The sequence below is a fragment of the Chironomus tepperi genome, unplaced genomic scaffold (assembly GCF_022539635.2).
Source record: "Chironomus tepperi strain 1889 unplaced genomic scaffold, CSIRO-AGI_Ctep_v1 contig_99, whole genome shotgun sequence".
In the NCBI taxonomy this organism is placed as follows: domain Eukaryota; kingdom Metazoa; phylum Arthropoda; class Insecta; order Diptera; family Chironomidae; genus Chironomus; species Chironomus tepperi.
Window position 1 is genome coordinate 152,486 of NW_027226221.1, and position 61,358 is coordinate 213,843.

General features: G+C 33.1%; 1 protein-coding gene across 2 annotated transcripts; it reads right to left on the reverse strand.

The window, feature by feature from the left end:
* Positions 1-10,657: 10,657 nt before the first annotated feature.
* On the reverse strand, positions 10,658-57,886 carry LOC139087094 (dentin sialophosphoprotein-like). Of its 2 annotated transcripts, none has more exons than XM_070635789.1 (15): positions 57,661-57,886; positions 57,307-57,476; positions 54,687-54,733; positions 44,461-44,570; positions 38,158-38,229; positions 38,005-38,061; positions 29,358-29,403; positions 23,942-24,087; positions 21,456-21,607; positions 21,296-21,383; positions 20,090-20,410; positions 12,378-12,576; positions 12,164-12,306; positions 11,857-12,086; positions 10,658-11,685 (listed from the first exon to the last, which is right to left on the reverse strand). In XM_070635789.1, exons 1-15 carry the CDS (start codon positions 57,835-57,837, stop codon positions 11,133-11,135), a joined length of 2,511 nt encoding a protein of 836 aa, XP_070491890.1. In that variant the 5' UTR covers positions 57,838-57,886; the 3' UTR covers positions 10,658-11,132. The 2 variants fall into 2 exon arrangements, with proteins under 2 accessions (XP_070491890.1, XP_070491889.1); XM_070635788.1 differs by having other exon boundaries at positions 38,158-38,232.
* Positions 57,887-61,358: the final 3,472 nt, after the last annotated feature.

A 61,358-nucleotide genomic window follows, 5' to 3' on the forward strand; every position in this document is an offset into this window, starting at 1 on the left:
ATTATTTGTTGTGTATGGCAGTGCATGAATGCAGAAGTTTTGAAGAAACTTAAAAGTTGGGAAGAAGCTGGATGTGATTACAATTTGAAGCTTTGATGATTATTTCGAATAACACAAGTCGGTAAATTGATTCAAAACTCAGCAACAGGCTGGTTCCGCTCTGGATTTTGGATTTAAATCGAATCCGGCATCAGGCAGAAGCCACAACGTCCTGGGATTGGATTTTTAATCGACGAAGCGAATAACGCTACATATTGTGGAACCTTAGAGGCAGATGGCATGGAACAGTCCAAAAATAGTGCTCTTATGACTCCTGACATGACTATGGCTTCGAGTCGGATTTGGCAAAAGTTGGTTCCTCGCCCAAGCCCTGCCTGCGATCGGATTTCTGATCGATCAGCTGCGTATCACTAAAAGGCAGATGGACGTGAAAAAGTCAGAAAATAGTGTCCCAGGTCACGTGACTTTAGTGTGGGACTAGATTTGGCTGAATCAGACTCCAAACTAGAATCACTTGGACTATGCCCGTGTAGCACTTCTATAAATCCTGTAAAAGAAGAAATTGTAAAGCAGCCATAATCTTTTTGTTGCAAAGGTGCTGACTCGCTTTAATTTATTACTTGTGGGATGTAAAGTTATGTCTTCAAGTTCATTTAATCTTTATCAAGAAACAAACTGCTTAAAGCCTTTTTAATCCTATAATTTCAATTACATCCTCACCAAGTTCAAGTCACAAAACTCGACAACAACCCCTGTGAATGATGTTCATATAAATACCATAAAAACTTCACATGTGAAGGGATACACAGACTTAAATTTTATTTTATTTATGGAAAGGATGTTCAACAAACTGTAAAGTTTACTTTCTTGTTAGCTTCTACATCATCTTAATAAAATCTTGAATGAAATTTATTTTCCTTTAATTAAATCTCATCAGTCAGTCTCATCCCTCCTCCTGTAACATGAAAATGGGTAAATATGCAGCAGTGTGAAAGGAATAAATTATGGGATACATAAAAGGAACAAAAGGAATTGATAATGATGAAAACACATACAAATATTTCAATTTGTTTCAGTCAATTCATTTTATTTTTTTTTTCTAGATTCTGTGAAGGATCTTCTTCCATTGCTGTTAATGATGACCAATTAAATTTAATTCTCTTAAATTGGACAAAAATTTGATTTTTTTTTACAGTTTTTGTGTATGTTGTATTTCCGACCTTTTCAGTTTGGCATGTAATACTTTGTTCAGCTTAAACTTTTTTTTGTGAGCTTTTTTCTCTGCCATTTTTTTAGCTCATAAACTTTTTTTTACTATTCAGCCTTTTTATAAATTACAATTTTTTTTCTGTTGGACATATAAAATTTTTTTTTTGATAATTTTTTATATTTTTGCTGTTTTTAATTAGTTTTTGTTATCTAAACGACGATTTGATTTACGAAATAATTTTTTTTTGATGTTTTTATCTACTTACTCGTTAGTGAAATATTTCAACCTTTTTTTTGAGTTTCTAAATACTTAATTTAAATGAATACATGAAAATTTGAATTTGCTACAGAAATGGATTCAAAGAGAATTTATGGGAGTTTTTTGATTTTTTTTCCGTTCATTTTCGTTGTTTATAATTGCAATTTCAAGAACTATTCATTATTGACGTCTGTTGAAATAAGATTTTTTGATCTTTCATTTATAAATATCCCAGAAATAGGGTTCGGAAAAAGACTAACTGATAATCTACAGTTATTAACATGTAGATTATCTACAGAAAATCTACAGTTATCTACAGTTTGCAAACTGTAGATAAATTTTTAAATGAAAAAAAATCCGTTAATCAAAATCGAAAATTTTGTAAACAAATAATTTTTTTATTCTTTTTTCGTATCAAATTCACTAATTTGCTGCTGATTTTAGTCACTAACAGTGTAATAAGGCTAGAATATGGTTTCATAACCATTTTCTTCTTGATATTAATCAATTTAATTAATTTAAATTTCAAAAATGTTTTTTGTGAATAATTTGTGTGAAAAAGAGAGAAAAGTAGCATCAGAAGCTGTTTTAAAGATTCTTTAGCCAGTGTAGAATGATCTCGTGAAAGAATTGCAAGTCACAGGCAACCCAAAAGACTCAAAATAAAAAAATCATAAAATTCATATCGATTTACGAAAATTCTTCGATTTTTGATGTTGTTGATACCAAAAATTAGATTTGTGATGTGCTAATCTCTATTGATGTTGAAATCAATTCATAAATTGATAAAATTGATATAAATTTATCAAAATAAATGAATTTTGTACAAAAATTATAACGATTTTTTTTGTTTCGAACAAAAAATCTACAGTTAGTTATCTACAGTTTGTAACTGTAGATAAGTGTAGATAACTGTAGATAACTGTTAATAACTGTAGATGTCCGAACCCTACCCAGAAATCACAGGGCGTTGGAATAGCCAAAAATCTGGCCAAATCCAGTGTGACTAGATTCGATGTTCATGATTCGACGAATTCCACCCTTCATCTAAGTCAATCTGGGTCTGGATTTTCGACCATTTCTACTCCATCTGCTTTCTGGGTATCAAGCTTTTGATCAGAGTTGACAGATAGGTGCCTGTGGATAGGTATCTAGTTGGTATCATGATAGTTTTTGTCTAGGCATAACCTTTGAAAAGACAAACAAATTTGCCCTCTTGTAGGCTTGCCTAGCCAAAAGCCTAGGGAATCTAGGTGTCAACTCTGCTTTTGATAATGCTAATAATTTTTCCACTACGATATGCACATTCTATGAAAATAATTTCTAACAACAATTAAACTTACATTCTGAAAGCAATTCTATTTTTCAACTCAACTATTAAAATTGGATTTCAATCCAATTTGAATGAACTAAATATTAATATCGACAATATTCTTCTTAACATAATTCGTATGGTAACGTTGAAGGCAAATTAGTCAATTGAACACTTGAAAGAAAATGGAATTAAAGATTAGGGGTAGTTCACTCGTTACATTAAGGTGGTGGAGGATGGTTGAATTCCTTCTAATTGAATGGTTTTTTAGTGCCATTTCAGTTTGAATACTATTAAATCAATTTCGAATTTTTTGAAAATAAATCCATTTAAATGTTGCTTTATGATGATTAAGTTCATATGGAACTCTTTTAACTCATACGGAACTCACTTAAATTAGAGAATTAAATTTGTACAAGTTTTGTAATGTTACCAGCAATAACTTGAGATGTAAAACCGTTTTAAGGATTCTGAGCACTGGGAGTTAATCTAACAATTCAGTTGCTGGCCTACACTTTATGCATTTTATTTGCGGAATCCTGAAATTTTGAAAATTATGGCTATTTCCGAAATGGCTTTAGTCTTGAGGATATTCAGGAAAGAGATTTATACTATTTTTCATTATTTTAAATTGTAGGCATATATTAAGAATGAACTAAAAAGTCTTAAAATCTATTTCCAAAAATGTATGTCGAAATGCATATAAATAGACACCAAATAATTAAACCTTTAAAAAATGCTCTAACATAGAATTTTTAATAATTGAAAATTTGTACCACTTTAATGCTCCTCTTAATTATACTTCTAAGGCTCATGCATTGAACATAATTTTATACACGACTGTTCAAACCTTAATTTCATTTACCATCAACAAAATACAGACCAAAAAACCTTCAATTTTAAATCCAATTGAAATTTGTTTTTCTAATCGTGTAAATGAGCTGCAAACAGCTATAAACCAATTATCCAATTTAGAATGTGAGAAACTTTTAAATTAAAGGTTTTTTTGTGTCGTAAAAAATTCAAAAAAAAAGTTTCAATTTACATCCAACATGAAGTTTTGCTTCGTCGTTCCACTTGTGCATGAACGGAAAAAAACATTCTAACCCTAAAAGCAATAAAGTTCAAATTCCAATCAGAAAGTTTGAGTTTTGCTTGTTTTTGTTTGACTGCTGTAAAATTTATCCTCAATTCAATTTTTATCGATTCCCATAAAATCTCCTTGATCCTGAGCTTTAAAAAATATTTTTCTTTTTTTTTGAACGAGTTCAAGTTTTGGATTCTAAATGCTTAAAACAATGTCTCGGACATGACACATTTTATTTTATTTGATATTTTCCAGACTGTCATAAAAAAATGAAAAATAGAAAAATTTGGTTCTGACAGTTGATTGTTAGAACTGCTGTTGCTGATGATGATGATGATGATGTGATGTATTTTATGAATGTCTATGTTTGCTGTGTAAATGTTACTGAAAGGCCAAAGGATGGAATTTTTCTATAAATAAATTTTGATCATTTGTAGTCTACATGAAGTAATTTCAAATAGGACATGACATTTTTATAGTTTCGCTGATGAGTGAATTCAGGATCGAAGCTATATTTGTGGAACTGGTTTTAATTAAAATTACATTTTGATTGAATATTTAGGACAACTTAGAAGTGTCAGAATTATTTTTGGAGGAAGGATCAATAGATAGTTAATAAAATTGCCAGTGAAATGGCAGTAGTGGTCTAAATGGTAGAGCGTTGGCCCTATTTGGTGCAGGATTAAATCTTTGGTTTTGTTCAATTTACGAAGTAAAAAATGCAAAAAAAAGGTTCCAATTTACGAAGTTCGTTTTAAATTTAAATGTTTTAGTTACGAAGTTTGGGACGTGTATTTAGTGCATATTGAGGTCTTTGATGCATAATGAGTATCCATTGCTGCATTCACAAGTATATGCGATTATCTTGATGATTTTCTGCATAAAATCTTGTCCATATAAAATGTATTTGAGTACATTGTAGGGTACATTAGGTCTCATGACGGACAGTGACCTTGCAATGTGCAGAGCTAGCAAATGGTTTAGATTTCATTATAGTTTATAAACTGTAAGTCTAAAGGATGTGACAGAATAGATTATTGGATCACATACTCAAGAACAGCTTATGGTTCAGATGCTTATTGAATAGGAGTTTTGGGGGTCAAAATGCCAGATTTTCTTCTATTAAATCCTTAACTCCATCATAAATTTTTGGAATCCAAACAAAAAGATTTCAAACCTTTTTCTAGCTATACTCCTGACCTCAGACATCAATTGCAACAAATATACTCTAGCTTGTTCCCAACTCATGATAAATAAAAATGTCATGTTCCTGAAATTCACTAATTTTATGTCCAAAATTTTTAGTTTCTGTATTTTTATCTTTATCTTCATTTTTAACTTTTTTCATCATTTTTTGATTGTGTAACAAAATAATATTCAACATATTGGATATTAATTTATTAATTTTTTAAATTTCATCATTTTTCTTAAATGATTAGTATCGCATTTCCTACTAGAATAATTAATTTCCTATTCCTATTTACAAGTTGCAAAAAACTTCATTTATTGATTTTGTCAATAAATCGGATTTTCAATATTTTTGTAGTCTCTTCTGTTTAGAATTGAAAAATTGAAGCATACATTTTTAAGCTTTTATTCCAATTCTATCTGCAATGAAAATATTTCATAATAAAAAAAATTTAATAAAGCATATCTTGATCTTATAAACTCAATTTCGCATCTCATAAATTTCTCTTGACTCTGATTTATCGAATTTTTATTCAAATTTAACTCTTTTTAGGTTCCGAGTGACACAAGTGAAGATAGGTCCGCCATGGAGTTTCTTAGAGTTTACCAAGGAGCTTTAAGGGATCCACCAAACCTCTTTTATTGACACCGAATGGAAGACGCCTCTGTGTGGCTTCCATATGGCTGTCAAAAGAGGAGTCCATATGGTTACCAAAGTGAGGCAGCTTCCATAAGGCTGTTAAAAAGCTTTCATTTGGCCGCATCCTTTTGGTGACCATATGGAAGCCATACGAAGCGACTACCTACCATTTGGTCTTAATAAAAAGCTTCAAAGGACTCTTGAAAACTTCATGACCGACCCATCTCCAACTGTGTCACTCGGAAAAACAATTTAAAAGCGAGAATTTGTCAGCATATTAATTTGAATTTCATTCAAAATGAATAATGCTTATGATTGCATCCAATATTTTGATAAATTGTACAGCTAAACTGAACAGCATCCAACATTAATCATTGCTCAATTTAGTGATGGATGCTTTGTTTTTCTGAATTTAAAATTGAGATGCAAAAATCATTTCAATGCAGATATATGCAGACCACATAATCATTCAGTCAATCTGATTTTTTTGTATGTAATCAGATCCTTCTATTGCTCACTATTTCGTTTATTTTTTTGTTCCTACATACCTACACTTTTTACAAAAAGCACATTTTAATGTTCATTCATTGAATTTTCTGATTTAAAGCAGAGAAAAATTGATTTTTTTTAAAGTTTTTCAATTTTTTTTTATTGTGTGAATTAGATTTTTTTTTATATTTTTTTGTTAACTTACATTCTGTTTTTTTCAGATAAACTAATTACAATTGATTGAATTTGTTAGCTATTGCTTACTACTATGTTCATAACAAAAGCCAATTTTATCAAAAATAGCAAAAAAATTTAACAAATTTAACAAATTAATTTCAGTGTTCAATTTATTTTTATAAATTAATAAAATTCGATAATGTGATTCATAAGTTTTGACCCGAGTGACATAAATGATGAAGGCACTGGCATAGAGCTCGTAAGGCCTTCACCATGGAGCCCTTAAGTTCTGCATCATGGAGATCTTAAGGGTTCTATCATGAAGCACTTAAAGGCATCCATCATGATGCTATTAAAGGCTCTATTATGGAGCTCTTAAGGCTTTCATCACGGTGTTCTTAAAGGCTCTACTATGGAGCTCTTAAGGCTTCGATCATGGAGCTCTTAAGGCTTCCATCATGGAGCTCTTAAGGCTTCCATCATGGAGCTCTTAAGGCTTCCATCAAGGAGCTTTTAAGGCCTCCATCATGGAGTTTTTAAGGCCTCTATCATGATGCTCATGGAGCTCTCAAAGTCTTAATTACGGAGCCTTTAATGCCTAAATCACGGAGCTTCTAATGCTTTCAGCACGGAGCTCTTGAGGATCTTAAGACCCCGCTGAACCTCTTTAGCCACCCTCGTTTGTCTAAAAATTGGAGGTTTCCATTTGGTGTTAAAAGGGGCTTAGTTTAGCCTTAAGAGCTTCGTGTCATAACCTTCTGCATTTGTGTCACTCGGGTTCATATTTTGACTTGAATTTGAGCTCAATTTTAGATCCACAAAAATTCAATGGAAATCCATTTCAGACACTTTAGGTCATTAACAATGATGAAAAGTGAATTCCATTGAAATTTTTGTGTCTGCACAAAATTGACACCTTTTCAAATAAAAGAAAGTTTTTTCCTCATCAGCCATAAAAAAAACTGTGAAAATCAAAAACTTTTCCATCCAAAAATGACTGAAAAACTAAATTAAAGTTTCATTTTTGTCCTCAATTTTCATATCAACATTAAACATATTTTTCATCCATTCCTTCAATATTCATTTCTTTTTTTTTGTGTGAATTTAAACCTTACATTTGACATCTGCTCTCTATCTATCTACATACAGGATTTATTTGACTTTTTTTCATGTTTTGTTAGACACGAAAAAACTTAAATATGAGAAAAAATTTCATATATAAAAAAAAGGAATCGAATCAAGTTTGGAGAGGAGCTGGAAAAAAAAAGTTCTCGTTTTTTTTTTGGCATGAAATATATAAATTTTATAGCTGTCGGCAAATAAACTAGAAAAAAAAATTATTTCTTGCAAGCTTTTTTTCAAGCATTAAGCGAGCGAGCGCGAGGGATGTGGTTGAAATTTATGTGATATATATCGAACTATTGATTTACTGTATTGTTGAATTTTATAAGGCAAAACGAATTGTTGTATGTATATCTTCTGTATATATCATTTTACTTGTTCTGTTTGTTGCAACTGACTATCATTTGGAAAATGTATAAAATATTTTTTAGAGAGTATAAATGGATATAAATTTTCTGCTTTTTTTACTAGTTTTTTAAATATAAAAAAAAAGACTCGAAACAAAGACAGAAATGAAAATTATTTTTCATTTTATTGCTTTTTATTCTACATTATTGGCATTCATCGTCTAGCTTGTAATCTTGGAGTTTATCACGACAATGAGTTTGAGGTGATTTCAGAAAGAGAAGTAATCATGGAAGTGGATTTAATAGCTTTTTTTGTGAACAAAAGTAATTTAAGTTCAACAATTTATTTATAAAGCTCATGAAGACTAAAGCAGACTATTTAAAAGCTCCAACAAGTCGAATAATGTCCCTAGCAGGTAAAGAGCGTGTTCTGAAAACTTGCTTCCTGATAGAGCCTGATAGAGTTTGGGAGATTTTGTGCATCAATTATCAGAAACATCACTGACAATCTCTGGTTAGACGTGTTTGAGTGTTTAGGTATTGAAGTCTAAATTTGAACTAGAAATCATAAGCGCACCTTCAATATAAACTGATTTAGAGTTATGGTGATCGAGAGGATTTCGTGGTCGTATTTCCTTTGAGCATGCTCACCCTCATGAACGTGTTCCTTTAGATGAATATACTCCCCGAAAGCAACAAGTCGAGTAACAAGCAAAGAGCATTGTCTTTAGTGCTAGTTCATCTTAAATTTACCAGATGAGAATGTTTATGAGCGTTGCTCACACCTTACTATGCTCTTGACTCACACTCTTCACTTTCACGGCTTATTGCCGTCTACCAAGTCGGCGTGAATCTGGCATGATTCTGAATTTAAACTGAATTCGGTACTAAGTTAGAATCATGTCGATCTAAGTCCTGATTATTAATTGATTTGTGTTGTTCGGGCTCATCGTGGTATTGTCTGTTGGGGTCTGGCTCCTCTTTGACCTAGGATCTAACCCATTACCAGGATTTGCTTATACCAAACTGACAGCTCATAGCCTAAATATTCACATTAAATTGTCTTTTAAAAATTCCATCAAATTTGCATGAAACAATTTTTTTCCAAACTTTTCATATCCCCATCCTCATGTTCGTGAATTGGAATTCCATTTTAATGGATCATTTTCTCATTTTCATTTCCCAAGTCATAAAAAAGATTTGCGTGAAGGACTTTTTCTTTCATTCACTTTTCGATTTTGGTTTTGTTCTCCTTTGAGGACTATTATAAGTTAAAGCAACAACAACAAAAAGAAAGAGAAAAGAAGTAAATAAAAACCAACATACAAACAGTTAAGGATGAAAAGGAAACTAAAAACGTTCCTTTTCATCGCCTATATGCTATGTTTATTTCCCACAAAGAGGAAAATTGTTGTGCAATAAAAATGAAAAAAATCTTTAACAGCAAAAAAAAAGAAGGTAAAAGGCAATAAATTTCAGTTTTGTGACGTACTGGATATACATGTATTATTACAACTCCATCGTGTGTATAAAAATTCACAACAACAACAACAGCTCCGCGTGTCTTGAATGAAACGGAATGTATGAGCTGGTGAGAATGAAAGAAAAATTTATGGAAAATCGATTTTCCTTACCACTGCCACTTCCGCTTATTTTTCCTTTCACACTTTAATGTTATTGACCCAAAACTTTTATTTTGTGGTTTTCCTCTCGTATCCAGTATAGAAATTCCTCAAGTGTTGCGTTCCGCTTCCAAATAGAGATTTTGTTACATGACTTGAGTGTCAAAAAGAAAAACGAGACGGAAAAAAGAAGAAAGACACAAAAAAAAGGAGGTTGAAGATGTTTTGGGCGATGTGTGTATGATAATAAATTATGTCACATAGGAACAAATTCTTGGATTTTAGTTCCACAACATGAAATTCATGAATGTAGAGCTTATATGGATGGAATGAAGCAGAGTTGGAAGGACTCTAATGTGGAGTTGCCCTTATTGGAGTCTATTGAACTAACAGGCAAAGAGCATGCTCTCGAGAGCTTGCTCACATAAATGTACTGGATGAGCAAGTCCATACTCTGTTTTTGAGAGCACACTCTTTGACTGCATGGATTGGACTTCGTGGAGTCTCTTAAAAAAGTGGAGCTTCCAGTAAATGCGCCTTTTTGAGTCTAGACTCTCAAAGCACCTCCAACTCTGCAATATAGCACAAAAAAGCTCTAAACTTGTGTCTGCATTAAAGAATTTTTGGGCAGGGCAAATGGATGATTTATTTATTGGAAAAACAAATATTTTTTTATGGATGTGAAGCTTATGCTGAACACGCTATATTTAGACGAGCCTAATAGAATGTTGAGTGTATTTTGTATCAAATTAATCGTGTAATGCACGCTATTTTGACGAGCTTTAAATTAAGCTGAAATGATTGACATCAAATCATGTTAAGTGTGTTATTTTGATGGAAGTAACTGAGCAGGGAATTTTGGACTGAGTGAAATCGCACGGAACAGTCTAATTTGACCGTTTGATTAATTAAGATATTGTTGATGGATCAATGAACTAAAAGCTGTCCAAAATGGTCAAATATTTGGGAATTTGGGGATTTTGAAGCTAGATCTTTGCCTAGGGGGTATTTAGGGATTTATTGAAAACGTCAGTTCCATCCAGGGTTCCATCCTAATACCTCTCTGTACCATCATAAAGGAGATTGAAGAGTCACACTTGGAAGGGGGATTTGGTTTAGTGATCAAATCTCCCTCTTTAATTTTGGTCTAACAACCTTCATCCCTCATCCTCACATCCTACTGAGAAAATCCCTGACTTCATCCCTGACCCACACCTCTCAAACATGTTACACGTCATGATTGCTTTTGGTCTGCTTCAAAATCTCTTCTCAAATATTTGAAAAGTGATTTTTTATGGTCGTTTTCTGAATTCTTTTTCTCTTTCTGCATTTATGTTCTGTGGCTAAAGCTATCAGTCTGTTATTTACATTTTCTAAATTTTTTCCTCTCTCTCTTTTTCAAATATTCTACCATAAATTCCTTTAAAAAATGATGGAAATAACCAAATGGAAAATATGCAACAGTCGATTTTAAGTTTTGTGAGGAGCATAAAGTAAATAGTAATGTATCCAATTGAAAGCTTCTCATTGAACAAGTAAATAAGAAATAAGAATAAATACTGAAGGTTAAGAGCAGTGGAAAAATTTGTCATTTTAATAATTGAGCTATTTTTTGGCATCATCTGATTGATTCTTATTAATTTGATTATGAATTTTAAGTAAAATTTCATTATCTATGCGCTATAGATTATTTTTAATTGGCCCAGATGATAAACTACTGCTACTAACGCCACTATCACTTGATTTTTCACTCAATGCTCCACCACCACTGCTACTTCGTGAATTACTAAAATCATCTATTCCGGCACCTCCAAGCAATCCCTTTTTCGTTAAACGATTTAAACTCTTTGGTGTAGTCGAATCGTCTTTGGTGCGACGTAAATTATCAACACGCTTCATAAGTTCGTTGGAGCATTGTGTGACGACGGAATCGAGGCAATTTGCATCATCATTGCTCTGAATTGAGTTGATATTTGGCAGTGGCGAACCCTCATAGCATCCAGAATCTCTAGGAAAGTGGCGTCTCCCAAAAGGAGACAATGAATTCTTTTTTTGTATTCTACTATCGTCATTCTCTGAACTCGAGCCTGCAACATCATCTGATCCTGCTGAATCGATTGCATGAAGAAGTTGTACGGCTGCTAATAGCTTGGCACGATGCTCTTGATTTAATATTCCTAAATAATCCAAATCGGCTGGTTCAAGCTCTTTGAATAATTCTAAGTCTTCATAGCTGTGGATTAGAGATAATGGACGTGATGTATAAATGAGAAGGGTCAATTGAAACAATGAATTAATCAGAGCAGGAAATCAACTAGTTGCTATGAGGTCAGGTCATGTCCTCATCAATTCCTGTCTCCAACTCTGACTCAAATTAGCAAATAAAATAACTAATGTCACGTACCCATTTAATACAAACACAGACGTATATTCTTTCAGGCCAATACGATTGAGCAGTTCATCGACGGTCGATGGACACGAGTTACGCGTTCGGTCAAGTTTATTTAATGCTTTTCCTTTCTGTTCAGGCATAACTTCAACATTGATGAATTTAAAGTGTCCAATACGACCATTTATACAGCCCTTCCAAACGCCTGAAGCGTTCATTGAAAGCACATCGATTATATCACCTTTCTGTATGTACGTAAGAAAGAATGAGAAATGTTTAAGGTCTTTTATGTTAACAGCCATAATTTAAAGTTGTTCCTTACCTTAAATTTTAATGCATCCTTTTCATACGGAAATGTTGCGCTATCTACAATTGCTTTTGCTCGACAAATGGGCAAAATTGTTGCTCTATCGTCTGCTGAAAGTGAACTATTTGGACTTCCGGATCTTACAAGTGCTTGCGTACCTTGATTGTGATAGATAAAGTTTTATAATTCAAGAAAAAGAAAGAGTTTTTTTTTATGACTTGATACTTACTTGATCCACTAGCACTCGGAAGACTTTCAACGGAACTTGCAGAGCAATGAAATGCTTGATCACTTATACTACTTCTGTCATCTTTTGTTGCTCCTATACCACTAACATTAAGATTTCTGCTATTGCTATTATTATTGTTATTGAAGCTTATACTATTGTCTTTTAGTAAGTCCTTCGGGGAATTTCTGGCGTCATTCGACTGCACAAAGGAAACGTGAAATGAGAGAAAAAAGATAAAGAAATAAGTGAGTAAAACAATTAAATGTAATGAATGGCATTAAAGTATATGAAAAAGAATTTCGCTTCGCAATTTTTATTTCTTGTTAGTTCATAAAAAAAGTTGAGTGTACCTTGAGGTTATTTAGTAAAAGAATTTACAACGAGAGTTTGAGTTTCGTTTTTTTCAGTCGCTGAATGACTTTGCAACAAAAAAACTTTTTCTTCAAGTTGTGATGTTATTTTTTTATGAAAGAAAATTTTTTGATTTTGTGGAAGAAAAACCTGAGAAAGTCAAACAAACTATGTTTGCAGATTTATGGGTGGGAAGATATGTGATGATGACTGAAGCGCATCTGCTTTACTGATGAGTAGGATAGAATAAAAGTGTCTCTATTCCCATCAAGACATTTTGTTGTTTGACTATCGTAAAGTGCTCAATAACTTAGACCAAACTTCTGCGAGTCTCGACATCTGTATATAAAGCAAACTCTCGTGAAAAATTTACTTGTATTCCTGGTGTCCCGAGATTGGTCCTGTTTTTTTCGGATATTAGAAAGTATTGTAACATTGAAAAGCAGCAGTCAGCATTAAGATCATCTAAGTGATGTCATAGATCACAAATGGTTATCTGTTTCAATATCATCAGTACATGTAATGAGTACGTCTAGATGTATCCCTAAATGAGCTACATTGGTAAACTCATTGTTCTCAGAAAATTTGATTAGTTAAGCATACGCAAATTCAGAATAGCAGTTAGTCACTTCTAGAGAATTTTAGAAATTGCACAATTTATCATCCGTAGGCATTAAACTTCCCAAAAAGCATCTGAAGCTACAAGTGAAAAGTCTTAAACTTTCAGAGTTGGCTGAAACAAACTGAGTTCGCCAAGTTAATTGAAGGTTTGAAATACATTAAGGAAGAAAACTTTTGAATTTCTCAGCCTTTCTTAACAAATTTATTTTCTTCCCTTTAGAAGTTTTTTTGTATTGGAAACTGAACAGCAATTGCCAGCATCAGGCGTATCTAATAGGGGCCAAGGATCATAATGATTATGTTCGATCATCAGCACATGTCAGTGAAAAGCTAAAAGATGTATCTCTAGATTATTTCGTTTATTACCTAAATTATGTTTCATTTATTTTCAGAAAATTCATGATTATCGACAAATGAGTATGAGATACCAAATAATTCAGAATATTAAGTTAGTCACTTCGAAGGAATTTTTGTCAATTGCACAATATATTCATCCGTAGGTTAAGAACTTCCCAAAAAGCATTCTGAAGCCTACAAGTGAAAAGCCCAAACTTTCTGACTGTTAGTAACAAAAACTGAGTTGGCAAAGCTAATTGAAGGTATTGAAATACAGATTAAGGAAGAATTAACCTTTGAATTTCAGCCTTTTTAACAAATTTCAATTTTCTTCCCATTCAAAAGTTTTTTTTTGCATCCAGTTTCTTAATTTTTTTAATATAACTTATTCATTTTCTTGTTCTAAAGTAAGAAGCCCTCTGGGTGACATGCGAAAAAAAGGAAGAGCAGCAAAAAAATTGAATTATGTACCGCAAAAAAAAACTTGAGCACTTTTTTCAGTTCATAAGACAAAGTTTTATAATTGAAAAGCTAAAAGAAAATTCCTCCTCATTTCACATTATTTCGTTTATTACCATAATGACTCTTGCCATGTTTCATTTTTTTCCATCCATTCTTGAAAATTTACTTCTTCTTTATTTACCCATCGCGACAAATGCATGAATGAGACACTACTGTAATAATAATGATCATAATGAACATGAGGAGGAAGAAGAGGAAGTTTGAAGATGGGGAGGAGGACGTAAGTAAGCGAGATAAGAATAAAAACATCGCCAATAGCAAAATGTGTCTGGCACATAAATTTTCAATTCACATTGATCTTTTTTGAGCACATACTGAATAAAAAAAAAGGTTTTTTTTTGCTGTTGTTCGGTTCATAAAATTACATGAAGACATTTTGAAGTTCAATTTTATTATTGCAAGCGTAATAAAACATGAAAAATTGTGCAAACATATGTATGTATGGAGGAACATTTGTGTGTGTGTCTACATTGTGGCTTTGAAAGTTTATCGTATGTGGTTAAAAAAATATGTAATACGATAACATTTCGTAATTGAGCTTGTTAAATTCTTTTTTTTTTTTCGTTCTGATAACCCAAGGGGTGAAAAATCTGCGTTGGCAGTCTTTTTTTGAAAAATCCACAGTTTGAATAAAGGGATTCTAAATTTTATTAAGGATTGCCTTGAGTATATCAACCCACTTATGAAATATATGTGAATTATTCTTAGATTTCCACTTTAGCATCTACTGAGATGATTTGAGGGTACTTAATGTTCAAGATATTCAACACAGTCTGATTATGAATCTCCATCAGTATCCAAAAGCATTAAAAGAGTGCCAGTAGCAAGGTATCCTGAAAAAACCCTTTAGCTATTTAGATCATTGAGATCCAGAGTTCTGTTGGGAACATTTCGATGTCAATAATTGTTTAATGAGTGAGGATGTGCTTGACCTTTATACTAACTAAAGCTACAATTTATATTGAGATCAGAATCACTCCTTTGGTGACAATACTACCTATAGTCTTCAATTGAACGTTGTGAGTTGCGATTCCACTAAATATGAATCAAAAAGGGCAGATGAGGAACTTCTCACAAGCTGGTTAATCGATCCAGCAAGATCCGGCGTGACTCTATCATAATTCCAAGTTAAACTCTAATCCGCTCCAAATGGCAGAGGCACACCTGCCTCGTGCCGGATTTTAGATCAATTATTCGGAAGTAATACATGATCAAAAAACCAACACATGTCCTCACCCCTTGAGTTTGAAACGAGAAGAGAATGAAAATTTCCAATAGAATGAAAATCCAAGCAGCTATGAAATAAAATAAGAGAATCGAATTCAGACAAAGAATCGAATTTTGGAGAAGAAAAAGAAAAACCTTTGAGCAATTTACAAAAAAATTTAAGAATAATTGCATCATATGAATGCTCACACAGAAGAAATTTTATTGCTTGCTCGTTCTATCCATTCAATAGTGAGCATTTTAAAAACTGTAAAACTATCTTTTAAGCTTTTCTTTCTATAAACTTTATAGGAATGATGATCGAATTGGAATAAATTATCTATTTCAATCATTGCATGTTATAGAAAGGAATGCAATGATGTTGAAGAGGTTTCATAACTGGATTAAAGAATGTTGAGTAATGCATAATGTGGCTTTATCGGAATGTAATTTGTGAAGGATGTTATCTATATATCTATTAATAAATGTAGGTCACATAAATGAACAATTTCCATTTATTGTGAGAATTCTAAAATTGAAACAATTTTGCTGCCATGCTGCATTTAGGTTGCTGGTTGTTATGACAAAAATATTTTCTGTATCTAAACAGATTCCATGGATAAATACAGCAGTAATTGAATTGACGTTCGCTAATAAACCGTAAAAAAATCTAAATATAACAAAAGAGGAGCCTTGAGAGTTCAATGCCATAGCTTAATCATACAACCTTGCAGACAAAATGGCTGTTAAGCTTCATAATCAATCACAAGACTGACTGACTGCCGTCTGTATTAAAAAGTAATCCTTAATCAGTTTGTCACAAAATTCTTTTTTTTTTATATTCATTGATCCGTGTTTCCCAAACTTTGTTGTAGGAACAAACATTTTTTAAAACTTTGGAGATAAAAAAAGACATGAAAATAAATCCAAGACTCAATCACATTCAAAAGTTTTCTGCTTGAAAACGTTGTTTACTCTTCTATAAGGAAAGGGATGAGGACAAAACGTATTTTTCATTCTATAGCAGTGGTGCGGAGCCTCTGAGCTGTGGCACACTAGAGTGCTGCTCAATAAAATTGAAAATGCCATAAACTGCTTGTCATGGTCGGTTCTGGTCAAGACTTATCATCAAAAATAGCTCAAAGTCGAACTCAACTTGAGTCGACTATTTCATTCAAAATCCGAGTCATCTTCAAGCTCTACCATCAAGGTATGCATTGGCATAGACAGAAAGGTCGCCCACAACTGCTCTACAGCAATAGAGTATGACGAAGGAATAGGAAAATATCTCAAATGTATCGATTCTTTTTTATTAAAATAAAAGACACACACACATAAAATGCTTCTGATAGATATTTATGCAGATGTAAAAGCACGTAAGAATCTTTTTCATCCTTTTCCCTTGGTTTGTAAGAAAAAAAAAAGTAAGAATTGAGCACAATTGCGAAGAAAAACTTTGAAAACGTGATGCGATATCTGTTGAATATTTTATTGCCCGAGTATCTTAAGCAATTCCTTTCTGTACATCGTCTGAGTAAGTGGCAAGCTAGCGAGAGTATAGGAAAAAAAATGTAAGAATGGAATGTATTTTTATATATTTTATCGCACACTTGTGGATTTAAATGGCAGCAATTTCAAAGTATAGAAAACGAAGAGAAATGAAGCGATGCATCTTCTTAGACATTTTTTTTCATTTTCTGGTATCATGCTGGAGAAAGTAAGACTATTCAATATTTCCATTTCTTTAGTGTTTCTTGCATTCTCTTAAGATATGAATTTAAATCCGACAATGAAGCTATATTGGCATGATCCAATATATTGCATTGTTTTAGGAGCTCCAAGCATTGTTCTAGGAGCTTTTATGTAGCGTCAAGCAAATCTGATGGAAATTTAGAATTTAATTGATTTAGAGCCTTAGTACTAATGATCCATGACGCTTGTTGAAGAGTATGAATGCAGATTTGAAGCACAGATGATTCCATTTTTAATATGAATCAACATGCGATAAAATTGAGTCAAAATCAGCCATCAAGGTGCCATTCGGGCAACCTAGACACAATCCGGCAATGTTGGAGTACCCTAGCAAACACGATGTGTTGTTCGGGTACCCTAGCAAGCAAAGAGCATGATCTTATTAGCAGACTAAGCTAAAAACACGCTCACAAGCATGCCTAACTAGTTATTTAAGTGAAGCACACTATTGACAACATGCTCTTTGCCTGATCAGGTATAATACATATCAAGACACATTCTTTTGAAGCTCAAAGTGCATCTATTCCAACTTCAAAACGTACAAAACTATCATCCCACATCTCAAAAGCTTGCATTATACAATTTATGCAGTTTAAGTGAATATCAGTAACTACACATGAGAATAAAATTCATATAAATTGAATGAATGATCCAAGATGGCACTAATGAATTTATGAAAAGCACTCAAATTAAATATTTATTACGCTTTACTGGTTTTCACAACGTCTAGAATGGATGTACATATTTACTTATTTCAAACTAAACTATTTATAACGATAACATCTTGCTCGATGAATATGCTTCTCCTCCCAAACCTCATTTTCAACAACATAAATTTCTATTTTATTCCATTTTGTTCTATATGTCTCGTTGAGCACCGAGTATAGGGAGTCAAATAGAACAAGCAAAAGTTGAATGATTGATTGTTCTCGGGCGAGCGCTTAATAAAGTCATTTTTGTTGCTATTTCGAAATGTTGGAGCATAAATTATTTTTCACTATGTGATGTGATGAATATATATTCATTTTCTATTATTTTAGCATGGTTTGGTGGAATTGGAGACGGAATTTTGATGCGTTTTGGTCGACAATTTTGTTTTATTGTGGTCAAAGCTGAATATTGACTCGGGTTTTGTATTTGAAGGTTGATTTGAGTTTATTCGACTTATTTGACATTCGAGTCGACTTCAGGATATGATTGTAATATATTAGAGACATATACCTCCTGCATACATCGCTCGACATGGTTTCTAGTGTTCAGCTAATGAACATTTAATGAATTAAGCGACAAATCCTCAAAAAATGCTCAATACGCTCAAACCACAATCAAATCGAGTCTCTAAACTTTCTACAATTGTCTCCATCCTTACAATTTTTCAGGATTCAAAGCTTGATAAAGGCAATCACGAATGACAGTCAAAATATTTCTCTTCTCATTGTAAATGAGCTAACATTCAGCCGATAAAATCAGCTGACGTCGATCAAGAATAGAAAAATGAAATGTAATTGTGTATTTATTCTCAATGTTTATGCTACTTCCTACAGCTATTGCATATTTTACAATCGAAGATGTTTGTGTTTTTCTTAGAAATTCAAATAGATTGAAGAAAAAGGGGAGAAAATGAAAAATCATCTTTATTGTTTGATTAATTCGAGTAGGAAAGAAGAAAATCAAATTTACTCTTCCTCAATCACTGACTCTGATTAATCTAATTTTCGTTGAAGGGGAGATAATGGAAAGACTCTTTTTAATTTATGTGAAAAAATATTTTTTCTTTCTCATTTTTTTGCAGGTCTGATTTGAATTTTAATTCAAAAACTGATTTAAAATTTTAAATGAAGGTAGTGAGGGGGGTTTGTTCTTCGGTGATGGTCCGTTGTACGCTAAAGATACACACTAGTACGTGAAATGCTGTGACCATTGTGTGAATCTTTGTCATATCGACAGCACTCTATAAAATGATTGAGAGATCGGTCTCTTTTACTCATCGAACCCACTAACTTACAATGCAGTGACACAGATTTTAGGTCTGGTATCTAATTACTTGGCCACATAGGCTTTAATCTCGATCAAACACTACTATTCAGTATAGTGGTATACCTGGCAAAGTGGTATACATATAAACTCATATAAAGTAACAATGATACACCAATACTGAACTGGTGGTAAGGTCTAGTGTGAAACAAAGGTTGCCACTTATGGGCCCCGATAAATTACGGTGCCCTCGAACATTTTTGGAAATGCCATGAACCGTACCATCGATATATCAATATCGTAGTGTCGTACTGTTCGTGGCACAAGTAGTGTCGTTTCCGATCACTTCCGGAGTAATCGGCCCCAGAATTGATTCTGCTCAGATAATACAGATAGCAATAGCTTTAAGTTACTCTTAAATTCTAAGATTGCTCAAAGCCAATTTCTCATCATCACTTCAAGAATTCAAATTATTTACATCAAAAAATTCTGATTAAATTTTCCTTGCAAAAAAAAAGATGAAAATTAATTTTTCATTATTTTTTTTTATAGACTTCAAAGAGCGACGAACGAAGTAAATATTTTTGATTCAAGTCAATGAACTACAAGCTCTATATTTTTTTTTTCTTATTTCCGAAAGATGAAAATACAACAAAGCTGTAAACATGAAAGCAAATAACGAAAATTAAATATTAAAGTCGGTGAAGTAAAGTAAATTCAGATGAAAAAGTGAAAATAAACAGTGACTTAGATTTTTATGACTGATGATGTGGATGTACGGAGTTACTCCATGAATTTTAATCATTTTGGCTAATGATAATCATTCAGCTTCTCAACAATGATTGAATTTGTTATCATATAGACTGAATTAATTTCAAATTATCTTAGTGAACCAACAAGAGCGAAAAGCAGCAATAATTAAGTCCATAAACAATAAAAGCTTCACTTACATAATGAACAGTTGCCTTCTGATAGCTTATTGTTGATGATGTTTTATGCAAATGCGACGAAAGGTTATTTCGTTTTGATTTTAAATTGTTTGTCATCATCACATTTGTGCTTGTCGATCCTGCTGTTCCACAGCTACCGTTACTCGTTGAATTTCCAACAATTGATGAATTTGTTAATCCATTAAGTACAGCCGTATTTGTTGTTAAGTCATCATCGTCGTCATCATCATCGACATAATCTGATGAATGTGTCGGCGATGGTGAATTTCCGATTCCACCACTCAGTGTTCTATAGCGTGTTGTACAGTTGTTCGTACCAACCTGGTGAGGAAATGAAAAAAGTGTTTTATTTCCATATTTTTTTGGATCAATAAAAAATTTTTTTAATTTGTTCTACAATGTTTATGTTGTTGCAAAATGAAATGAACAACCCTCATCTCGTGGGTGAGCGGCTGGATGTTTCACATTCAAGTTGCCTTAAAAAATATTTATGAATTTAATTAAAAACAATTTTTATTTTTCAATTTTTAACGTAGGTAGTTTGCTTATTGCATTGCATTAGCGATGTGATTACAGTGTAATGGGAGGCTGATGATGAGGTTTGATTTTAGGATGGGACGATAGGTATTGGTATAGCTTTATGATGTCTAATGCCGTCAATCCCAGTTCTATAATTGTACCTCGATTCACAAAAAGATTTAAGACCTATTTACTCAAGAAAATCATGCAGAATTGTCTCAAAGGACAGGATGCTTCCTTCAGGATTGTTGGAAGCAATCATCCTGAATAGCTCAAGCTGATTAATCGATCTAAACTTTGACGTCAGATCGGATGACTCAGACATGGTGCCTAGTTATAGCCGAATCAGACATTATGTCAAAGTCATGTCTGTCTAGTGATGGATTTTGGATTGACTAATCAATTAGCTCTTTTTGGGCACATTGGAATTGGGGGTACACATCAGGAATTGGGCTTGATACCCCTAAGAGAGTTAGACGTTATATAATTGGAAATAGATTAGATCATAAGCTTATTTGACAAATAATTATTCAATTATATTAAAAAAAAATCCAGTTCTCATAATTTTCCATTCTAGTAATGGAAATTCATTCTGTCAATTCCTTATAATACTAAATAGTCTACGCCTGAAGTCGCGAAATAAAACCCCTGTAAATTATATTTTATCAAATTTAATTAAACACTCACCGATACTTGACTTAATCGCGATGTAACACTATGAATATCAGAAACGGAAGCTGCATAGTCTCCACTCACTCCTCTTACATCGTGTGATCTATTAAAGGTAATTAAAAATTATTTTATAAAATAAATGAGAAAATGTAATGAAATTAATATTAATTCTCACCTTTTAAGTGGAATAATTGTTGGCGGATTTGGTGGTTGTTGTGGAACGATAAGGCCTCGACGTATTGGTCTTTGTTGTGATATTGATATGTCACCAGCCGATCGTAAGGATATCACCCCAGGACCGCTAGTCGTGTAACACACGCGGGCTCCCTGTTTGTGTCATATTTTTGGTTGAATATGAAAATAAAATAAATAAATGGAAAAATTATTAAAATGGAATTTATGTCAGAGAGCACTTTCTACGACATTTCTGCATGTCATAAATAAATTTTGTTCTTCTCTCTCTTTTTTATGCCTTTTTTTGGTTGCGTCTGTCTTTTCATAAATGAAAATGGAACGAAAAAAGAAAAAAAGTTTCTGCGCGTCCTAGCAAAAATGGAAAATTTCTGTTTGTGGCAATAAAACACGATGTAGAAAATTTTTATGCATTATCGTGGTAAAGTTGGCTTTACTTATTGTGTTCAGCTCCCCTTTATTATCCCATTCTCATACGATTCTCTCTCTCTTACGTGTATACAAAAATAAATAAAGTGGAAGAAATGACTAGCTTTTGTATTCTGCACTTTTACAGTGGTATGATTACAGCTGTAAGTCAAAATTTTTTTGCTTCTTTTACGGCCATAAAATCCACAACATTAGGCATTTTTTTATTATCTTTAAGAGGCAGTGGATGTGAAATGAGTCATGGTAGATTGTGCAGATTTTTTGGACAGTAAATTAATGCAATGGAAGGACACTTTTAGGTGTTGAAAAGTTCCTTTTTTTAAAGGATGTCGGCTGACTTTTAACTGATCCTAACAGGCAAATGACCTGTATTAGGTATTGCAGTGGTCTTTTTGTATCATGAAAGCACACTCTTTGACGGCTTAGGATGACTTTTCGGACTACACAATGCTTAGTTCTGCAGTTATTTGAAGCTACTTGAAAGTTATTCTGAACCCATTCTAAACTGTAAGTCTACTTAGTGTAGTGGTCTGGGAAATCCTCACTCGTTAAGCAATTATTGACCGCAAAATGCCTTGGGGTCAATTAATACGTTCAGGAACAGGGGAAGAGGGTTATATCCAATTTTATGTAATGGAAATTCATTGGATCTCTTTGATCTGAATTGCTCAAGATTATTTTCGAAGCTGCATGGAATTGGAGACCATTAGAAATGCGTGCGGATTTTGTTGATTGAGTTGTGCTACTAGAACTTGTCCTTCAACATGGCTTAGGATGGTAATGAAGGAATGTTAGCTATATGTCAAAACTATGAATTTGTACAAGCTTTGTAATTTGACTAGCAAAAGAGTCAGATTGGATGCATTTTGTAGCAACCTAGACTTCGGAGCATGGTTCCAGCATTTAAGTGAGTAACAATGTCCATCAGTTCACAGAAGGATTTGAACTCGAAAATTAAGCTTTGCAATTCAAACATAAATTGTGATGTGCAATCACTGACTTGCATCAAATTTGCTATTCAGCTTAATTAATGACCTTAGAAAATATCATTAATTTATATCATAAAGTATATCCCTTTCACATTGTGACCTGATTAACTAATTAAATCAATTAACAGATCAGCAAAAAAAATTGTGTCATTTTTTCTCATTGCAATTATTTCTCCATTGTTATAAAAAAGCAAATGTTACCAAAACTGACAATTTATGATATAATGGCTGTATTCATGGATATATATCATATAATATTACAAGTAAATGCTGGTTTATGAACATGATATTATTGGTAAGAGGAAAAAAAAGTTTGGAAGCAAAATCAGACCATTATGATTCATGGTCACACAAAAAATGAAACTTTTTCATTGTAAATTAAAAATGCAGTGCTTGTTGTTTGGACACTAATGAATGTTATTTTTTGTGTAGCAAAATTTCATGTTGTGATTCCCCAAAATGACCAGAAATTAATGGTTTTAATTTGCTTTGTTGATTAAAATTACATCCAAATGGTCTGTTGACAATTTTAATGAATGTACAGGATTTAGTTATTAAAGTATCTAAGTCTAATGATGTAGCAACATGTTGTAGGATAGTAACGAACGAATGCCAAGTCTGAACATGGTTCCAGGAACTAAATATCTAACTCTAATGATGTAAATGTTGGGAACCATACCTGTAGCAAATCTGCATCATTAATGGTACCAAAAGTAAGCATACCAAACACTTGATGCAGTACCAAGAATCATTAAATAAATTCAATCACGTACCACGATAGCTTAAAATTCAACTTTACCATAATCTACAGTATATAATTCATAAACATGTGCCATTGCAATTTGTAAATAAACGAGCAACAAGATGTAAAGTACTCTCATTCGGCATGTGTAAATGTACACTATGAATAAAGTGATTGTACCCGGTCTTAATTATTTTTAATGATGGTATCCATTATGAAACATTGACAGCAACAGAAGCAATTCAATGAATGATTGCATGGTGTAAAGTAATTGTAATTTTTATTTTTATTTTTCATAATAAAACATACCTGAATGGTGGCGGCTGGTCCAATGCCTGCCATTAAAAAATCATCCGGATCACTTTCATATGGCGGCTCATCGTACCAGTGCTGATGATGGTGAATGTTTCGATAGTTGCTGGTGGCTATTGTATCGTCATACATGTACGTATCATCTACAGGCAGGCAGGCAGGCATGAGGGAGAGATGAGTGAAAATAATAATGTTAGTAAAGTGAATTAAAAATATTACAATGTGAAGGATTTGAGTGAAAAAAAAAGAGAGTCAGCTTTTATGTCCTTTCATGAACACACAGTCATAGTCATGTGTATGTACACATGTATAAAAAAAAGTTATGTGAACATGAATGGAAAAAGAATAAAAGAATGGAAAAGAAGTGAAATATGCCATAACAATTTATGAGTTTTTCATTCCGCTGGCAATTCACAAAACTGTACAGCATAACATAATACACTTGAAGCATAAAAGGATGACTTGTTTTACTTAATAACAGCGCTTTTTTAGCACCATCAAAGGACTTTTTTTCATTATACATATCATAGCACGCTTTAAATTTTAAGTTCCATCCTTTTCTTTCATGTTACACGACGTAATGTTGATTTTTCATTTTTTCCAACTTCTACATGTGAATGTTGGCTTTGGGAGAAATTTTCCAAATTCTACTCTCTCTCTAAAGATTCTTTCTTTTGTTTCTTTATGCTTGAGAATGAAATTTTAATGCGAAAAAATGTTTCAATAGAATTTTTTTTTTCATTTTCATTCAAAGCTTCATGTGAATGTTTTGGGGTTCAAAAATTACTTTTTTGTGGTTGAAAATTGAAGAAAAACACGTGGTAAGGTTACGTGTCGTTCACTTATGAAGGTTCAGTGCTGAAGGGGATTCGTTAATAAACTCAACTGGCACAATGCTATGTCCCAGTTGTTAAAGTAACAACTACAGACTTTGTGGATGGCCAGAGGTCGCGAGAAACCGAATTCATGGATGTTGAAGACTAGAGTCAATTATCCCGTTTAGACAGAAGATTTCAAAGGCTAGATTTGTCTTTATGCATTCCTTACGCGCGGCAATAGGCCCTCGTGTGCCCATAGTCAAGGAAGTAAGTAAATAAGACCTTATGCGCTGCGAATCACAATTTTGGCCTTAAAGATTAATCTAAATCAGCTGCAACTGCGTCTTGCCTATAATCCAGCAAAACAGCGGAGTCCTTGTAAACTCAAAGTGCGTTTCGGAGAAGCGTGATGAAGCGGTGACCTTGAAACGCATCTAAAACGCAGTTAATTGAAGCTTGCGTCTCTCAATCGAATCCAATATTTCACCGCCCGGGTAAACGAAATAAAGTCAAAAAAATTATTTTCTGTAATAAATTAACCATAACAGTTTATGATGCATTCTTTCGCTGATTTTATTTAGCTTTTTTATAGTCACAAATTTTTCAGTTGATAGCTTTTTTATATTCATACTTAACAATTTTTTTTTTTATTTATCATATTTTATTTCATTTTTAATGCTTTAGCAAATAAAGCTCTGAATACGCATAAGCAGTACTTTTTATAGAAATAAATTACAAATTGGAATGAAACTATTTGCTCAAAACTCAAAATATAAAAATTGGTATTTGAGAGTGTTAGGGTTTTGTACTCATGAGTGATGATTGGATTTTTAAATTTATTATACAAATATTAAGTTCTTAATGGAATCAAGAAACGTACTTAGGAGAGAGTTTGTAGGTCAAAACCCTTTCTTTTGGAAAATTTGCCAAGGTTTTTGATAAATAAATTCCAAAATCTTCCAAACTCATGCGATCCATAGGTAAAATTTCAAACCCCAACCCTCGACCCCCCTAAAATAACTTCTGGCTTCACCTCTGAATGAAATCATTCAAACATACTTTTGTGAATTATTTGAAAAAAAAAAAAAATAATGCATTTTTATTGGAAATAAATAGAATGATTGAACTTTCAACCACAACTCAATGTCGATACAGATTATGTTTGAAACTCTTTTCTAACTCCTCGATTTGACCTTCCTATGAAATTTTGATTACCTGCTAGTCAATTTCGATCAATTGTCTTCTTTATATCTTAAAATTGTTATTCAATTCCTACAAATGACAAGCTTTATGTCAAAAATTCATTTTCACCACAAACAGTTTCAATTTTAACTTATTCATCCAGCCTTCAATTGACTTCTACTGTAAGTGTGAATTCCTTTCGTCAATTTTCATGTGCCACAATTTTCATGTTCTTTATGAACCATCGAAATGGCAGAGGCGCATAAAAATGTGGTTTTGAATGGAATTAATTAACAATTCAGTCAGAACTTTTATTTTCCATTTTCATTTCCATTACCAAAATTCAATTTGAATTGCTGTCGAGGGAAAAAAATGAACAATTTTTTTATTCGTGTAGCATCAAACAGAATTGAAAGGGAGAGCGTCGAAATTTACGTTTTTTAAATGACAATATCCTTTTATTATAAAAGAATGGAGGCATCAAGCGGTATTAAGCAAGCAGGAATGATTGGAAGGAACAAAAAAATTTGTGCTTAATTAAAATATATGTAAAAATGAAAATGTGACTTGAGCTCATTTTATTTTGTCATGAAAAAATAAGTCTCATGGGAGCTCTGAATATGAGACAGGAATGTAAAGTAATTTCGTTAAATTCCATTAATCCTAGATAATTTTTTACATGCAGAGAAAGGAATTAATGTGATGTTGTCATTGAATGAAATGAATACATTAATTTGTCTGGATGGGCAAATGGATTCTTTTGAAATTTGTATTGTATTGATATTGACGCTCAATATTTTGAATTTAATAGCTTGTCATAAATATTGAACTTAGGGATACTTGACAATACAGGCATTTATTCCAATGAGTTAAAGGACAACTAATCAGAGTGTTATAAAGCGGGTAATCGATCCAAAATCCGGCACCAAACATCCGTGATGCCAATACTTTGTCATAAATGCATAGCTAAGGTTAACTTGACTACTCAACATTTTAGATCATTGATTCAAAACACAACTTAATTGAATAGAACAAGTTTAAAATAGATTCCAAATCCGGCATCTGACCGCTGTGATCTTGGCCTAAAGAAAAGCCATGAAAGTCTTGTGTTGGATCCATTTTAAACCCGGCATCATGTCAGAATCACACTGGAATCGTGCCACACAAGTATCTGATTTTGAATCAATTGCAAACTTGTTCTATTCAGCCAAGTGCTCTTTAGTCACTGCCTAAATATTCATTATAGAACTTTCTTACTGATTCTAACATAATTTCCTCTAAATTCCTCGAACAAGGTATTTTTTTAACTTTTAACTTTTCACAAAAAAAACGAGTTAAGCACGAATAATGCGCGGTGCTCACATATTGCTAGATTAACATTTATAAAATTCCATTCGTGCTTCCTCTTTCCCTTTTTAAATGATTTTGTGATTCAACAACTTTTTTTGCCTATATGACGCGAAGAAAATTTTCCTATGTGCTGCATGTGTGTATACTCATATTATGTATGGATGAATAAAATTCATTTTGACATCAAGTGAAGATGAAAAAGAGATGAAAAAATTCTTCAGAAAAATTCCTTCAAATTTTGGGTATGAGAAGAAAAAAATGTTGCAGAACGTAGAAATCGACAAATGCGCGATGCTTAGGGGTGAAAGGAGATAAAGCGTACAGGGGAAAAAATACAAACTGAGGGAAAGGGAAACAAAAACATCAAAACCGAAAATTTGCTCAGTCGAGCATTTTGCTCTGTAAATTGGATTTCATTTCCATCTCTCACTCGCTTGCCTTTCTTTTTCTTCTTCTTGATATTCTTTTATGATGCAGACATATCAAATAAGAAAGCAAAAGTGGAAGGATCCCTTCCATTCCAATTTTTCTTTCCTTTTATACGTTTCATTGCAAAAAAAGCATATAAGAATGAAAATTAATAGTAATCAAACGTGATTCACATTATTCTATCTATTTGGCATACCAGACGAAGCAGTCGTGGTGGATGAAGTATAATAAATGAAATATCCAGTGGGAATTTTTAAGACATTTATTAGAAATGTTCGGGAGTTTTGAGATATAAATTGCTTTTGTCATCGTGAGTCTGCATCCTTGATAGATTAGGATGTGAATTAATTTGGAGTTTTAAATCCGTGCTGCAATAAAGCACATGAACATGTAATGTCAGTAAGAATATTATTAAGTGTTATGTCTTAAGCTTGCAATAATAATTTGCCAAATTTTTATCACCAACTCCTCATCTGTCATTCCATCCATCACTGTTATTACGTCACATGAATCACCCTTCATGATAATATTAAATTCCCACCAGGACACCAACATCAAAACTCTTCTCATTTATTCCTTTTTATTTATCTAATAAGCTTATTTGTTCCGCAAAAGGCAATGAATGGCACAAGAGAACAAAAAGAATCTTTTATATCAATATTGCTTCACGTGATGCTATTAAGCAGTGTTTTTTTAACTTTTTTTACGATTCCAAATGCCGACCCATTTAGGCGTGAATTTGAAGATATTAGGAAGTTGCTTTGACTTTGGATACATTTGACTTTATTGTTGATGTTTTGTTGTTTTGATGGTTTTTTTTTTCAATTTTTTACGTTGGGATGGTATTTTGAATTTGGAAATGGGGCCAATTGCTCGTTACGTAATGATATTTGGGAGCAATAGCAAGTTAAAAAGCCAGCTTCAGACGCAAACTAAGTGAGGTCTTGAATAACAAATGATCTGTCAGCGAAGTAAACAAGTAAGTTCTCAGGGACTGAATTTGGGATAATGTTGCACTTGAAACTATGAGCAGCAAGTGAACAGCTCTCATGCAGACCCAGTAGAAGTGTGTTCAGTGGGGAGAGGGTTTTGGGGTATGTCAGATGTCTAAACATGCTAAATCATGTATCTAGTGGTTTTCAAGGCACAAATCCAAACTTCCTTCTCAACGTGGCCTCCTATCTTGCTACACCCCTATGGGTCATATTAAAAAGGGTGAAAATATGAAAAGAGGACTAACTGTGCATTAATATCAAAAAACATATTCTACGATTTTTATCAACAATAAAATTTCCATTTTTTATTGACGTCATTTATGAACAACCCCCCAAATAAAACAAACGAGTTTCCGTCTGGACTGTTTGAGTTAACAATAAAAAAAAGTCTTTTAAAATATAAAAAGGGAAATCAAAACAGCAATAAAAAGTCCTGTGCAATTCGTTCCATATTTTCTGCACCATAATCATGACAAATATTGTAACCTAATGTAACGAATTTCTTCCATTTACCTTTAAGATGAACCATAACTAACTTAAATCTAACATTCAACTTCTCTTTTTCATTCACATTTATTCAATGTCCTCAATTCAATTACAAGTTTATGACACATGTTAATAAATCATATCAATACATACCTTTACGTCCCTGTTGCATTAATCCTTGGCGAATATCTCGTAATATCTAAGATTGAAGGAAAGAAATGAAAAAAAAGATGATAAAAATAAGAGGGTAAAGAAAACAAGTTGACTGGAATATAAAAATGTGACAATGTGGCAATCAATAAAGGAACATAAAAATTCTAGAAGGGAAAGACTTAATAATAATAATTTTATTAGTTTTTGGGTGACATATTTCTACTTTATTCAACTCAAATTGTAATAAATTCAATTTTTCATCACACACACATAATGTACGTATGTCAATTATTGATCCTCATCATCATCATCAACAACATATCTTGGTATATTAAACCATAGAGCAGCAGCAAATGGTAAGATTGAGGAGAAAAAATTTCTTCCTTATTTTGACGCATATATTGATTTATATTGAGGATAATTCTGTAATTTAGGCAATCATAAAAAAAGTTTTTTGTTCCTTTTTGTTTCTTTCTGGTTAATGGAATTTTTAAAGAAATTTAGGGGAATTTTTGAGTTTGAGCAGATTTTGTGCTGTTTGGGTGTGCTTGGGAAATTTTTAGAATTCATAAAAAGTTGAAGAATACAGTACTATTTTTCCTTACGTTTATTGAGGCCGTCAAGTTGTTATGTACCAATTTATGACCAAAGACTAAAATTGATGTCATTCAGTGCCTTTAGAAAGCCTACAAGTTTTCCTATCTGAGCAAATTGTACTTAGGCATTGTGTTTGTCAATGCACAGCTTATAGTATGAACTTAGTTCTAGGAAAATTTAGTAATAGAACTTGCCCATTGACTTAGAAACGCTCAGAAGCTACGTAACGCTAAAGATAGCATTTAAGACCCACTCTGACTGTAACATATTGCAACAAAATCAGGAACCAAATCTGTAGTCCGTAACAAAATTAGCAACTCCCTTTCCTTTAGCTGTTCATCCCCTAATCTTATTAAAAAGTATATTAAAATGATTGAATTTTGGAATAGATCTAAGTTGTCGCAAAGCATTTATCGCTAAGCAGTGCCTAAACAAAAGTAGTATCTAGCTAGGCAGTGTCAAGGTACAGGCCATACTTTGATATTTCTGACTTTGTCTAATCATGCTTAGTACTAAGTTGTGCATCAAATGGAATATCAGAATGATTAAGGCATTCAAAGAAGACTCGAAATTTTAATGGAGTCGAGTCGACTTGAGTCAATTTTCTTATACAAATCCGAGTCGACTTCCAGCTCTACAAAGACCTTATGTCACATTAGACTACAAATTTCTCATATTTCATTTTAAAGGAACACTGATTGTGACCCATGAATAAGCAACATCAAAAATGTCATTACATTAAAAATGCGTCTTTCTATTTCATTTATGACTTCATTACTCCATAATTCTGCTCACTTCCTCTCTCTATATTGTTTTATATCCACATATTTTTATATTCTCTAATTCACTGAAGGAAGTAAAAGAAGGAAACTGTGGAAAGAAGAAAAATGAAAATGAGAAGTTTTCATCATTTTTATTATAGTTGAAAAGAAGGCAAAATTACGTGACATCACGTTTTGCTTAATGTTCTATACACGGGACGCACTTTTTTTGATATTTTACACACACATTCTTAGACAGTAAATAGAGAAATTCTTTGTAGCAAAAAAGGGAACTTCTTTCAAAAATTTATTTTCAAAAAAGGAAATTCTTTGATGAAAAAGTTTTTGAATTAAATTATGCAGCACATACTGAAAAAGGGATGAAAGAATTTAATTTTGAGAACTGGATGACAATGGCATATTTAGCTTAGAATTGGAGTTAAAGCATGTGAGAGACATAAATCCGACCCGAGTAGTACAATCCCCATTTTCTGACGTTAAAAATAGATCAAAATCCGACTCCGCGGTGCTGTCAGGGCAACTTCGCATCTTACCGTTAATACGGCCCGGTAACCTTGTGAACATACTGTGCTACTCGGTAACACAACATATAAGTTGTAGTTTAACGACCAAATTAATTTTCGTACGCACAAAAGGAGCGTTAATTACAATTATTAAGCCTTGATGTTTGTCATGTTTGTTCCTAATAGCTTATATTGTTCCTCTTCTTGAACTAATAGCTTTTGATTATGATGTGTGCGTCTAAAAGGATCTAACTGCAATATGTGCTGTAAATGACCAATAAAATTATAATTAAGGTATTAGACCCAGAAGCACAATATGAAAGTTGGCATTGGATATATTAAAGCTCAATTTATATCGTTTACAACTAATATGTAGGTTGTACGATGAAGCTCATTTAGTAAGTCAATTGATAATGAATAAGTAATTATGATGAATGATTGACGGTTTTGACATTTTGACCTTAGCACATTGTGAAGGCATAAATGAACGATTTAATTAATTTTTATTGATCCGTATCTGTTGCTATAAAATTAACTTTTGCTTGTTTAACATTTCATATAAAATAAAAATTGAAATTTTATGTGAAAAATTGTGATAAAAAAATAAAAGTTTCACTCTTGATATCCCACAGCAATTTTACCCAGAAATAACATGCAAAACAGCGAGAAGTAAAGCACGTCGAGAGAATAGAAATCACGGAGGTGTTAAACCAACAAACAATAAAAATAGAATGAAAGCGCAGAATTTTAAAATTCAAACGACGAACTTGACAGTAGAGCAAATCTCTTGGATGTGAGCTCCAAGTCAGATTTGAATGTCAAGTATGGAAAAATCAACTATTTTAGGTTATGCAATGGAATTTATTGTTAAATTTCAGGAATGGAGGTTTTTTAAAAGCTTAAAGTGATTTGAGGCCGAGTGACACAAATGAAGAAAGAGTTTTTAAGGCAGTGGAGGGCAACCTTAAGGTCTTCAAACTTGACTTACTGGACAGTAAAAGAGCTCGTGGACGACCAAAGAACTCTTGGAATGAAGCTATTGATAGAGACATTATTGAGCTTGATATTAGAAATTACCAAGTGAACCCAGCGGTAGAGTCAGCTTCAGGCGACTCTTACGGGAAGTCTTTGGCAGGTTATGGATCATATTTGATCTGTTCGGCCAGAGAAGTAAGTAAGATGGCCAACTTGAATTTTTCGCGGCAATCTTGGTAATATACCTCGATGGAGACCCCACATGGCATACGGTTCATGGTAATTCCAAATTTCTTTAGCTTCACACTAGTGTATCGTGGCATACAGGCTGCCAACGACCTTTTTAAAGCTTGCTAAAGCTCTAATGTTAACACTAAATTGGGGCCACTTCAACTTGGTATTTATATGGACATCATTTGAGCTTCACATGAAGCATTAGAGTCCACTTTAAAAGTTCCATGACGTAGCCTTCTCAATTCGATCGGCACAAATTAGAAATGTTGCCATGTCTACAGGAAGACGAGTCGGTCGTATACTTAAATCTACCAAGTGGCTGCCATTGGAGAAAACAACCGGATTTGTCAAGTGGCAGCCATTTGGCTTTAAGTATACGACCGACTCGTCGCCGTGGTGGCAACATTTCAATATGTGCCGATCAGGTTCGTGTCACTCGGGGCGTCCACAGTCATGGATTCAATAAGATAGCCATTAGAATGTTGAAATATGAATTAGAAAGCTTCCGAATTTATCTATGACATTTTTTCCTGCCTTCCGGATACATTCATTTTCCATAAATTTTCTCATTTTCCTTATCAAGCAAGACCAAATTGTCATACGAATCTCAATATAAAGAAACAAAGAAGAAAAGTCAAATAAATGAGTCCAATGATTCCGTAAAAATGTTCATAATCTCAAATATTTAAAACGGATGATAAAAGTCAAAGTCACATCCTCAGTAGACAAATCAATAAAGTCTATCTCTGACTCTCTATTCATCCAATCAGCCAGTTGAAGTGCACGAAAAAAAGGAAAATCACAGAAAATTTATTTAACTTTTTTTTGTTCTGCTTTCTCAATTTTATAATATAATGTCAAGCCATTATCATGAAATTGTCATTTATTATTATTCAACTCGCTACTCTATGTATCAGTCGTGAAGCGTATCGTTAGCTAAGTTGAAATTTAAAGGCAGTACTGCCACAAGGAATGAATGGATAAATGATAAGACGCAAAGTAATACAAATAATATGAATAAGCATCTCTCGCTTTTCCGTTTCCTTTTTGGCTTGCTATTCTTCTCCATCTCATCGATTATCGTTTTATCATTTTCATGGATGTCGATTTTGTTTGTAAATGCTATTGATAGCTGTAAATATACATACTATGAGTTCAATATCGACAATACGAATACAGCATGAGAAAGTGAAATCAGAATGGAAGTTTGCTTAAAACTTGTTGAAAAAGCATCAGTAGGTCAATATTGATGGATATCGACGCATTTTTTTGAAGAATTAATATTGACGTAATGGCAATGCTGGAACAATGGTAAGAAGCAAGCTGTTAATAGGTATTGGTAATTGGAAGATGAAGCCAGCGATAGAGCAAGCTCTAGGAGACATTTAAAGGAAGTTATGGATAACAATTGATCTGAACGACCAGAAAAGTAATTAAGTAGCGTATCATGTGTAGATATGCTAAATCCATATCGTCTTGTTAGAGTGCTTATGTTCCTGAACAATTCAGGAACCAAATTTGAGCTTCGTATCTTCCGAGAAGTTTCTCTTAAGGTCCTAAACGGCTATTCGTCTAAGGAGAAGCTTAAACTAACTGACCAGATATAACTAAAGTTATTCCATACTCTTCTATACCTTACTACACAAGCTTAACATTTTAAACAGTAAAACTGAATGCTAAACCTCATAATACCTCACAGGAAAAGACTAACAAAACGAGAAAATTGTATCTCATCATCGCACGGAAGGAAAAAACCATTTGGATGAGCTACATCGAACCTACACATCATGTGTATCAGTATATTGTGTATATATGCTCATAAAAGCAGAAGAAAAAAAATGTACGAGAAAATGAAATGATTGGACAAGTAATAAAGGATGAATCAGTCAAACGTGATTGGAATTTCAAGTCATGACTGAAATATAATTAATTTTATTCCGATGCTGTCTATAGATTCCATTTTCTCTTTTGTTAAATAAGGGAGAGAAGAGCTTAGGTTTAGAAATGGAAGAAAAAATGTATCAAATGAATCGTTGTAGCCACAAAATTAAACAAATGTTTGTGCCACAGAAAGAAGATTAAAATTATTAGTGGTCTTGCTTTATTGAAGCTTTGGGGATTTTCATCATCATGTTCATTTCTGATGACTTGAAATAATTTAAAAAAAAAGTCTAAAATTGTTTAATCCTTGTTATATGGGAAAACTGATAGAGCTCTGTTCTAAAATGAAAATTAAAATCAAATTTTTAAGGAATTGGTTCATTTACGGATGTTGTCTAGTGTTTATAGTAGGGGAGGTACCTCCTCTTCCCCTGAACGTTACGTAAATTCCGAGATAGATATGTCAGCTCATTAGAGAGGCTGACATTGCAAAAAGTTTTAAAGTGGACAGGCTTTGGTGGTCATTACATGTTATCAGAAGACTTGTTGAAGCTCCATTAAGTAAGGTCTTTATGTCTGACTTTGTAGATGTCAAAAGATTACGCGAGCGTCCAAAAAATTCATGGAGGGAAGCTGTTGATCGAGATAGTATTGCATTTGGAATTAGCAATTCGTAAGCGGTAGTTATTGATAGAATTAGTTTTAGACGGCATTTTCAGGATATCAATTGATCACTAACAGACAAAGAACGTGCTTTTAAGAGCAGTATAAGCTTACAGCATGCTCTGCCAGTGTTCGGGCTTGTTGGGGATACGCCCAGTCAGCGAAGTAATTTTGTAAGGTAAGTAATATCCGACCGTAGTCTAACCATTCTAATGGACATCATTTGTAAATAATCTAATGAAAATCATCTGAAAATTCCAATTTACTTAGATAGTATGATAAGAAACATAGCACAGATATAAAAGACTTAGATCAGTAAAAATCATTATATTTGAAGGGGTTGCATCATAAAGTGTGTTTTGAAGCAAAAGCATTTGTATATAAAGATCCATAAATATTATGAGTAGTAAAGAAATCAAAGGCTTTGACTGAATTTTTAACATCCAAAGAACTTGAAGAATTTTCCCAGAAAATCTCGGCATTTTCCCTTGCTTTAAAACCCTTCCTTATTTCCTAAAAGTATGTTATCGTCTAAAAAATATCTAAAATACCAAAAAATCCATTCAACCTTTGGAAAAATAAGCAAGACCACAAGAATCTCCGGAAAGTTAACCTTCAATCATTTGTCATGAACGGAAGATGAGAAGGAAGGAAGAGACTTTTTACGACACCAGAAAAAATTATAAATTTCACTGTAGAGTAACCTTAAAGGAACTAAATGAAAATTATCATGATGGTCGTGTTCATAATGACTACTTTCAAAGTATGAGCAGCATCCCCTAAAGGGGCAAACAATTTTTTAACATGAAAAAACTTTTTCCTCTGTCTCATTTCTATTTTTTTATTTTACATTCGTTCCATCCACTCACCTACTTCAAAAATGTTATCTCTATTTTACCAACGTATTTATACAGGAATGGGAAGGATGGGGTGAGCATAAAAAGATGAGAGGAAAAAATGATGGTTTTGACATTTTTCTCATTGTTGACTCACCGACATTGAGAGATAAGGAAGCAAGAAAAAAAAGGCATGTGCCCTGTATCATTTCATTATACTTACTATACGATATAAATTTTTTGAAAAAAAATTGTTGTTGTTCTATGTACATCAGAAAGGACTTGACCAAATTATGAGAAAATCCCCACAGCAATAAAGAAAAGGTTTATTTTTGCAATGAGCAAATTTCTGTTATTAAAGAGGGTCCGAACATTCTTTCTCCCCCTTTCTTTTACAGTTTGTACTTGATGGGGTTCATTTATAATGATTTTTTTCCCCTTCTTCCTGCTTATATTCATTCATTTATTATTGTACATTTATGGGGATGCTATCTTCTTATTTTTGAGTAAGAATAGTAAACTATACATGCATGTTGCATAAAATCCGAGATTTTATTTCTTATTCCAAAAGCTTCCAGACAGAACGACCAATAACAGTTTGAACCACAACTAAGGATAAATCTAGCTACAAAAAATTACCAAGAAAAGTAAGTGGATGTAGAAATGATGATGAGGATTGAGTATTGATGATCATGATAAGGATGTAAATGTGATGCAAACAATAAATAAGGGATTTATTTGCTACTTGTTTGTGATATCTTTACATTATAGAGGCGTTAAACTGTCTGATTGATCCAGAAAAATGAAACTTTTGCTTTATTCTCTTTGATGATGAATGATTTTGATTTCTTTTGAGGCATGCTACATGCTTTTTATTTATTCCGGAGGTATTATCAATAGAAAAAGGGTTATAGTCTTATCCATTGACTGACCTGCATCAAATGCAATAGGGGGAATTTTTAATCTTTAATATGATTGATTGAGAGTCAACAATAGATTCGATATGATTGACTTAACGCAGTCACTAGATTACAAATGAAAAATATGTTTTGACATAAAATCATTAAAAATTGTTATTCTAGATACAATCCCCTGAGACACAGGCCAGAGCTTATTTCAACCACCTCCATCCACTCTCTTCCTTCAAAAAATCTCTGACTTTACCTTTTCATCACACATGGCTACTTTTTTAAGCTACACAGAGTTCAGAGTCCAATTGAAATTATACTAACTTACTTACTGGAACCTACTTGCTCACTTAGAGATAGGATTGGAAATTAGCAAACGGTAGCTAGTAATAGACCCAGCTTTAGGCCCATCTGAGGGATTCAATTGTTCTCAATTGAACTGTACGGCCACCGTAGCAATTAACTAAGTACTTACTGGAACTATGCTCTAACTAAGTCAAGGTTACTACAAAAGGTTTTCCATTTAACTCTATTGCTGTGCACATCATAAAGCTTGTACTTGTTCTCTGAATTTGAAATTCAATTGACATTTTTGGATTACCGCCCTACGCCATGTTGCTTTAGGCAAGAATTGACAGATTTGAATCCCGTACAAAATTAACCTAGAATATATGTGGGAAGATTACGTTTCTGTTGCCCAAATGCAAAACTACAGAGGACTTAACCCATCATATATAGAGATTTACCTCCATCAGTAAAGCTACTGATTTCTTCAGTACAAAATTTCCCAGAAAACTTAAATGTCAGATTTTGAGGAGTTCCAAGAATTCTATTATAGTAAATGTAAAATGAATTGAGCCCTACCAAGGAAGTACCTTAATTTAAATTTACAATTCAAGCTTTTTTGAAATCAGAAATAAATTTAAATAATTAAAGGTTAAATATTTGAAGCTTCAATTCCCAACTCAGAATACTAATTTAGTCATGACTCAATCCTCAAATGATTTTCTAATTTAATGGCTTTCCAATGAAGCCCATAGAGACAGCAAAAGTTTCCTCACTTATAATTAAATTTCTATGAAGCACATTTTTGATTAATTAAGTCACCCAAAATTTATTTTCGTCTTTCCCTTCTTCTTCCTCGAAAATTTATTCAAGCATTCGCTGTCAAAATTTAAATCCGAGGATTAAAAATTAATTTAAAGAAACAAAAATATTGAGTTAATCTGAAGTAAACAATTTATGAATGTATAATGATGTTGACTTACCTCTTCATGTTCTCGTTGAAATTTTTCCTTTTTCCTTAATGCTTCTTGTACTTTAAGCTACATGATGAGAAACGATAAAATAAAAAGAGTTGGAAGGAAATCGATAAATTTGTCATTAGAAATTCATAAAATAAAAAAAAAAAGTTATCTTACTCGATGTATCGTCTCCTCAAAACTCGGTTGTGGTCCTCCATTCATTTGAAAATGCCTCAGTCTTTCGTGTGTCTGCTGGCACAAAGAGGAAAAAGAATAAAAAAAAAGAAATATTAAACTCATGAATTTTTCATAAATCTTCATCTTGTCGAGAGAGATTCAAATATCTGTGTCCAACCATCTGTGAATTTAAGTTTTAAAAATCTTTTTTTTTGTATAATAACCAGAATGAATATACATGTACATTAAACCACCGGCATTTCTTTTGCAAAAAAAAAAATAATATAAATCAAGGTTTAGAAAAAATAAAACAAAAGAAGTTGAATGGATGAGTTATAAAGTCGTTATAGTCAGGTGATTTTGTTGATTGGCGCAGTAAACATTTTAACGTATTTTAAGTATTCTTGACTTGAGTTTGCAGGACTTTGGGAGTTTCGACTCTAAACCTCAAAATGGACCGGACTCTAGTAGACCGGAGTCCTACCATCTCTGTATTAGACTTTGATTAAGTTTAAAGTTTGTTTACTAACAGAATCAAATTCAATTAATTGCTAAATGCTGTGACTATGAGCTGTCCTCGGAAACATCCGTCTACTGAGCAAATAACTTGCAAATAACTTTAATTTTAAATATGAATCTAATTAACTAGCATTTTTAGCATGACAGGAAGTGAGGTCTATTTTGCTTACATTTCCATACATAGAGCTGTCTTGGAGAATATGACAGCCTAAGGAATGGATAAAATTGTATTGTGTACCCGAATTGACAAAGAACCGTTACAGCTAGTTATTAACTAGAAATTAACTTGCCTTTAACGAATTATAAAGTATTTTTGTACATTTGGAATTGAACGTTTTGTACCATGTCCTTTAGGGTCTCTAACATTTCGGCCTCTTATGTCATATCGCCAAAATCAAAATTCCGTCATTTTATCTTTAAACTTTATTTCAAGACCAACATCAGACAGGCAAAGTTCTCTTTAAAACCGCTCTTTTTTCATAAATTCTTAATCAAAAACATTCTGTTTCCTACTCGTGTTCCTTTTTTTCAGTCATGTAAGAAAATGAAGTCTTTTGTTTATCCGCATGACGAATTACAATGAAAAGTTAAAAATTATGCCATTTTTAATGTTTTCTAATTTAAAATAAAATAAAGTACGAGAGCCATTGTAGATAATATCAAGAATTTTTTTGCCATTTTTCATTTTTGAAAAGCATAAAAAGACAGTGGAGTGAGTGAGATGGGGTACAGAAGAAATAAGATAAGTTTACCGACCGTATAAGCGACGACAAGAGCACAAACAAGATAAAAATGTTGAAATGAGACAGCTTTTTAACTTTTTTTCATTTTAATTTGTCATAAAGTATAATTTATATAGCACGAAATTATTATTTGCTGGCTGCGTGTGGCTACTGCCGGCATTTTAGATATAAATGTTAACTTTTTCTCTTGAATGTTGTTTATCGGCATGATTTGCACGAAAGGAACTACTTCAATTTTATTACAAGCTAGACATTGTAGACTAAGAATTCCTACTGCCTATGAGCCCGAGCGACACAGGTGACGTAGGCTCTGTCATGAAACTTTAAAGGATGTGCTAACTGCGGCTTCCATTTTGTGTTTATAAAATTGTGGCGCCGAGGAGCCGTCACCCTCAGTGTCTCTCGGGTTGCAGCTTTAAGTTAAAGCTGAGAAGCAAATCAATCAAACATAACCAAGATTCTCTCATAATATTTAAGCAAAATAATTTTGTTTGAATTATCTTGACTAACAATATTTTAGGTTTAATTATAACGACTGTGGGATTTGAGTTTTGTTGCTAATTATTTTGCTTAGATGAAATTATCGCTCTAATTACGATAGGATATTAATTTTATTCAGTATTATTGTCAACAAGTATGATTGCTATAACGAATATTAATTATACTCTAAGGAGCTGTATTTTTAGACTAAAATGATATTCATCATCTTCAGCATTTCGTTAGTTATGTATATGCTTGCTTAAAGAATTATTATAGATTCTTCCTTATACAAATACGCCTTCGTCTGTGTCCTAAAATAATTTTGTATTACATGGATTATTCCCGAACAGCATAACGTGTATGCTAAGGAACGGTTAAACGCGAAGTTGCTCTGACAGGACGGCTGATTTAGATCAATTTTTGAAGCAACAAATGCAGTTCATCGCATTCTCTAACAATCAATAATCATACTTGCCTAAATAAATTAGCATACTAATGAGTAAAGTCAATCGATATGATTAAGCATCCTCAATTTTTCAAGCATACACATTTTGTAAGCATACTCATGATTATAGTCATTGTGCCGCTCGGGATTGTGCCATTTGGGATCGCATTTTACTTTAACTTCTGCTTACATTATTTCTAAAACAAAATATCAAGGATACCTTTAATTCGAAATACAGTGTCTGTGCAAATGCTGTAATGTTCAATTTCATTATATGGACATAAATAAAAATAGAAGAGACAGTTCGAGATTATTTATATTTCATTGACTAAGACTAATGAAGAATCTTAAGTGATCAATATTGGATAGACGTTATTAATATTTCAGAAAGCTTAAGGTGTTTTGATAGATGTGATCGATTTTTGGAAATGAGATCAATGACCTTTATGGCGACGAATAAATTATTGTGTAAGATTAATTAAGCATGTGTTGGATTAGTTTTTGGATGGTAGAAGTGACATAATATGCAGGACTATGAGGGAAGGAGCCACGAGTCAATCAATGTGTAAGACTAAATTTCAATTGCTATTAAGCAGCGTAGACCAGCTGGTGTTGCTGTGGTATGACAGCACTAAGCCATCTCATATCGCAAATGAGCTACTGCTTCAAAGTACTTTCCACTTACTTGATCTTCTATTTTTATATTTCCCAAATCTCTCCATTTCCGGAAATAAAACAGAAAAATATTCAATTTAGCAGCAGAAAATTCATTTCCTGATTAAGAAAAATCATTTCTAAATTGATCACAATTCTTGATTAAACTATGTCCAAAAGTATATCAGCAGAGAATCCTTATTTTTTATTTCGGTAATCTTAATGAAGTAGAAATATTTCATCAAGTTTATCACTTAATCCTCATTCTTATCAAATTATCTGGCCCACTTAACTAACTCATTCATTTTCTCTCTCTCACTCACTCTCCCTTATACCTCAATAAAATAACGAACTAACAAAAGGGAATTTTTTTGTTCTGCAAAAAAAGAAGCATGAAGAAATGTTTTGATGATTTCTGTATCTGTTTATTTTCTTTGTATTTTCTTTTTTCCTTTCCGCATCAAATCATTCTCATTCAGTTTTATCTCTTTCTACATCTTTGTCTTCAATGGATGCCACCACTTTTTTTTTCCTTCATGTCATCTTGCCATTTTTATTCTTTCTTTTTTCATGTCTTGATATAATCTTTAATTAAAGTACATGGAGCATTCTTTTAAGCACAAAAGAAATTAGAACGAAAAATCGGCGAGAAGCCTTTAGTCTTCGACTTTGTCGCCATTCTCATTCCCATCAACATCGTCAACCATGAAAAGTGAAATTTAATTTAATCTTGTTCTTCATTAGCTTTCTGCCGATGTTATCAAATTAATTAAAAGTCAGCAGGAATAAAGCTACAAAAAAAAAGCGGTGGTGGTTTGATGCGCGGCAGTTAAAGCCGATTTTTTTTCATTTCATTCATTTATTCAATGATCCACACTTACTCAATTCTCTTTCACTCGTTAGCTGTTCCATTATTAATATATTTTTGGTACTCATGGCACAAAAGGTGCAGAATTTTTTTTTCACTTTCAGTGAGCATTTTTTAATGGAATTTTAAATTATATTTTGTTCATTCATGCTCAAGGTTTCAACAATTTTTTTTATTCTGCTCGTTCATTTTTTGTCATATTTTGATGGGTTTTCATCTAATATGAATTGTTCTTGGTTTGTAAAATGTCTGGCTGTTACATAACCTTCATACTGTTATACTATCAAAAATTTAACAACTTTAAATTTTAACAGTTAAAGCATGGAGAATACAGCTTTAAAGGGGAAAGTTAATCAAATTTTTTGTATATTTTGTCAAAGCATGTCCCAGTGCAATGCAAAGTAGGAGAAGGAGTTCATGAAAATGACTCTGAATTCCGTGTGAGTTTCAAATTGAAACCAAATGGAGCATTTGATTGCAGCATCCTCTTTTAATGTGTTTCTCTGATCATGATTCTTTGTTTGTGGAATAAACAGGTTCGAAACAATTTTAAATGACGAAGTAACTGAGTAATAAGCAAGGCCTGTCTGGATGCAAGTGTCATGCAACTGAATAATGTTGTAACACAGGTCAAGAGAGCTAATATCCAACCCAATCTACTTTAATAAATAACATTATTCAATTCCCTAGGGGATTTTCCTAGACAAAAGCCTAATATCCTTATGAATATTTGAATTTCATGAAAAAATATCATTTGGAACAATGGATCTGAATGGGACTCGAACTATATTTAACGAATTCCGGTTAGATGCTCCTATCTTGAGCAATTGAGGGTTATTCGATTGTATGACAAATTGGTATATGTAAATTATACATTTTCTGCATTCCTTTTCTACTGCACTTCCAATTTTATGACTTGGGTTTCTGAAAAACTGCATTTTAGGTCAAAAAGTACGTTTATGCAGTTTTCAGAAAACCGTTTCTAGAAACCCTAGAGATACCAATTGATAGGCAATTACAGAAATCCCATTAAAATCCTCCTATTACAGATGTCCCATCCTATAGCGAAAGAACAGCGTTCCATTCATTTCCACACTCAAATTTTCTCAATATTCTTTTACACTTTTATTACGTTGGTGGTAAATTTTCATCACAAAAAAGAAGTACAAAAAAATTTTCACTTCGTTGTATGAAAAGTTTTTTAATCATCATCCGAGTGAATAAAAGCCTTATTTTCAAAAAAAGAATGAATGGAAAGAACGAGCAACAAATTTTTTTTTATGAATGACGAAGGAGAAATTATTGGAGATGAATATTTTTATGTGTCGACAGGTCTCCTTCCTTAAAAATGTGAGTTGAAATGATGATGTGATGAAAAAGTTAAATGATGAATTTGAAAGCTTATTGAGTATGAGATGAGTGCCTATATATTAAAGGTAAAAGATCATAAGATGATGGAATTTAATGGAACAAATTCTAAAGTAAGGAAGTAAGTAAGTGGATTGCTTTAAAAGAAAAGAGCAATAATCGACTGTGATGTCGTCAGCATGGTGCGGCTCCTTGTCATATCGACAGCTCTATATAGTCGGAATCGAACTCACGTACTCACAATTGAGTGATACAGATTTCCGGTCTGTTGGCTAACCACTCGACCACATAGGCCTTACTATTTCACTGGCAGATTCGTCTATCTATGCATAAATTGCACGACACTCCTGTTCCATTCTGCTCAGACCCCACAGCAGTAATAATAATTTGAGGTTCTTTTAATTGACGTCCATCATAACATTCCAACATAATCTGCCATAAGATTAATCCATACAAAATTAGTTCGTATAGAATGTCAAACAGTTGTAAGCCCCAACCCCAAGAAGCTAAATGTCAATTCCGAACTAACTTTAATCGCACGTATTTCATGAATTCTATATCCGAAAAAGTTTTGTTGTAACATTCTAAAAATACTATTTCATTTAATTTCATCAGGAAGTCCATTCATCTTGTCCACCCATCCAGTTCTTAAAATAAAACATCTTCAACCACAAATGACTTCTTATTTCTTTGCCTTAGAGTCAAGGTGACAACTTCATGTTTCATTCATAATCCACCCTTATGTTTGGCATTAAGTCACTACAATATAAAGTCATTCATCCACCTTCTTTTCCTTTATTATCATCCATAACACACACAGAGATATCTTTACGTTTAATGTTTATGTGAAACGATATAGAAAGAGATTCTCCGTACACAAAATAATACTGTCGCAATCACTTTCATATTAAGTCTACATTACAGTCATCGGTGTAAGTGAGTTTGCAGTAAATCCTCTTCTTTTTTTTCCAGTGCATCTATCCTCTCTATAATACAAACGATTTTAATGCACTTTTGAATATGTGATGTTATTTGCGACTACTTTATGCAGACATTCTGTCTCAAGAGGCTCTTTTTACACTTTTATGTTCTTTGTTACTTTTCTTTTTATATGCCTCACATGACTCATGAATATAAAAAATTATTCTGTTTTTTTTTTTTGAGGTTGAGTGCAAATGTCTGGATGATGGTTGGAAACACAAGTGATGATATACTTGTCAACTTACCTTAATTTGCGCACCAGCCGATGCATTTTGATTTGCTCGTCTATTAACAGTCTTTAATCCTCTCAATAATCTGGCCAATGTTGTTCGTTTCTTATTTGCCTCTCGACCATCTAGAAATATACAAAAATAACAAAAAAATTTATATAGTCAGTAAATTCATAAATCAATCAGCCGAAATCCAAAACGAAAAAAAAGATTAGATTGTAGATCAACAAAAGAAGGAAGTAAAAAAGGAAGGAAAATATAAAAAAAATAAGAGAAGCAAAACGATTGAAATTGAAATAAGAAAGGAAGAGAATAAAGAATATTGTTTAGACAATCAAGAATGTAGCTCTGTTGCCTGCCTTGAATAATTTTTTTTTTCGTTCTTTTCAACAGTCTTGACATAGGAAAGGAGAGGAATGTTGGTGTTTTTTTTTTGCGAATGTGGCACTAAAAGCTGGAGTAACGGAATTGGTTCTGATGCTTCTACAGTAATGGCTATTTTGGTCTATTTGAGGATTTTTAAGGGTTGGTAAAGCAGATGACATTGTTTGTAAGATGCTAGATTAGAGTGGAATCGGGGATATTGAGCCATATGCAGCTAAATTTGCCAACTTTGTCAGTTTAAGAGTGAGGCTTTTATGGTCAAGTGACTAGGAATCTTTAACATCCTCTTTTGTTTGAACGTAAGTTCGAATCTCAGATATGATAAGACTGTGTGGCAATGCTCATCACATTACCAGTATTGACAAATCGGCTAATTATTTTACTTGCCTAATTGCAGAAATTGCTTAGTTTATCAAATGTCCGGCACTAAAGCGGAGTGACTTTAACTAGATACCAGGTCTGGTTTAAATCTAGCAGCGTGACTCTTGACAAGACTTCGGTTTAAATTCAACATCATGATAGAATTAAGCTCTGAATTTAAACAAAATGCAGCACCAAGTTAGATTCTTGGCTGCCTGATACCGGATTTTGGAACGATTTACAGGCTTGTGCCATTCAGGTTGATCACAAACAGAAGATCATTTACGCATGGATTTAGCCTACTTAACAGACAAGCATGGTTCAGAAGTTGCAAAAACCTCCAAATCTAAATGAACAACTTCCCATCCCTAGAATGTTACAATAAAAAATCGCTCGAAAACGAATAAATTCATCTCAATTTTCGCACACACAGATCCCTTATAAGCAAGAAAAAAAATCATTGAGAGATGAAAAAAAGTTGAAATTCATCACAATCAATGCACATATTTATTTACTGCCTTCTGCTGTACACATATACATACATATATGATGATGAAGACGAATAAAACAAGCTCCATTAACGATTCTATTTGAGTAAATAAATCTTTTGAAAACCCAAAAAAGCATACATATATATATGCTATATAATACGAGAAGTATTTTGATTAGCAATGAAGTACGAATAAGAGAGAACAGAGACCCCGTGGGGAAAGGAAAAAGAAACATTGAAGCGCATACAGAATGAATCAAGTAAGTAAAAAAGAAAATAAAAGTTGCTGATTGTGCTGATAAATTTCAGTGAATATTTACTAAACAAAGTCATTGCGATAGCTTGACAAGAAAATTTGGCAGCCGCAAGCAAACCATTTTTTTGTTGTTGTTGTTGCTCTCCTTCCTCTTTTGTTCGTATGTATATCAAAATCTGAATGCTGAGATTAAATTGAAAAGAGCACAAAAAGTACACGAACGAATAAGAAGGAACGAAAAATGTTTTGTAGAAGCAGCAGAATTTAAGCGATTCGCTTGAGTTTCTTTAATCTTGAAAGGTTGAGGATTTTTTTTTATGAAGGATAAAGGATTGTGTATTTTATATTAAGATATCAGATTTCAGTACGTCTTACTCAGTCGTAAAAATATACGATTCTATTTTTAATTAGCAAGTAATTAAAGTTCATTCTGTGAAATTCTTTGCGAAATATCAGCCAACAGCATCAGAATCATAAAGTTAATGCTCGTTTTTAGACTAATTTGCTAAAATTTAGGATTGTTATTACACTTTTTGAAGCTATGATTTCATTAATTTTTGTTGTCTTATTCGTTATTCTTATAAATGTATTCTGGGAAGTGCAATAAGAGTATTTGATATTGCTTTTATTATAAACACGAAATATAAGCATACAATATTTGGGTTAATTCGATTTTCATGTAGAGGACTGTTGACTAGCTACGTAACGCGAGCATTCTCTGCCCCCTTTGTGAACGATAAGTAGCTCAGTTAGTTGTCCTGAACATTACATAGTAAGTACGAGATTTTCAATATTGACCCAAAGATTTGGAGTTCGAGATGCAATCTTTTAGACTAGGATATCCGATGTCTCGACTTCCATTGATCATTTTTAAGATCTCTATTCCAGCACCGGCGTCAAACTCTTAATAAGTGTTTCTGATATTTCCGACTTGGAAAGCATATAAAGTAGAAATATCTGAACATCCCAGAGATCGAAGTCACTAACGTCGGCGGCTTCGATCTTCGTTCGCCCGACTGTGGATAGGTCACAGTAGTGTCGGACTCCACTTCGCTTCGCTTCGTTCGCCCGACTGTGGATAGGTCACAGTAGTGTCGGACTCCACTTCGCTTCGCTTCGTTCGCCCGACTGTGGAAGGTCACAGTAGTGTCGGACTCCACTTCGCTTCGCTAGTCTTAGCCCATCCATGAAATAAACAACAAAAAGTTAATAGAAAGATCAAAGAAGCTCAAACAATTATTAGAACAATAAGTTCCTGTGATGTAACCCGAAAGTTCAAAGAGCTTTTTATTTTAAAATCTTAACTAATGTCTGAATTTAAAAATTATTTCCGACTCTCCTTATTTAGCAAATTCCTATCAGCTATTTAATCTTTCTATACTTTTCCTCAACTTCATCATCCTCGACCGTCTTAACAAGGTGAAAAGAAAGGAAAGAAATATTTATTTTTCGGGGTTTTTCATTCCTTTTGTTGTGCGAAAGAAAGTGCTTAAGTAGAGATTTTTTTTATGTGATTTAATCAGTATCAAAAGTGAAAGACAACAGAGGATAAAAGAAAGCAGAAAAACGGAGAGTTTTTCCTCAACAGACTCATTACGCTTATTGTTTTTCCTTCTTTTGTGCCATTTTGGATAACAATGCCAAAGTGAAATAAAATGCCAGGATTTTTTGCCACTAAATTTCTTATTTTTAAGATAGAAAATAAACATAAGGCATGACGGGGATGGTAGAAGGCATTTAATATTAAATAGCGGACAGTTTTTCTTCCCATTTTTCCTTCTTTCCTACGATTTTTTGAAGACTCGACAATTTTGTCAATAAAAAAATTCGCTTCGCTTTTTTTTTCTATTCATTTCAGCGATAAAAAGCAGCAAACAAGCATTTGTTGTTGATCGTCCACTGGTTGAGGTCTGAGGAGGAAGTAGAAATATAGAAGAAAGCAAAGGAACTGACTTTTTACACGCTTTTATTGGACTTGCTCTGTCTGTCTTTCTGTCCTTCTGTCTGTCACGTTCAAAATTTGTGACCCATTTTTCGACCACTTCTACTGCACCAATCATGCTGATTTTTTTTTATACGTGTGTGTTCCGGAGGGCAATTTGATATTTTGTCATCATTAAATCGCCAACTCGCTTCCTTATATTTTAATTAATTTATTTAAATTTTTATATGGGAAAAATTTTGAAAAAAATCCATTGTCAATTATGTATATTTTTAATTTTCACTATCAAGACTGCTTATCGAACTAGAAATTAATTCGTATGATTAACTAAACATCAATTAATAATATAAATTATTAATTATATTATAATATCAATCTGTTCAGGATATTTAAGTAAGACAAAAAATTTAACTAGTGATTTTCTCGCGGATATTCTTAGAAAAAATTTGAATTCCAAAAAAACCGTTACATTCAAATCTTCAAAAATCCGTTAATTTGATTGAATTTCAATAACCTGTACGTTACTGGATCTTGATATACTGTATAAATATGGTCCTGGATGTTACTGGATCTTAATATACTGTATAAATATGGTCCTGGATGTTAGTGGATCTTGTTATACTGTAAAAATATGGTCCTGGATGTTACTGGATCTTGATATACTGTATAAATATGGTCCTGGATGTTACTGGATCTTAATATACTGTATAAATATGGTCCTGGATGTTACTGGATCTTGTTATACTGTATAAATATGGTCCTGGATGTTACTGGATCTTGTTATACTGTATAAATATGGTCCTGGATGTTACTGGATATTGATATACTGTATAAATATGGTCCTGGATGTTACTGGATCTTAATATATTGAGTAAATATGGTCCTGGATCTTACTGGATATTGATATACTGTATAAATATGGTTCTGGATGTTACTGGATCTTGATATACTGTATAAATATGGTCCTGGATGTTACTGGATCTTGTTATACTGTATAAATATGGTCCTGGATGTTACTGGATCTTGATATACTGTATAAATATCGTCCTGGATGCTACTGGATCTTGATATACTGTATAAATATCGTCCTGGATGTTACTGGATCTTGATATACTGTATAAATATTATATTGGATGTTATTGGATCTTGATATACTGTATAAATATCGTCCTGGATGTTACTGGATCTTCCTATACTGTATAAATATGGTCCTGGATGTTACTGGATCTTGATATACTGAGTAAATATGGTCCTGGATCTTACTGGATATTGATATACTGTATAAATATGGTTCTGGATGTTACTGGATCTTGATATACTGTATTACTATGGTCCTGGATGTTACTGGATCTTAATATATTGAGTAAATATGGTCCTGAATGTTACTGGATCTTAATATACTTTATAAATATGGTTCTGGATGTTACTGGATCTGATAAACTGTATATATGGTTCTGGATGTTACCGGATCTTCTTAAACTATATAAATATCCATGTAGTGGATCAATATACTGTATAAATATGGAACTGGATGTTACTGGATCTTGACATACTAGTAAATATGGTCCTGGATGACTATCTTAATTTACAGTATAAAATGGTCCTGGATGTTACTGGATCTTAATATACTGTATAAATATGGAAGATGTTACTGGATCTTGACATACTATGTAAATATGGTCCTGGATGTTACTGGATCTTAATTTACTGTATAAATATGGTCCTGGATGTTACTGGATCTTAATATACTGTATAAATATGGTCCTGGATGTTACTGGATCTTGCTATACTGTATTACTATGGTCCTGGATGTTACTGGATCTTAATATATTGAGTAAATATGGTCCTGAATGTTACTTTTAATATACTTTATAAATATGGTTCCATGGATCTTGATAAACTGTATAGATATGGTTCTGGATGTTACCGGATCTTCTTAAACTATATAAATATGGTCCTGGATGTTAGTGGATCTTAATATACTGTATAAATATGGAACTGGATGTTACTGGATCTTGACATACTATGTAAATATGGTCCTGGATGTTACTGGATCTTAATAGACTGCATAAATATGGTCCTGGATGTTACTGGATCTTGCTATACTGTATTACTATGGTCCTGGATGTTACTGGATCTTAATATATTGAGTAAATATGGTCCTGAATGTTACTGGATCTTAATATACTTTATAAATATGGTTCTGGATGTTACTGGATCTTGATAAACTGTATAGATATGGTTCTGGATGTTACCGGATCTTCTTAAACTATATAAATATGGTCCTGGATGTTAGTGGATCTTAATATACTGTATAAATATGGAACTGGATGTTACTGGATCTTGACATACTATGTAAATATGGTCCTGGATGTTACTGGATCTTAATTTACTGTATAAATATGGTCCTGGATGTTACTGGATCTTAATATACTGTATAAATATGGAACTGGATGTTACTGGATCTTGACATACTATGTAAATATGGTCCTGGATGTTACTGGATCTTGATATACTGTATAAATATGGGCCTGAATGTTACTGGATCTTGTTATACTGTATAAATATCAATATTGTTGACTTCTCAATGGGAAAACTAGCAATTTGAAGGGAATTTAAGAAAGTATGGAAATAAGTATAATACTGTTGTACGGTTTTAATACAAATTTGATTATACTTCACAAGACAAAACAGTACGTTTTGGAGTTTTATATGCGAAATTCCAATCCGATCCAAACATTATACACATAAATATACGAAAATCACGAGTAAACCGAGCACATATAAAAATATGTAGTCTTTAGTACAAAAATATACTACTGTGACCTAATAACAGTCGAAGTGGAGTCCGACATTACTGTGACCTAATAACAGTCGGGCGAACGAAGCGAAGCGAAGTGGAGTCCGACACTACCGTGACCTAATAACAGTCGGGCGAACGAAGCGAAGCGAAGTGGAGTCCGACACTACCGTGACCTAATAACAGTCGGGCGAACGAAGCGAAGCGAAGTGGAGTCCGACACTACTGTGACCTAATAACAGTCGGGCGAACGAAGCGAAGCGAAGTGGAGTCCGACACTACTGTGACCTAATAACAGTCGGGCGAACGAAGCGAAGCGAAGTGGAGTCCGACACTACTGTGACCTAATAACAGTCGGGCGAACGAAGCGAAGCGAAGTGGAGTCCGACACTACTGTGACTTAATAACAGTCGGGCGAACGAAGCGAAGCGAAGTGGAGTCCGACACTACTGTGACTTAATAACCGTCGGACGAACGAAGCGAAGCAAAGTAGAGACGTTCGAGCGAAGCTCGAACATAAGCAGTTCGAACGCAGTTCGGACTTGGTTGAGCGAAGCGAGTGAAGGCGTGAAAATTTTCCAACACGCAAGAAAACTACATGTATCATCGTTAGTAAAAAAATAGTTCGAGCGAAGCTCGAACTTAAGCAGTTCGAACGTTGATTGAGCGAAGCTCACAAATTTTTGCGTCCTGAACGGAGCGAAGCGAGTGAAGGCGTGAAAATTTTCCAACACGCAAGAAAACTACATGTATCATCGTTAGTAAAAAAATAGTTCGAGCGAAGCTCGCTTAAGCAGTTCGAACAGTTACTTCTTGAGCGAAGCTCACAAATTTTGCGTCCTGAACGGAGCGAAGCGAGTGAAGGCGTGAAAATTTTCCAACACGCAAGAAAACTACATGTATCATCGTTAGTAAAAAAATAGTTCGAGCGAAGCTCGAACTTAAGCAGTTCGAACGCAGTTCGGACTTGATTGAGCGAAGCTCACAAATTTTTGCGTCCTGAACGGAGCGAAGCGAGTGAAGGCGTGAAAATTTTCCAACACGCAAGAAAACTACATGTATCATCGTTAGTAAAAAAATTCGAGCGAAGCTCGAACATAAGCAGTTCGAACGCAGTTCGGACTTGGTTGAGCGAAGCTCACAAATTTTTGCGTCCTGAACGGAGCGAAGCGAGTGAAGGCGTGAAAATTTTCCAACACGCAAGAAAACTACATGTATCATCGTTAGTAAAAAAATAGTTCGAGCGAAGCTCGAACTTAAGCAGTTCGAACGCAGTTCAGACTTGATTGAGCGAAGCTCACAAATTTTTGCGTCCTGAACGGAGCGAAGCGAGTGAGTTTTCCAACACGCAAGAAAACTACATGTATCATCGTTAGTAAAATCAGTTCGAGCGAAGCTCGAACATAAGCAGTTCGAACGCAGTTCTGGACTTGGTTGAGCGAAGCTCACAAATTTTTGCGTCCTGAACGGAGCGAAGCGAGTGAAGGCGTGAAAATTTTCCAACACGCAAGAAAACTACATGTATCATCGTTAGTAAAAATAGTTCGAGCGAAGCTCGAACTTAAGTAGTTCGAACGCAGTTCGGACTTGGTTGAGCGAAGCTCACAAATTTTTGCGTCCTGAACGGAGCGAAGCGAGTGAAGGCGTGAAAATTTTCCAACACGCAAGAAAACTACATGTATCATCGTTAGTAAAAAAATAGTTCGAGCGAAGCTCGAACTTAAGTAGTTCGAACGCAGTTCGGACTTGATTGAGCGAAGCTCACAAATTTTTGCGTCCTGAACAGAGCGAAGCGAGTGAAGGCGTGAAAATTTTCCAACACGCAAGAAAACTACATGTATCATCGTTAGTAAAATAGTTCGAGCGAAGCTCGAACATAAGCAGTTCGAACGCAGTTCGGACTTGGTTGAGCGAAGCTCACAAATTTTTTGTCCTGAACGGAGCGAAGCGAGTGAAGGCGTGAAGATTTTCCAACACGCAAGTGAAAACTACATGTATCATCGTTAGTGAAAAAAAATAGTTCGAGCGAAGCTCGAACTTAAGCAGTTCGAACGTAGTTCGGACTTGGTTGAGCGAAGCTCACAAATTTTTCCTTGGATTAACAAGACTAAAAAGTAGTTAATAAAAAAAAACGTTAAAAAATTCTTTAAAAACACGCTTTTAAAAGATAAAAAAATGTCCTTAAAAAGTAGTGAATAAAAAAATCACGCTTCTTAAATAAAACATAAAAATATTGAAAAAAATTTGAGAATTTTTAAGTAGCTAAAATACTTTTCCAAAATATTCTTGTGTAGTACAAGAACAATATGACTTAAAAGCGTGGGGCGAAATTACTATGCATTTAACACGGAAACTTCTTCTTTCGTTTTTCGCCCCACGCTTTTAAGTCATAGTGTTCTTGTACTACACAAGAATATTTTGGAAAAGTATTTTAGCTACTTTTCTTAATTTCAAATTATTTTCAATATTTTTTATGTTTTATTTAAGAAGCGTGATTTTTTTTTATTCACTACTTTTTAGGACATTTTTCTTTTAAGTTTTTTAGTCTTTTTTAAAAGCGTGTTTTTTAAAAAGTTTTTTTAACGTTTTTTTTTTATGGAATAATTTCTTTTATTTTTCGTTGCCAAAAATATTCTCTTTTTTTTGCTAAGATAGCACATAAGTTAGTGCCTGCGCCAACAAATGGAAGTTAGTTTGTCAAAAATTTTATGTAATCATTTTCAGTGGAAATGCTGGCTATATTTTCATATTTTTTTGCTCATTCTAAAAAGCGTTCATGTTTGCAAAAACGTATCCTGAATTTTTAAATGATGTACGGCAGATTGGCTGTATTGTGATCATCATGTGGAACTACCGATACTTAGTTAATTAGTAATCCTGAATGAATAGTCAGAACAGCATAGCATGTTTCTTAGGGCCCCTACATTAAAGGTAAGACGCGATGCTTTAATGGCGACATCATGACGCCTGATTCAGACATATTTGTGATTCCCCGCTTTGTGCTACTTAGGAAGATGTCATATTCGACTAGTTTTACGTATAGTAGTTAGGACGTCTAGTCTCGTCACGATCAAAAGGGTTACACTAAACAAAATGTTCAAAAATGAGCAAAATTGATCAAAATGACGATTGATCAGTTCCGCAGCCTTGTTCGCGATATGAGAAGCTAGTTCTAGAGACGACTGAAGTTTGAAATGATGCTGGATGCTGCCTCCATACACAGACGACTTCACTAAAGTTCCAAATGGTGGGAAATAATTCAATAATTTATTCATTTCCTCCAAACGTTCATTTAAATGCGCTCAAGCCACTTCATCCACAAGAAGCCTCCAAAAAATTTTTGTTAGTCTTACGCGTAAAAAGCTCGCGGGTAAATTTATGCGATTAAATTTTCTTTTCCCTTTTTTATTTCTGATAAACTAAAGAAGTAACAGAAGCAGCATCAGAGGCAAAAATGAAACAAGAAGAAATGAAGAACGAAAATTTATTCTGATTTTTTTCTCCTTTATCTCTCACATTTTATCTCTACCGAATCTCCGCTTTTATTTCCACTGGCAATGGCATATATATATGTATATCTGGTGCCCATTATAATGGCATGACTTGGTCACAATGGATGATGCGAGATAATGAGAAATGAAACGGAGGACTGTAAATAATCTGTGCTTGTAATATGTACGTAAGTGAGTGAGATAGGTAGGTGCATGAATTTATGACATGTTTGGGCAATAACAGTAGAGTAAGAGGGACAGAGGACCATGCACAGAGATAAATATTTACGAAAAAAAAAGAAAAGAGAGCAATAATAATCACATAAAGTTTACGATATTCATAAATTTATTAATAATATCGTGATCATAATGGGCAGTATGAGAATGGATAATGGTCATAGAATTCATATGCATAATGATATTATGTGTTAAATTAGGCATTAATCATCTAAATTTATAAATTATTTCACAACACGTAACCAAAAAAGAATAAGTACGTAAAATCTGTATGTACATACCTGCAGGTGGAAGCTCATAAAAATATGCTGATCGTGGACTTAAACAGCTGTAAAAGATATAAAGAAGACATTGTTATTCATTAATTATTTCACTGACATTCGTAATAAATAAAAAATATTGTGTGCATTGCTGTTGGTTAACGACCAACAATATAATTTACATGTAGTCAGTCTTTTTTTCTGTAGCAATTAAGCAGGTTTTATTGATGTAAATAAAAATTGATTAACTTGAAAATGGAGACTATCGTATTATTGGTAGTCATAACTACACATTTATATTCATTGGATTAATATTTCATTAAACGTAATGGATGATTAATAAATTTTATGATCACATTTTACAATTTTTTATTTTCTTGTGTAGGAAGAAACTTTGTAGACATTCGAGGAAGTTTTGATGGATTCAAAATAATTAACTGGTTGGAAAATTCAACATGAATAAAGTTGATTGTAATTAATCGTACATTTAATAGGCTCTGAAATGGGCAGGACATCTTGTCTCCACCTTGTCTCTACCTAGTGAAGCTCCCATTAATATAGTCTGACTTTGGAGATGGCAACAAAGCACGACAGCGGCCAAAGAACTCTTGGAGAAAGGCTGTTGATGGAGACATTGAAGTATTTGGTATTGGGTAAATGGCAAAGAGCAGTCAGCAATAGAGCCTATGTTAGACGCCAACTGAGAGAGGTCATGAATCACGGATGTTCTGTGTGGCCAGCATAAGAAGGGAAATAATTAAATTTAGGGGTCTTTCAAGTCTTTAAGGGTGCTTTTAGGTACCGTAGTGGTTTTTCTGTACCATTGCAGCATGTTCTTAATCTGTTAGGGTACGTAACATAAGAAATCGACATTTTGACCCCATCCTAAGAACGTTACATAATAAGTGAACCTTCCCTTGTGTATTTTTAATACAGCTGCTTCATGGATTTTAATTACACTATGTATTATCTCCCCAAAAGTCTTTCAAACTTCACAAATCGCGTTTTCAACACTTTATAGCAATTCCTGTCGAAATCTACAATGTTATCAAAAAAAAGTAACATTTGCACTAGTTTCCATTTATAATTCTAAAATACAAAATAGCATGAAATCAAAAATTAAATTTTATGTTCATTAGCCGTATTTTACACTATCATCGTATCGTGCAGTTCAAATCGTGACTAACAACAATGTTGCTAATTTATATATTTTTTGTACGTTCAATTTCATTTCATCAGCTTAATGATATTAATGTGGCTAATGTTGAATTGATATATTTGACATTATACAATGTTTAATCTATCGTGATTCTCCAAGCCCAATTGAATTATTTCAGTGACTATTTATATGTGGAAATTGAAATATGTTTTTGGACTATCAACAAATCATTAAAATTCAATAAAGAGTGAATGACTTTATTTCACTGTAAAAGGAAATTTGCTTTGGTGATTTCATTTCTTTGAGAATCCACAGAAACAATACTTGAACTATACTCTATGATTCACTCCTATGTCACAGCTTGATTTCAGGTGTGTCGAGAAGCATTGACGGCAGTACTCGGTAGTCTCGGTACAATCAAGAATTGTCAAAAAATTGGATATGCTCAATTATATAGATTGAGTTTATTCATTAGCATGTTCATTCAGATGAGTATGCTCACTGTCGGTTAGGTCCTGTTCGGCACACTCTAAAATGTTGCAACTACGGCAGGTAATTGACAATTTTGGCTGTTTCCGTCAACTTAGTTCAAATCATATTGTTACCTCATCACCATAGTGCCAACATTTCAATATATGCAGACCGGGTTTCCTTTAAACATAAATTTATTTAAATTAATTAACCATAAATCAAAATTATTCAATCCACAATTCCAAAACACATTAAACACCAATAATTAATTAAGTTATTTTGCACTTTTGTTGCTGTGTTGGACACCAACTCTTCCGATTTTAATTAATGGTTAGCACTAATATTTTGAACAAGCCAATTTTGTAGGATGTATTATAATCATTGTAATTAAATTATTGCCAGTCATAATTTATTTATGAAAGGATTTTATTGTGGTTGGAGCTACTTGGAACTAAAATTCATTGAGGTTATTTTAGTTTGTAAAATTATGGCTATGATGTCTGGAAGCAGAACATTGTCACATAGCAAGAATCTCATTAATCATCCTCATATGGATCCATTCATTAAATTAATTTTAATCTTATTTTAGGTGGAATCAAAATATTCATTGAAATGCCGGCAATTCCAGCTCACTTTAATTCATTAACCAAATTATGAATAGAAAATCATCTCCATAACTAAGCGAGACAGATTTGAAAATTAAACAATTTAGTTCCTCTGTTCCAAAAAAAAATTCTTTCGGTTTTGTGTACATTAATAAAATCAAATTTAAACAGCCGTGATACATAAATATCCTCCAAATACTTCCTCATTATTGTGCATTCAATGTTCAGCTAAAATCTCGTTGGGTGTGACAAATTTGTATAAATGATTTAGAAAATATTAGTCGTAATGTGTGGTCATAAAATCTTTTAATCCTATCCGAGCATGAAATTTTTTTCCTACATCTATAATGCATTTTCGATACAGGTACACTAAATAAAAAACGTTAATTTCGTCATGGGGACTTACCTTTGCTGCGTAACAGGTACATTTGTTGAATTATTTGGTAATGATTGCTGTTGTTGTGGCATTTGGCTTTGCATTGATTGTAATGTATTACGTCCGACCCGTGAGGCAAAGCACCCATAGCCGAAACCATAAATTTCATCCTCCTCCTTGTCAGATAGACAACTTGATGGCTAAATATAGAAAATTTAATCCATTTTATTGTCATGTTAAAGTAAAATCGAGTGGACGAGCAAGCAGCATATCATGTAAATGTAAAGAAAGGGATGAAAAGAGGAGAGTTAAAATGTTTGTCGTAATTTGTTTTCGTGATTAATGGATGTGACACAATGAATAAAAAAAGAAGCAAATACTCACAGAATATTTTCCCGGTACATAAATAGGTTGACTATGACTATTTGGTAACGTGCCAATTTGATTGGAATTGCCTCGATGGCCTCGACTCATACCCGGATAATGCTTTGGACTACGTTGTGACCACGCCCTCTGTCGGGCATCTTCAAGTGATGATAAAACTTCATTAAATGGTGCCATCAACAATTCACAATAAACAGATGCTAATCCATCCAAGTGTCCCCTTCCGCCATCCTGTACATGGAAAAAAAATAATTGAAAAAAAAGACAATGAAATATTAAGTTTGTCAAATGAAATTTGATATCATTTTGTAAGTATATATTGCATCAGACATTGCAAATTCAATGACGAGACAAGACTCCTTTCTATTGCAATTCTTTTGTAATTACCCTCGTCATTGCATTTGTTCCTCAAGTTTATATATAACCCATTGAAATATGAAGTTCAGTTTCTAATCGCATGTTTTTAGAAATAAGTTGGTGACTGTCCTGAATGTTTTTAGGAATTTCAATTTAAAATGTGTTTGTAAGGAACCTGCTCAGAACCTTAATGTTATAGAGGAGAAATTACACTTGCCAACAGCATAGCCTGAGTGAAACTTAACCCCACGTCCTCTTATCTGAGGGCTACTGAGCTAACGGGGGTTGTTAGGGAGCGTGACACAAAGCATTCTAAAACCATCTTCTATTAGCAGTGCTCAATACACAGCTCTTATCGTTGTATTGGACCAAGTCACAAAATATAGATGATTGGCTTTGAAATTAGGTTTTAAGCTACATGCACTAAAAACCATGACAAGTCATGTGACTTTCTTGATGAAGCTCAAAATACCTAGCAAAAGGTCCACGAGATTAAAGCGCCATGGACTCACTTCACCTTAAATTCTCAGTTTCTTAACTTAAATTACTCCTTTTCTTTTCTTTATGCTGCATATATTTTCAATGTCATACCACAATGCAATTCCTCAATCATACATACGTGAACTAACGTACATACATGTCGCATAACTTCAAACAATGATAATATATATTCTGTATTGTTTATAAAATTTCCATGCTTTATGAGCTCTCGTTCCATTCATTCATATGACAGACATATCAATTTACATGCGTTAGAGTAAAACTCTTTCACTTCTTCTTCTTCATTCTCTCCCCTTTCCTTTCCATTCTTTTTAATTGCTTTTTTTCGCAAACATTTTAATTCACATCAAAGAGCATGTGTATATGTAGTGACAGTAAGTATGTAGACTCATGTACTCAACAAACGCGTGAGAGTTTGAGAAGTTTAATTGGGAATAATGTACATGAAGGGTTTTAATTTGACATGCGACATAAAGAAGAGGAAGAATAGAAATGTAGGGCATATTTGCACAAATGGTTGGCATTGAAGGTAATAATCACAAGATAGGGGTTAATTATGCGAATTTAAAGAAAAATTATTATTGTATTTCAATATTGGAATAGAAAGAAGTTTATCAAAAGGAAATGACAAATGCCGTTGCGTGCAAAACAACAAAAGGAAACGACTTTGTGTTGTACCCTTAAATTTTTTTAAATGGATATGCATTTATTGAATGATTTTCAATTTGTTATAACATGGAACCGACGAACGTTGATTGGTGAATAATTTTCGTAAATTTTTCAATTATTTTGGAAGGCACTCATGCATAACATTACCATAATGGCAGCTATTTCGCAGACTATTAAGTCATCATGATAAATGCAGTAAATAAGACGGTTGCTCTTGATGTATTTCCTTCATAATTTTTATGATTTTCGAAATTTTTTAATCTGGAATCTGCAGTAATTTTTGTGGATTATTGTGCATTAAAATATTCCGTGTTAGCGTCAGGATTATCAGATCATCATAACTTCTATTCAAATAGATTTGCACTAATCATTCATAGAACTAAATCCATATTGCCCTAGATTCTAGATTCCAATATTATTGTTCATTCTCTATTAAATATTTATAAAACATAATAAAGTTCAATAAATATGATATTTGTTGGAATAATAAAGGCATTTCCATATGCTTCATTTGCTATGTATTGATTAAATTATAAATAATTCCTAATTCCAATCTAGATTAAAGAATGAACTTTAGTGTTATATAAGTAGAGCAGTGGTATTCTATTATTTTAGCATTATCGACATCAGGGGAGTAGCCAGTATGGATTTTGCATGAATTGGCATGGACTCCAAACAATTGAGGATTGATTTATGACAATTTCTGCATTTTGGTACACAAACGGCTTAAAAATGAAGAACATCCTGAAAGGCTATCGCTCGAGACAGTATTGCTAGTTTTAGACATGAAGAATCTGAGGAAGCCATTGGATCATATTTGATATTAATACGGCTCGATGAATACCCAATTTTAACCATGTTCACAAAGCTGAGGCTTGATTTCTCACCTGTTCTATTCCATTTGCATTCCGGGATTAAAGCTTGTATATTATTGAAAGCTGAATGTCATTATTAGCGAGCTTAAGCACAATTTGCTCATTGATTTCCAGAAATTTAAATATGTATGTATATGCTTAACATTTACCGGAAAGCCTTGAAATATGCGAGATAAATAAATTATTCAAAAATGTTATTGTCAGTCGAGTAGACTAAATTATGAAATATGTTCTTTTTGTCCTTTCTTGACAATTTTATAAAAAATTATTATTTCCATCGCCTACTGTTAGTAAATTCATAAAATTACGGTGCATTAAATCCGCATAAAAGACTGTCATAAATTGCATAAAAGTGTCATTTATGAAATTGCATTTTTTTTTTGTTCATATACAAATTCACATTCATAAAATAAAATTGCAAAATGAGTATCAGTGGCAACAACACAAAAAAAAGGAGAACAAACAACATAAATTTAAAAGCAAAATGACAATTTAAATTCAATTAAATTAACACATCAACTACACAAGTTGGGAATACAAAGAGCAGAAGGAAGAAACAGAACGGAATATTTTTTTTTTCACTCTCCATTTGCATGTTTGCACAAAAATTTATGGCTCAATTTTCACCGCCATCAGATGCAATCATGCTACAATTTATTTTCAGTGTGCACATAGACAGACATATATTTATATATAACATGAATTGTGTGGCATGAGCACAGGATATCAGAGTGCAATTTTTAACCAAATAGATTTTTTTTTTTCAATTTCACACAGCAAGGAACGATGAAGAAATGGGAAAATAATTTTCCATTGTCAGCTGATGCTGCTTTTAAGAAGCAACGAAACATGCAACAGAAAATAAAAAAAATTATGAAAATTTCATGTTATAATGTGAAACGTTGGACAGATATATTGCATGTTTGGGAAGCACAAAAATGAATTATTTGTACAATTTTTATATCTCTTTAAATGCTTCAGGAATTTTCTTATTGCATTACTTGATGCTATATAGAATTAAACATGAGATCAGTCATGATGGTTTTTAAAGGATGGAAAAAATGTACATGTTTATTTAGGGTTACTGTTGTCTTGTTGTGCTTATCTTTGTAGAAATTATTATTATCCTAGATAAAGTAAACGATTCTTAAATGGATACATGAGAAGGAACGGAGCTTTAAATTTTATATAAAAATAATGAACATTCAGAGTCTTATTCTTTAAAATGTCAGAATCTAACCCTAAAAGACAATGAACATACTCACTTAAATATTTCATAACCATACTCATGAGCAT

Bases quoted from the DNA above. Each gene is read 5' to 3' on its own strand.
- LOC139087094 (XM_070635788.1), bottom strand. From the start codon at position 57,837: ATGGCACCATTTAATGAAGTTTTATCATCACTTGAAGATGCCCGACAG. The intron at 38,233-44,460 runs GTAAGTTGACAA...TCTTTGTGCCAG, and splicing joins CGGCTGGTGCGCAAATTAAG to CAGACACACGAAAGACTGAG. The intron at 11,686-11,856 runs GTACGTGACATT...TCTAATCCACAG, and splicing joins TCTGTGTTTGTATTAAATGG to CTATGAAGACTTAGAATTAT.